We start from the raw sequence: 60,948 nt of genomic DNA on the forward strand, positions 1-60,948 counted from the left end.
TTTTGAACTTTTCTCTCTTTGGGCAATGGAAATTGTTACAGTTGAGTATGGCCAGTGTTATTTTCAGGTTCCCCCTAAGGGTTTTGTTTTGCCTGGTGCAGTAGATAATGCAAACAGTTCAGGGCTAGGATTACTAATTTAGAGGTATTGCCATTAGAAATAAAACAAAAGTCTTGGAATATTTTTCTTGGTCTCAAGTCTAGTAGGAGCTGGTCCAACTCAAGTTTGTCTTGATTGTACTGCACTAAAAATGTATCTGGCAAGGACCTATTTACATAGGATCTTCTATTTGCATAGGAGATCTTGCACCTGTCTGGCTAATAAACAAAAACAGAAGAATACAACATATTCACAGAAAGCTTTTGGGTTTGGGTTGCATTCAGCTGGTTTTGGTTAGGGTTTTTTTGTTTTTTTCTTGCTTTGTTTTCCTTGAGGGCAATGTGTGAATTTATTCCTGACGTTCTCTGGACTTTCTTTGGCTGTGAGAAGTTCCTGCAGACAGGCTCTTATGAGAAATTCATAAATGATTTTATTTTCATGCACACAGTGAGGATAATGGTAGTAAAAAAAAAAAAAATCAAAGGTAGTTGTAGGATTCTGGAATTCAGGAATAGAAACAAACCCCAGGTATATAACACTACAGAGCATATTGTAGAGGCACTAATGGGGATTATGACTGTGAGGAAAAAATACCTCAGGGTTTAACATCTGAATCTTGAATTGTTTTAGATGCTTTGTGTGCCCACAGCTGTTGACTGCTGCTGAAAGAAGCAGGAGGGAAAAGAAGAATAGAAACACCCGTTCATCAGCAGGTATTTTCATGTAAATACCCTGTTGCAGACAGCTTATTTCAGAATTAGTTCACTGGAATTTTAATTAGCTGAGGTTCTATATGAAGCTTTAATTAGTGTATAGAAAACTGTAACTGCTCAGAGCACACGTATATAGTGATGACAGCTCAGTGTGTGGGGTGGGAAGAATCTCTGTTTCCAACAGAGCTGCACAGTTTGGAAAAGATGCACTGAAAGCCAGGAACCAAGCAGACTCTTACTGGATGGATTTGCAAAAGCAGGCAAACCAAACAGGGGAAAAGACATCCATTTTAGCATGTTCTGCTGGGGACAACTCTTTGTGGTAAAAATGCTGCAGTGAAGGTAATGAATTTTGGATTTGAAACCCTCATATGGCTGCCTTATGTCTTTGCTTGTCTTTTTGTTCTGTTTCCCTCTGGAGGCCTGCTGGTGTCTCAGAATCAATTGTTGCCCAGAGGGCAATGAAATAGGAGAATTTTAATGGTCCTGCAACTTAATGATTTGCATTACAATGTTGCTGCTCCATTTAAAGGGCTCAAATATTTTCAGTGTAAAAATCTTGAGTTTGGTGAGCCAAGAGTGTTTTGAGTGTGGACCTATCCCAATTTATAAAATGCAACCTTAGTCAGGGGGCTGTGCTTACCTTCTAGATATGGTTAAGAATCAGAGATTTTCCACTTTATTACGAAACTGATCTGCAGATTCTATCAGAGATAGAGTAGGTTTTGTTTTCTATCATATCCTTGGCTTGATTTATTAAAAAAAAATCATAAGCCCTTCTGTTTGTTGACTGAAAAGAAATGGATGTAGGTCTCCAGTGAGCTGAGCTGGGTCAAATGGGAATATTTTCTGCCTGTCTGAATCATAGTGAGATTTTTTATGTTCACTTTGTGTGTCATAAGACTATCATTTATAAGATAAGAGCCTCATCCTGTTCCTGCTGAAGTCAATGGGTGTTTTTGCAATTGCTTTTCAGCAGTGGTAGGATTGATGACTGGAACGGAGCAGCTGCTGAAAGGTTAGTTTTAAAGCAGAATTGTGGTCAGAAAAGCAAAGTGACCCTGTCAAGCTGACATGCTGAGAAGCACTACATTTATTTTTTCTCCCTGACATCCAGACCAAATCTGTTCAGTTTACAAGTCAAACATTTTTTATTGACTTCCAGAACTGCAAAGTCAGCCTCAGTCTGGAGAATCAAAGCTGTTACTTCTGCTTCAGTCTGCAGAAGATTCAACATTCAGAGCTTGGCTGACGTGGCAATGATGCATGGCTGAACCCAGCCTGTCCTAGCTCTGGAGGGTGAAAGCTGCTACAGGAGAAATGTATTGGTTAGGACAGCAAACAGACATTGCTTGCAGAGATAAGGAGATATACTGGGGAAGTAAAGGCCATTTTTATATTTTGCTTCTAGTTGTGCCTACACTTTAATCCTTAACCTCATGCCATGATAAGGACTTAATGTTTTCACATTGTTTTAGTCTGAGGCTACAGCTTAAATTGTCTTCATTTAAAAGTATATTTTCCAAAAGTGCTTGATTTTTATGATAAAGCTCATTTCAGGTCAGTTTAAAACGTCAGAAGCCAAATCTGGGACAGGTGACTCCTTCCAGATCATGCAATTCCTTGTTTACTCACAGTGGTTCACCAAGATCAGGAATATGGATTGGAGAGGTAATTCAGTTTATTATTTAAGAGATCTTAACATTATATAATTGCAGGTGGGGCTTCATCAGATGCTGGTTTGTCATATCTGTGCCTTAATCTGAGCCTGACCTCACAATCTTGGTGTGGCTCACTGATTTCTGCCACTACCACACACACCATGTTGGAAAATGTCTGATGGAAGTCTGATTGAAACTGGAGCTATTTTTAGGGGCAGCCAAGTATTAATGACTCTTCTGGAAGTGTGAGCACACAGTGGGCACAGAGTCTGTGGTGCCTGGGAGTGGGGCTGTGGCCCAGGCTCATCCCTGACTGGCTCCAGCTGTGCAGGACAGGTGAGCAGCACTGAAGGGAAGGAGCCATGGAGTGCCCAGGTGCACTGAGCAACCCCAGAGGGAGCAGAGGGCACCCAGGGGCAGGGCAGCAGCAGCAGGGCTATGAAAGGCTAGGCTGAAGGAGGAGCAGGGCAGATGCTGCAGCCTGCTGAGGAGCTATGGTGTCCTTCTGTGTGGGTTGAAGCCTTCTGAAGAGGTAAGGTGTTACTCTGTGTGGGTTGAAGCTTTCTGAAATTGTTTAGTGACATTCTCTGTGCCGTGGCCATCTCCACAGTGACGTGTGCTGTGGTACTACACCCCTTGAACTCAAATGAACTCCTCGGATGCCACAAAAGCTCACCAGATTTTTACTGCCAGATATTTTTCTTATGCCTTCTCTAGGTTTGGGGGTTTTTATTCCTCAAATTCAATGAAAGGTCACTAAAATATTGCTGTTTGCTTTAATCTCTAGAGTTCTTCCTTTCTTCTGTTGTTTGCTGAACTGATTAGTGAGGTTGTTAACCTGCAGGTGAGACTCGTTTTTTTGAAAGGAGACTGACTAGATAGGGGAGGAGCTGCTTGTTTCTCTCTTTCTTCGTCCTTGGGGGAAGACTGCCCCTCCCCAGGGAATGACTGAGTGTGCACAGGTGAGGAAAGTTTTAGTGAGAGGACAAAGAGTGGGCTAGAGGACGTGAGCAGCAGGTAGAAGGTTGTGGAGTTAGAAGCTGAAGAGGAGCAGGAAACTTCTGTGGGAAGGAGATGCAGCACTGTCTTGGAGATGGCAGAAACTCTGAAGATCTGGAGGTTTGTTCCAGCCAACATTTCTGCATGAGAAAGGATTATGAAAAGTTTCAGCCCTCAGGAGCACCACTCTAGGGTTGCAGGTTGGTTTCAAGGCTTTTTGTTCAGTGCCTTGCCCAGCAGATCCAATATTAGTCTTTTTGAGGCTCTAATTTTTGCCTTTTTTGGTTTTCCTAATTTTCTTTCAGTGCCAACATCAGGAATTGTAAGCATTTGGTACCTAAGAGCTTGCTTTTTAAAAAAAGCTGAGTGATTTGCTCTTCTTAAATTAGGTGAGGTATGAGCATCATTCACATGGATCCAGCTTTCTTTTTGTCTAGAATTGCATAGGTTCTTCAGGAACTGGTGATCTCTTTCCAGTTATGCAAAAAAAGCCTGAGTGGAAACAAAGTAAAAGTGAACTGTGTGTGCACAAAGATAATGTATTGAATCCAAAAAAACATTACTGTTTTGCTGTGTGTGCATAGCTCAGATTTCTTGGTGCAAGTAAACTTATTTTCTGAAAGATTCTGGGTCTTAAAAAAAAAAATCCATCCCAAAGGGGAAAAAAATCCTCTCCCATCCCCCATTTGGGAAAACAAGCAAAGCACCCCACTGGAATGTATGGAAGTACTCACATTAATGACATACAAACCTTAGCTCTGCCTCTATGCCCCTGTGGAAGTAGAAAATCCAATGATTGCTCTTTTTGCCAAAAGAACTCCTGACTCTTTCAGAAAACAGCTCATGATTTAGGGGCAGCCTGGTAGCAGAAGGTGCTTATGGACTCAGGCTTTGTCAAAGCAAGGTAAAGAGAAGTTAGCCAGGTGTAAGCAGAAACACTGTGAGGTGTGCTCTGACAGCAGTGCACAAGCCATGAGCAGCTGCTTTACCTGATCAGAACATTTTATGTCTGAAGTTGTTCTGGAAAAGGCCTTCTTTTAGCACTTGATAATGACTCACCTAAATCCAACTGTGTTTGCCTCCCAGTCCCTCTGAACAGGTACCAGGAGGGCAATGTGGTCTCACGAGCTTCTTGCTAAAATCATTTGTTTATGAGCAGGGACAGGCCTTCTGTAAGGCTGAAGTATCATCATAGTTTTGGAGTGAAGAGAGGCACCCTCAAATGTCTTCTAAGGAAGAGAATTAAACCTAAGAAGTCAGGGCTATTTTGCTTTTCCATGAATGTCACATCTCTTCATTTCTCATAAATGTACAGAGCTCGGCTTTGTGATTGTGGTGTTGCTCATGTTAGACAGAAATGCATAGAAATTGTGTTTATTTCCAATTTTTGCATCATAACAGTAATATGCTCTTTTTATGCAGTAAAAAAAAAAAAAGTGAGTTTACCCAATTAGTACTTTACACCTTCTTTAAATCTTGTCTACCTTCCAAACTCGGGTGAATACCATTAATATACTAGAGTTTTAGAAGATGTGTATGAAAATAACTCTGCAGACAAACACTTGTTATTGAAACAAACACTTCATAAATCAGTAGGAAGTGTCCCACTTTCTCACTAGGAAAATACACAAACCACAACCTGCCCAAAGTCAACTGATATTTTTCATCTTTTTCTCTGTGGTGTTGAAGTGGCCTCTGTTTCTGTCAAGCTCAATTGGATTTGTAGTTGTTCAATAGTGGTTCTGTGAGAGCTTTTGTAATTTCAGGGTGTTCAAAGCCAGGAGGGCTCCTCTGGTTTGCACAGCCTCATCAATATCTCGTTTATAAACGATGCCACAGCCCAGTCAATTTGACAGTGTTTACCTGTCCTGTGAGGTCCCCTGGCTTCTGTTAGCCTTAGCCACACAGAAAAGCTTTCTGCCTTGGTTTGGAGATGGCCAGAAATAATGGAGCTCTCGAGTATTTATGTGATTAGCTGCCTCAAATAAACAAACCTCCTTTAGAATGAAGCAGCAACAATTATGCCTTCACTGCAGTCCGAACCTGTCCTCACCTCCAGCGGTCGATTCCTGGGAGGATTTTGGGAGCGTCTGCATTAGCACGTCCCTGTTGAGCGGGAGCGGGTGTTGGAGCAGGTTTGCTGATCCTGTTTCACCCCTCCGAAGCCCGACTCGCCCTACACGGGGCAGGGTCCGGGAGCCGCGGCTCCCTGCGCGTTGCGGCGCGCTCCAGCTGCGGGGGCACAGCTGGGGCCGGGCGGGCGCGGCTGCGGAGAAAAGTCGCTGTCCTCGCCTCCTCCCCTGGCATCACCCTCCCCTGGCATCACCCTCCCCTGGCATCAGGCACCCAGCAGAGCCTTTCCTACCGGGGCCGTGCTGCCTCCTGCTCGTGGAAACCAAGCTTTGTTTAAGGTCGGCTCAGCCCGCGCTGGCTGTGAAAGTGTTGCGTGGTGCGCTGCAGCATCAGGAGGCTCTAAAAAGTCTTTTAGTTAAACAGCTGGGTTTTTTTGTTTTGTTTTGTTTTTCCAGTCTGTGGTTCTTCTGAGCACAATCTCGCTGTTTAAAATTCTTTAACGAAGTAAAGAATAAAATAACTGTATCCGTCAATAAAATATTCTTATTTTTACAGAGTACTGATCAGAATACCCTGGGGCACTAGTTCAAATGTGATGTGGAAGCAAAGGATATTCAGTTTAAATCATAGGATTGGTTCAGCTGGGAGGGACCTTTAAAGATCATCTAGTCCAGCCCTGCTTCAGTGAGCAGGGAAATCTTTTACTAGATCAGACTGCTCAGAACCTTCTCCAATCTGACCTTTAGTGTTTCCAGGGATGGATAATCTACTGCCTCTCTGGGCAACCTGTTCCAGTGTTTCTGCACCCTCATTGTAAAAAATTTATTCCTTGAATTAAGTGCAAATCTACCTCCTTCTAGTTTAGAACCATTACCTGTCCTACTGCAAAATCTGTCCTCATCTTTCCTATAAGCCCCCTTTAAACATTGGAAGGTTGCAATAAGGTGTAACTTGTATCATATTTGGATACAGGTTGGCCATAGAAATAATCTGTAAATATATTTCAAGCATTCTCTGAGAGTTATGCAGGAATATTAATATTGTGTTTATTATTTTAAGTGTTGTTTAGCATATTCCTTAGTTACCAATGGACTGCAACGTATTTTATCATCTTGTTGTGATACTAACTCACCATCCTGCTTCTCTCCAAGCATACCAGAAAAATCTTTTGCCTTCTCTGCTTCATTAAAATATTTTCACATAGGCATTTCCCCATAGCTAGGAATTCTTCTAGTTGCTCATAAATTCTGCATTTGTCAGCCAAGCTATAGCAGCATAAACTTAGATATTAAGAGGTCAGCAATCTGTGGCTCCTACTCAGGCTTTTGGTTAGTCTGAGGCAATTAATTTAGAGTCAAGGTGCTGCAGATCTGGGGTTTACACATTTGCATGGACTTCTGTTTGCTTCAGCTTCTTGCAGTCACATTTAAAGAATAATTCTTCTGCCTTTGTCCTTAAAAACAGACAACATTGCTGTGAGAGAAAAAGAAACCCAGCCTAAACCACTACTGAGACATTGTCACAGACAACTTTGTTAAGAAATTCTTTTATTCTTAAGAAATGAAACTTAACTTTTGCCTTATTAAAAGTAGGGGAACGGGCTCCCTTATCTGCCCATATTGCACTGAGATGTACATTTTGTATTCATGTCACTGCTCCTTAGAAGTGCATTTTATGTTAAGTTAATCATTCCCTTAGATGTACACTTTAGAGTCTTGGGAGGCTCCTGTGGATGACAGAATTCAAAATACTCACCAGAGATCTAATTTAGAGGAACAACACCTTATTATCAAGAAGTATTTAAAAAAATCTGGCCAGCAATCAATCTGTCCTTTCTTAAACTTTAGCAAAAAAAAAAATATTTTGCCCTTCAGTGTGTTTGCTTCCTGGTTTTGAAGAAATGATACAGACTGAGAGCCTCTTCTGTTTACAGCTGGCATTTTTCCCTGCAATTAACAAAATTGCTCTGCCTCCTTTTAAATATAACTTGGCCACCGCCTCTGTATTGTTCTTTCATGAAGAGTATTCTTGACTTCATTGACATTCAATAATGTTGAGGTATGCTGCTAATTATTCCCAGCATGAATGCCTTCTTATAATTGCAATTTATCATGAATGCTTAAGATTGGTTAATGATTTTTTAAAAATATTTTACTTTTTTTCCCTCAAGTCTTGAGGACTTTATTGTTTCTAAAGCTGCTGAATAACCTGCTGGCTTGGAAATAATAGTTAATGCATACCACCTACTGGTAATAATTACATCAAAGCTTTTTGTCCCTTCTAGTGTGCCAATACTGCAGAGCTTTAGGAATTCTTTCCAGCCAAAGAGCTGATTTTTTTTCTTGAGTGCATCAAGGAGACTTTCAGCAGATGACTGACTTTGCTGTGTACCAAATAGGTGTGTGTATTCCACCTGCCCCCCCTGGGAAATCCCTAGACATGGTAAGCACATTCTCAGGTGAATATAGTCCATACACAGCCAACTTCCTAATGTGGTGTAGGCAAGAATGAGCCCTGAAATGGTTTTGCTGAAGCCAGAGGAAAAAGGAGATGGAAAAGCTGACTTCTCTAAATCTAATGGTGGCAATTTACTGATGTGGTAGATAAATGCCTGGCTGTGGGCTTTCTCATAGCTCAGAGCAGGCCTCTGCTGGATGAGGTTGGGTTTGAGCTCATTCCTGGAGCAGTTATTTCAAACTTGCTTCTCTCACACTGTAGCTCTCCATTTCTCCCGGGATTGGCTCCAGTGGCTCCACTGCTCTGTAGTCTTGTGCTTGGAACTGATTGCTTTTAAGGCTGGGAGTCATAATTTCTGCCTCGGAAGGAACTCTTTTATGTAGTGGCAGAGTATTGAATTTTATTCTTCCATTTCTCCATGTTTCTGGGTAGAGAATGTGTCCTGAATGGAAGTGGCAACAAATACAATAATATATATTCTTTTAATAAAGATTAGCTTTGTGTGTTTTAGACCCTGAAACAAAATTCCTTGGCTGTTCATGACTTTTTACAATGCTCATGGACTCTGAAGTAGAGCTTTTGACTAACCAGAAGTGTCACATTATTACAAAGAGCAGTCTCGATATGCTCACTTCTGGAGGAGGAGAAAGCCAAAAAAGAAGGTATTTGGGTAGGGCTTGATTCATCACTAAACCCCCAAGTAATCCTATTATATGTTTTGGACTTGCTGCTAACTACTGGGTTCTTGCTACTGCTAATTGAATTTGTGGCATAGGCTTTCCAAGAGCTTTAATTCCCATTATATTGTCTGTACTTGATATTGTGTGTGAAGATTCACTGAAATGTGCAAAGCAGCAAGGCATATAAAAAAGGGAAACGATGGCATGAACTCAGAGTGACCAGACAGATTCAGAAAACAATTATGAAAAGGAAAGTTATGTTGTTTCTGCCCTGTGACTTCTTATCTGGCCTGTGACCTTGAAAGTGGCATTTTGTGCTGCCTGCCTGTGAGAAGCAGCTGCTTTCCCCTCTGCAGTTCTCTGTGCATTGAGCAGAAAAAGAAAGGGTGGGATTTGCTTCGTGAAGTTTAAGCACATGTCTCTGATTACTTTAGCGTGGAGACTTTCTCCCCTTTTTTTTTTTTTTTTTTTTACTCTACAATAAAGTATTTATCCTTGGATTCCTGTGGCAGAGAGAGGTTTCTGGAGGATGTCGTGAAAATATTTAGTACCTGAAGCCATGTGAAATGCTGAGAAGTCCTGCCTAAAAAAACCAACAGCTATTGTGTTCAGTGCAGACTTGAGTCACTTAAATAATAAAACAGGTGGAATGGCAAAATTCCACAAAATAGGTGGAAATGACATATTTTTTTTTCTGAAGTGAAGCAGTCTTGAGATTGCCAGGGGTGCAAGGAGTTGTGGTTCTTTTGTCTGGGTGTCAGGATTAGGAGAAACTGATGAGCTGAGCTTGGTCAGCTGGAGTTCCAGGCCAGCACAGAACTAATCCTGCCTGTGTTATGATCCTGATGCAAAAACCATGCTGGAATTGCTTTTTTCCCCCTTTTCCTTCCTATTCCAGCTGCAATTAGATGGATGAAGAAAAATGACACACTAAGTGATTTATTTAGGGGCATGAGCTGCCAAAATTTTTAAGTAGATTTATTATCATAGAAAAACCAAAACATTGAAACACATGTTATTTTTAGACAGGTCTGTCTACTGTTTTAATCTGATTCTGGGTTTTTTTTTATTGTAAGCAAAGAGGGCTTGTGTTTTCTCAGAAATTATATTTATGTTGATATATATCTAGTATCTGTAGAGGCCAAATATAGAGAAATTAAACAGCTAGTGCTGGCTGCATTCGTGTAAATCCTATAACAGCTTGGCAAGGACTAATGCTCAGGTAAAAATTGGGTTAAAAGTCAAGCATCTTTTACTCAGTGTTTTAAGGGGCCAAAGTAATTCCCATTTTTCAGTTGCAATACAAGATTCAGCAGAATGACAGGTCGCTGAAGCTCAGCTTGACTAGGAAAAAATGCTTACTAATCTAAAAAGCAAACAAAGCCAAAAGTGAACAACAACAAAAAAAAAATCGTGCATTCCTATTGCCACTTCAAGTTATCAGTGTCATGGGAAAAGTTGGGTCAGCTACAAACTCCTGGGGTAGGCAAGGGCTTGTTGCTGTGGCTTGCACGAGGTGGAGGGAGGACAGCCTTGGCCTGTGGCTGTCATCATCTGCTCTTCCCACCAGCCCTACAGGGCAGGGCAAGTGTGGCTGGTTCATCTCCTGCAGGAATTCCCAGGGCCTGCTCGTATAGGTATCCCATTCAAAAGCTCTCTGTTCTGTTTGGAAACATGCTTTTTTTTTTTTTTTTTAAATTTCATCCAACTTTTCTTTTTGGTGCTTAAAAAAGAAAAAAGTGCGTTATCAATTTTTTTTTTTTCCCAACAAAAATGCACTCAAGCGAAAGGAAAAACCTTTTGCTGCTTCTGATGTCCTGCTGTTACTCCCCAGTGTTAATGTCTGACTTAAAGATTAATTAAAATAAATATCAAGTGCTACTGAAATAATTAATAAATTATACAATTTACATTCCATTGTAAGTGGAAGAATGTCTTTCACTTCCCTTTAAAAAATCAGCATGGTTCCAGCAAGGAAGGAAGCATGTTAATTACAATGCCTCCATGAGACTTTACAATTCATGGATGAGAGTTGATCAGAAGATGCAAAGGAGGCAAAGAAAGTATTTTAATGTTTGATGCTTCTAATCCCAAAGGTTGCTATTAAAATACATAAGAAATTCTGTTGTGCCTTTCCAGCAGTTTGATATTTCCTGAACTTTTCTCTTTAGAAGAGTTAGAGACATTTAGGATTGGATGCTGGTTCCATGCAACTTTTGGCATTGCAGGAACAATGGAGTTTCTCCAAATTTATCATGTGAAATCAGAATTAGCTTTTTTATCTTTTCACAAAATATCCAAAAGCTTCATAGCTTTTTTAAAAACATATGTCACGACCAGCATTCATACAGTTTCCTGGCACACAATGATAAGAACAAAAGATTGAAGCAGCAGATAGAATGTGTCTAAGGCACAGCCAAAGTGTCTGGTGTAGTTTATAAAATAATTTGAAGATGTGAATGCATCTTTGAGTTGTTAATTTGGAAAGTTAATAGCATCTGTTAACACAACAGTGGCAAGAGGAAGAAGAATAGACCAGTATCTTCTGCAGGGCTGCCTATCAAGTAACTGCTGGTACAAATTATAAAATCATCTTCAATATCCAATCACAAAACCAGCTGTGCAGGGTCAGACTGAACAGATTTTGGAAGAGGGGGGAACTGTAATTCAGATCTGTAGGAAGTTGAATGGAAGCAAAACTCTTTCTGAAGTGGAGGCCTTTGCTGTTTCCAGCCAAACTTAAATCCCTCTTTGATAGCACAGCAGCTTCACAACCCCCACTAAAATGTTTTCACTTGGTGTTTTTGGTTTGGGGTTTTTTTCTTAGCTTTCCCCTTTCTCATCTTATTTGAAACGGTGAAGAAGGCACTCAAAAAACCAAAAGGGCAAATACCTGGAAAACACAAACCAAAATGGACAGCATGGAAAAGCTCTGTAAGCACTGAAGGCAGGATTTTGGAACTGCAGGTTTGTGGCCAGTAGAAGTTGTGCTGCCTCTCCTGCCTGTGAGAGGAGCCTGAGCAGAAGGTTTCAGACTTTCACCTCCAGGACTAGCTGCAGGTGTGAGGTGTGGCCCAGTGCCCTGTGCTAGTAGCTAGCTTGCCTAATCCAGTCTGGGGTACAAATTCATGGTGTTAACGCAGTCCCATCTGGCAGGATTTATCCCAGGATTATTGCCCTTGTAGCTCCATCGAAAGCTTTTCCTGGGAGATGTTTCCTTGTCGCTGTGAACTGGGCAGGAAATTCATGTCTGCCTAGGACCCTCAGGCCTTTTCATTAAATCTTGTGCTGTCCCATTCCCTGTAGTGTAATTTAATGCTGCAGAGCAGTAGGAGACAGCTGAAAATAGCTGTGTTTGTGATGCAGGCATTTAACAAATTATCTCAGCAAACCTGAACAATTACCTAAGTGCAGCGAAGAGTGTGTCTGTTAATTGGGGTGGTCATTAGTCACTTACTGCCTGGAACCCTGAACTCTTGTAGCTATTGTTCTGCTACTTAATTTCAGACTGAGAAGTGCTCAATTTATTTTCTGTACATGTTTTAATCATGTCTATTTCATTGCAAGCACTATCTTTTCATTTTAGTTGCAAAGCTCTTTTCGGAGCCAGGAAAGATTGTCTCTCGTTTGTATATAACAAACTAACATCTTGATTATAGTTTGGAAAAATCACTCAGAAATGTATCTGACAAAAAGGTCTGTGATTATGAAGAGCCTGTGCAGTGTGGATATGGCATTCAGGCTTAGGAAAAAATCTTGGGAAAGGATTTTTTGTTGTTTTGTTTTGCTTGTTTCCAATTTGGATTAACAACTTTTTTTTTTTTTTTTTTTTTTCCCTGGGGGGAAAAAATGGGGAGCACAACAAAAAGAATAGCTGTTTAATTTGATAATGCTGATTACTTTTGGGTTTTGACCTAAAGGCTCATTAACCTTTGTCCCAAAAAGCTTATCTAAATAATTCAGCGTTTATGTTGGGAGTGGGAGAGCAGAGCATGTGGATTTTTGAACTCTTTTGGAACATCACTGGCTCTGCATTTAGAACAGACTTGACCTTTCTCAGGCTCAGGTCCTGGGCTCAGTGTTCACCAGACTTTCTCAATGACTTTTTGTTCTTAAGGAGGGGGGAAGTCCACACTCATCTGGCTCGAGAATGTTTTTAGTGCAGGCTTTAGTTTGCAAAATTAATGCCTTCAGAATGCAGGATGTTTGAGGGGGATGCCATGGAAAGAGAATATTCTGCTCCACAGCCAATTCTGTGGCCTATGTGCTGTTTCTTGAATGACTTGGGGAAGATAGATGGTGTCGGTGCTTATGAGAGTTCTTGGAAATTATTTAAATATATTTCACTGCACTCTTGCGCTGTGAAAAAGAATAGCAAGATCAAATGAGGGGAAATACTTCACTTCTGTCAATTTGTAGTGCTGAACATCTGTCTTTGCAGCTGCAGCAGCATGGCTGAGCATTTTTATTCCATTTTATTCCATTTCCTGAGGAGTGGACATATCCATAGTGACTTCCATTAGTTAAATCTACATATGTGTGATATATACAACATGCAGTTAAGTGGTTTTACTGTAGAATTTAATAATGATCCTTTTATATTCTGTAATATAAACATTTTATATTCTTTAAATGAGGTAGCAGAGATTAGTTAAAGAATATTTGTGCATATTAATTGCTCTGATGAGAACCTACAAGGAATTTTGAGCAGCTATCATCACAAGTTTGGAAAAGGAAGTTTGGGTCAGGAACAGATACCAACTTTATTTAAATCCTCTAAACACTGACTGAACAAAAGTCAGGAATCAGTTATGCAAGGGAGAGATTCTTTTCTTGAGTCTGATTTCAGTTCTTTGCACAGTTCTGGGGGAAGTTTAGGAACTATGAGAGTACCAAAAGCCTAAATTCTTAGTTCATGTCTATAAATTTCTTATAAATTATTATAAGGTCTTTATGGAAGAAAAAGACAGCATGAAACTGATCATATAAAGAAATAAATTAGAGAAAATTAGCCATCACTGCAGTGTTGGACAAATTCGAACTTCAAATTGCAAGAAGTTTTTCTGAGGGGGGAAAAAAAAGTATTAAGCTAAATATTTTAAAAATATAGGTGCTTCAAGACTTTCTATATTGGGTCTTGTGAGCCTCTTCTGTGATGTTAATTGGACGTACAGGAAATTTAACTCTTAAACTCCTTCTGAACACTTGCAGTTGCAAAGAAGTGCTGAATCAAGCCCTCACTACAAGTGAGCATCGAGCCAGCCACAGCACAGTTGAAAAGGAGTGAAATAACCAATCCACCTGAACAGCCTGAACTTCCAAGAGGCAAAAGTCTGTTCTGTGCCTAAATCAGGAAGGGTCCACAGTGTATTCCACTCTAAAGCTGAGCCAACGCTTTTCAAAAATATCAGTTGGTTACATCTTTTTAAGTGCTCAATTTTGTGGTAATTTCTAGACTGAAATACTCTAAGGCCTCCATAAAAAAAATGCTGCACGCTTGAATATTTCAAGTGGATGTGTATGAACTGGAAGAAAAAAAAATCCAGTGCAAGTGTTAGTGTTCCTTTGTTTCAAGTAAGGAACCTGTTGCTACAGGCAGATTACAGTCTAATGTACAGGGTTCTAATGTCATTTCCTGAGGGAGATTTAAATGTAGGTGCTAGTCCTTCAAAATACAGCAATTTAAAAGGCTAATCAAAAATGTGTGACTTGGTTCACCCAGGAAACAGAGCAAACTGGGGGTAACTTCACTTCTTGAAGCTGTGACCAAGGATCTGCTTGCACTCTGTGCTGAGCATCCTGCAGGAGCCAGCTGGGATAATCTGTGTGATGACAGGTCGTGTTCAAGCTGCATATGAGGAGTTTCTTCTTGAAATTTGTCAGGCAGGATCCCTTTTAGCTCAGCTGCTGACTGCTGTGGTAGTTGTAACCAGGTTTTCTTGATGATGACTCTTTTCTGTACCATGAAATTCACACTGCTTGAATATTACTCATTATATTCTTTTAGAGCACCCAACCTCCCTTTGCTGTAGGTTAAAGAGAAGGAGGAGCTTGCTACAGGAAATGAGGTCTTTGTGTTTCTTGTTTTGCATTAAATTGAACATTATTTGGGCACTGTCAAGTTCCTAAACACTACTCATGGCTGGAAGTTTCAGTGTCTACATGGGAAAACTGTTGTCATGGAGATGAGTGGGTTTGCTCATCTTGATAGGCAAATTATTAATTCTTAGCTTGGTTCACTTAAAGGCTGCCTTCAACCTGAACTCCTGAGCTGATTTCAAAAGGGCTGCCACAAATTTTTCAGTCTCAATGTTTCAAAAGAAATGAGTGATCTATCTCCTGTGGGATTGAAAGCTGGCCTAATGAGCAGATAAAACTGCAGGCCTCTGTAACTTGTGACTATTCCAGGATCACACTGGAAGTCCAGTCTGATGGACATGTGCTACTCATGCTTCCCACAGTCACAGGGAGAGGAATAAACAGATTTATAATGGGATTCTTGGCCAGGAGGTTGAACATGAAGAAGAAAATACCAAACTTGGTGATTTCAGGTAAATCCTTATTTCAGGAACCTGTGTGATCAGCTCCGGGCTGATGAAATCTCTCAAAGCAAGAAGGACAGAAATGCACATTCTTCCAAAAACTGAAAAAGATTTGGGTTTGTTTTTTTTGTTTTTTTCCCCTCTTTTTCGTTGTGGAGAACAGCTGGAGGTCTCATGCACCCCCCTTCCAATCTGCATTGCACAGTCCTTGCTAAGTCCTTTCTTTTCCCAGAGGAAGCAAGCCCAAAGGTATTCCTTCTCAGAAGAATCCATCTTGTAGTTTAACACTGTGGAAGAACTTAAAAAGGCACAGTGAGCAATTGAATATCTAAACCACTCCCTGCAACAGGAGGAAGGAAATCCTACCTTCACCAGTAGGATAGATTCTTACTGTTTTGTTCCTGTGACTTTTTAATTATTCCATGCAAAGCAGCACAGCTTGAACAGTAGACTGGAGGCTAGGTACTTTTTTATATAATAAAAACTTGGCGTTTATTAAAATTCACAGGCAATTTTCTTCTCACAGGTGAAAAAAGAAAGTTGGTTGGAGTTTTCCATGTTCACAGTGTGTCTCTTTATTGACTGCAGTGCACATGCTGTAGCACACCCAATTTCCCCAGTCTTGGTTAAACAAATGTGGAGGGTATGTTGTTCCTTGTCCAGATCTGATTGCCTGTGTGTCTGGTAAATAAATGTGCTGTGTGTACAGGAGGTTTATCCCTCAGCAGAAAAAGTGCCAGGTTCAAATACACCTTACAGCTCTTGGGAAAGAGGAGATGTTAAGGTGAGCAGTACTGAGGCATTTGCAGGTAAATTTTGGGCCTGATAATGACCAGGACATCGACTTTACGGTTATCAAAAAGTAATTGAAATCTTTTAGAAGTTATTCTGTCCCCATGGGTACGATGGAAATGTCTTTGTGAGGTGGGTGCACCCTGCTGTCCTGCAGTGCCTGGAGGTGAAGGGGCCTTTCGGGTCCCTGCTCTCCTCACCAATTTTAGCTGCATCTTCAGCATCATCTCTGACCTGCCCTTAGCACCTGCTTTTCCTGAGGGATCAGCCTTCTCCCAAAACATCCAGGCATCTTTCAGCCATCCTTTCACGTTCTATGGTGTTTCTCTGATTAAACCATCCTGTGCGTTTCTGTTTCTAAGCTTGGCTTTTTTGGGGTGTGGGTGGTTTTTGTTTGTTTGAGTTTGGGGTTTTTTTGGTGGTTGTTTTTTTATTAACACATTTGTTGCAACCTTTTGGTGTGTTTGTGCCTAATGCAGCAATGCCTTGATAAAACTGTGACATTTTTCCTCGCTTGCTATTTCCATAAAGGGAAGATCCACCTCTGGAGTGCCTCAGGCTTGTGTGATCAGACACAATTCTGCACAAGGCTCCAAGTGCCAAGTTCAAGTTCACCACAGCTTTTTCAAAAGTACTGAGGGGAGAGGCAGGGAAAGTTATGTGTGTCTTTGTTCCATATCACATATCTAAACTTTCTCTGTTTACCTTCTCCCCAACCCTCATGCTGAATTCAGACGTGAGCTTTCAGTGTTTCCTTTTCTTCAAGGCATGCTTTCCTTCAAGTTCCTTTTCCTGGGCAGTTTTGCCTTAGTTTTTCTATGCCTTTTTAAAAAAGGAAACCAACATTAGGAATGAAATTAGTTGAGCCCAGTCTGGCAGTCTCTCTCTTCACAGGAAACTGTCTTTAACAGACTTCCTTAAAAGAGAAGGAGAATCTAACTGAATAACACCAAAAGAGAAATGGAATGCCTTAAACCTTTCTCTCTTTTTCTTCATTGCAGTGTTTAAAATGAAATTTAACTTTTGTAGCTGTGTGTTTATAAAATCCATTTAGTTCACATGTGCACACAGAGAAGAGAACAACTACAAAAAATTTGTGTGAGATAATTGATCCTCTGCTAGTCCAAATAATTTTATCTTCCAGACTTTCAGAATTTCTTGTGATAAATTTTTAGTACAGAATGATATGTTTTTAAACACAGAAATAAATCTTGAGTGGGAGCACATCAACTGGTACTGAAAAAAAAAAATCACCAAATGTTTTAAGGGGAGCTTGGGCTTAGTTTTATATTCTCAGTGTTGGACTTTGATGAAATTGAGTAAATTCTAGTAGGGTGAATGTTTACAGAAAGTTAAAATTTATATTGTTTTGTAGATCTTTCAGAAATGAAATTTTGGTTTGCATGCTCTGTGTACTGGCAACCCATAAACAGAGTAAAAATTGGTGGCCTGATAACTTTTTTCTGACAAATAAACAATGAAACACCTTGAATTTTTTGCTGACAAATAAACAGAGTTACTTACTTGTAAATTATCCACAAGTAAAAACTATAAAGGAGCAATTCTTATTCATAAAGTCTGAAAAGAAAAAATTATTTAATGGTCAGGAGGAAGCCACATGATCAGATAAAAATGTTTCATTCTGGAAACACAGCAGGCTCCATTCGATATCTAAGTCCTGTCAAATGGATCAGTGTTGTAAATTTGACTCTTGAAAAAACTTCTTGATGATGAAGCTGCCTGCAGCATCTTCTTTTTAAAGATGAACTGAACAACAATCAGATCTCAGGTATCACGTTCCCTTGAGTTTGGTGGGGACTTTTAGTTTGTTTTGTTTTGAAGAATGTCAGAATAATTGTTTTGAATTTCTGCAGTTCTAAGTTTTCCAGTTTGCAGGCTGTGCTGTGGACCGTCTTCCCAAGATGGGTGAGACAGGACTGTAGATACAAGTTTCACTGTAGGTGCAATTCACCAGTTTTACCTGTGGCAATGATGGATTTAGAACTTTGTTTTTTAGCAAATGAATGTTAATTACAGTCTCTTACCATGTTACAAGGAATTGGGCAAAGTTTTTTTGAGAAACCTTCCATCTTTGGCAGCAGCTTCACAGCTACCATTTGGGTGTGGCTGAAGGTTCATGATCATTGTTTTCTCTCAAAGCTGGCACAGCAGTGCTTTAATGAAATGAGGGCAGCTTCTGGGACTCTAAATGAAGCTGAGACTTGTAGTATATCTTTATCCGCAGTAATTTTGATGTCAGTTTCCCAAAATGAATTTTTAATGTTATTTTGCAACATAAGATGGCAGCATCTGATGGCCTCTACATGGTGGGTAGAATTCTGTAATTTGACAGCATAAGTTAAAAACCAAACCAATCTGGCTCAGCAGTCTGCTAGAGTTGATATTTATTGTATTCATGTGATCCTCTGTGAGGAAAACTGGTGGCTTTAAGGCAAAGCTGCTGCAGGAACCTTGATGCCATGGCTGCTGATGTGTGGCTCAGGCCAAGGTTAGCATCAGATACTCTGCATAAACAAGCTTGGATTTGATTGTGTGGTTACTCGTGTTTAGCCAGTGTATTTCATGAGATGCTCTAGCTTTTCCCTGGGTTTCTTGTGGGGAATAGTCCCAATGCTGCAGTGGAAGTCACAGATAAGAGGTAGGGGCTTTTCACTTGCCATGGTTGTCCCCGAACATCAGCACATTGCCACAGTTTGGCTGTCAGGATTGCAAGACAAGATAAAACTAAGGGAAAACTTCATCCTGAACAGAACAAATGGACTATAAAACCATAAATGCATGCAGAAATCATCACTGTGTTTACCTCTGTGTCTATAATCCTCGGATTGCTGTGAAAAACAACTTTATTTCATCTGCTTTCTAATACTTAAGGACTGTAGCTGGTGAGCTGCAGTCTGCCACCAGGAAAACAGCTACCACTGCGCTTTGATAATTTTTGACACAAAACTGTTGTGTCAAAATAGTTTTTGCAGCATCTCTGAGACCAGTAAATGAGTCAGAATGTGGCTGTCAGTGGTGGATTTTCTATTTTGGGTACGGGATCTGTACCATGACCTGACAAGACATGCAGAAGCAGCATGCACATTTCTGGGCAGCATCAGATTCTGAAAGCTGGCCACGTGTGATCCCAAATACTTTATGGCTTAATAGATGAGTGCTGGTAGGTCTGCCAAGGTCAGTGACTCATGGAGGTCATGCAGCTGCATCTCCAGTGGTCTCTGGGCTGGTTGCCACCCAAAACATCCTGGCCAGCTCCGTGTCCTGGACCCAGGGTGTGCTGGGGCCATGGATGGGCGCGCTGTCACAAACACAAATTAGGGTCTTGCCACCAGCAGTGGGTCAGGACACCAGGGCTGTGTGTGATGGATGTGTTCTGGGACACCAGTGCCTGCCTCGTGTCCCCTCCTGCTCCTTTGCAGCCACAGGCACAGCCAGCCACCAGGATAATTAATGGGTGGGCCTTGAAAGTTTATCCCCTGCTCTCCCTGCCTTTTCCTTCACGTTTTCCACGGTCTGCGTGCATCAGCTCTGGCACAGAGGTTCTATGTGAGCTCTCCAGCATAGCAGAGGTTTGTGTTTGTTGGTGATCAGTGACAGTGCCTCGTTAAGGAGGTTTGCAAACCTGGTGTCCTGCAGGTGCAGGCTGCCTCTCACCTCTACCCAGCCAGCCCGTGGAAACAAATCATCCAACAACGTGCCTACGTGTCCTGGCACGTGTCCTGTGCCCAAGAGCCAGGGATCCTAGGAGTGCATCCCATCCCAGAGCTCCCCACTCCTTTGTAAGTGCAGGTGCAGAAAAACTCTGCTGCTTTGATGGAAGGAAATTGGCTGGAAAGGCTCCATGCTCCAGGGCTAGCTCCACTGGCACGCTTCATGCAGAGGGGTGAGCACATATTTGGATGCTGTGTGTAGGAAATATGCCTCTCTTTGTCGCCTCTTTCACCTTTTTAGTTTGTTGGAAGTCTCTTAGAAGTCATTTGGCTCAAAAACTCTGCTTCTGTTGGCTTCTATCTGCTTCTGTGACACAGTTTACACAGAGAGAGACAGAATATAAGCACAAGCCCTGAAGGTAGAAGGAACAAAACAAGAAGGCATTTGGCAGGGCTGTTAAATGTCCTTCTGTCTGTAGTAAACACCCAGTGAGAGTCATCAAGCACTTCTGCTGCTCTAAACCATGAGTCAGAACAGCTGGCTCTGCACCTTTATAAAGGAAGGTATCCATAGAAGCAAGAACACTCAACAACCCTTTTATAAAATACAGAGGGGAGAAGAAAAAGGTGGGGAGGGCAATGGAAACAAAAAAAAATCAAACCATTCTTAGGATTATTAGATTTAATTTTTTGTAATAGTCTGTCTTTGGCAGCCAAGAAGCAGTTGTATATGGAAACTTGAGCTCTTTTCTTAAAAATAAATTTGTCTTCAGTGGGAAAACTGATCTGAGAGAGTTCTTGGAAAATTGGCTTTGCTGCTCTACCATGGGTGAGTAGGGCTTGCTCTCCAAGAGCTCAGAGGTTAGTGTACTTTATTAGGACTAATCACAGATTTTTTCAAGACCTACTCAAACAACTGTCATGGGAAGAAGTCAGGCCTGCAATATTTCCCTAACTTGTTAGACAGAAAATTTACTCTGGGTATGGCAGGGGCAAAGGAAGATAAGACAAAAGAGAGTTAAGTAGAAAAGGAAAAGGAGTTCAAGTAATAATAAATACTCAAGATACTGTTGTGAACTGTGAGCAAACATTAAACTCTTAAGCTTTTTAATATCTGCATTTTAAAATAAATTATGTGCAAGTGTGGGGTTTTGTTTGAACATTTTGAGTCCTTTCTGGGCTTTTAAAATTCATTAAATGAAAAGGTTTTTCCAAGCCAGGAATGTGTAACTTTGTCTTCCCATAGCAAGAAGTTTAGCAAGGTGCAGGAGTAGACTAGGGTCACAATACTGGTATATTGTGACCTAATATGTGCTAAAAAAAAAAAAGCACATGACCTAAAAGCACTAATGTGTGCTTTTCAGAATTTTGAAACCAAGATAATGTTGATGTTTCTGCAGGCAAATTATCTTTTGTTCCTATGCAGTCTCTTATTGTAATAATTATTATTGTATTTACAAGTACAGTGAGATTACTCACATGTAAATGCTGGTAGAGCATTGTCAAGCTTGTGGATTTTTTTTTTTTTTTTTACCTTAAAGACAGAAGAAAGTGGAAGTTGGGGACAAGGAGAAAATTTTTTTAGGAGTTGTTTGTTTTATTTCCCCCCCCCCCAACCCAGACCTGTAGGCTGATTCTAGAGAGCTGAAACTTTTAAAAGGGTATGTCTGTGTGTAGATGAGTGTATATCTACTTGTACTTTAGTTTCAGGTGTGGAACCCTCTTCTTGGAAATGATGGAGTTTTTGATGGCTAGAACTTTTATTAATGAATAAGATGTTCCAGGGGAAAAAAAAAAATCCAAGTTTACAGTTGACTTTCTTTTCGTAATGAACTAAAAAATGCTTGTAATTATCTATAAGCAAGACATATTGAAATGAAAATGTTGAGAAGGGCATAAAATATTTGTACACATGTTTTCCAAGTCTACATCCACTTGTGCCACTTGTGCCTCTAAGAATTGAAACTCCTGGTTATTTTCTCCCTACTTCTTCCCCCACTCTGAACTAAACTGTGCCTGCACTGGCTGTTATTGCAGCCTCCAGATCTCTGTGGTGCAGTTTTAGCACCTGAAATTAGAAATAAATTAAGGTGATAAAATGAGGTTTTAGGTTTGTTCTAGATGGGCCGAAAAAAATAATGCTGCTGGAGAGGATGCTTGGAACTGCAGAGTGCTGGAGTAGCTCCTGACTTTCCAAATGTTAAAGTTTTATTGCTTGGTTCTGACAAGCCAACTATAAATAGTAGTAATAACAATAATTTTATTTATTGGGCACCCTTCTGTCGTTAATATCCTGTTAGATGGCTCACAAAAGGTGTAATCTGCTGTTAATGTCCTGCTAGGAGCCTCATAAAAGAAATAAAATAGAAAGGCAGTTTAATGCTTAATGGTTTATGCTTTTTCTTTCATGTTGATATAGAAGATTACAGTAAAAAGGCCAATTTTGCATCTTCATTGAAATTAATGGAGTTTCAACAACTTATTTTGGATCTGAAGGAGGCCCAAAATATGTTAATACTTGTTCTTTAGAGTCAGTCAGCTGATGCTTGAACACTTGTGATTGATTTGCAAGGCACCCCAACTGGATTAATTAGAAGAGGAAAAATACTGTTTTCCCCCTCTAAATTCTGCTTACTGCAAACCCCTCTTGCTATAAAATGTCGTGTTCTGGAGGCTCCTTTTCCCCACCTTCTGACTAAATTGCCATCTCTTGTGCTCATTCTATTCATCTTTTATGTTGCTCATTAAAGTTGTTACGTTTTACGCCCCGTGTTGTTCACAGTCTACAAGGTTTTTATCACTTGGATAAAAGCAATCTGCCTGATGCACAGCTGGTCTCCAGAGTGATCTGCTTGCTTTTGGGACGGGCCTCAGACACCTGATGCTGCGCAGAGCACTTCTCTGCTGTTTGCAAATAGCTAAATGAAATTACTTGCAGGTGAACTTGGTTTGTGACAACATATCCAAAGGAGATTTTCAGGTTTATGGACAGTCTGTTGTGCTTTCTAGCATTTAGCAGCACGGTGGTCTTTTGAGTGGCCTCACTGATTTCTTGAGGAATGAGGTGAAACTCAGCCTGAGCATGACTTCCTTTATCTCTCTCCTCTGCTGGAGTGGGAGCAGGGGGAAAAGCAGATTGGTCCTGGAGAAGAAATACATGTTTTTCTAGTGGTGTGGACTTTGATACCCAATTACTCACAAGGTCTGAAAGTTTGTGTGGGGCCTCTGCACTGGCTGTGGTGTACTTGGCCCACACACTTCTGTTGTGAGTTCCTTGACCTTCTCTGAGACTCTGGGTGTCCTGATCCCAGCTCAAAATTTTTTGGGTAGCAGGGTACCTCACTAAATTTTCCTTGCTGATTTAGTCCTAAAATGAGACTGGTGGCATCCAGCTTCTCACCATTGTCATTGTTTTTACCTTCCATAACCTGCTTGTTCTGAAATGTGAACAAAAGCCTCTTACTGTAAAAATGTATTACTTATGCTCCAACCCCCCACCTATTTTCATATAAAGTCAACTCATAATAAAGTGAACAAGAGTTTTTTAAACCAAAGTTTGTTGTTCAGTGCACATGCTGAGACCAGCTTTTCTTACTTAACAGCTTTTTTTCCATTTATTGAATATTGGGGGGGGCTATTATTTTTTTTTAAGCTGTCAGCTTGCTTGCAGATGGTGCCATAAATAGGTGCTAACAGTCAACTGGTACCAAATGCACTTACATCCACACTTCCCAAGGAATATATTACTTAGCTGGCTTTGGTCCCAAGATAATCAAATAATTGCAAATCCTGGGTTATTAAGCTTCATCAAATTCTAGCCACAGTTAGCCCTGGTCACCGTGTTACCAAGCCAATGTCATTAGACCTTTTGCTCATGGCAAATATGAATCCCGTTTAGATTTGATTAATTTTTCAGAGTTTTTAAACCTATTTGCTCTAACAAGAAGCGTGCCATCCTCTGTGGGCTTGAAACTGTTTTACAAAGTCTTTTCTGTGGCTTCTTAAGCACTGTCTGGCTTTGTCCACACTTCATTAAAGGCATGTAGTGGCTCAAGAGGATTAGGATGACTCAAACCCAGCCTTTCTACTCCCAGTGGAAATTAATCTCTTGCAAAGAAAGCTGTGCAGATTTTGTTCTTGCTTTATTTCTTAAACTGCCTGTAGCTCTGTCACCATTTCAGACAATGTTTAAAGACCCCAAGCGAGGCCCACTATAGTAAAATATTTGATTATGGCTCTCCCAGATACACTAATTAGGCTGATAGAAGACTTTATCTTTGGGCTTCTAGAATGTTTTCTACAGTAGCAGTGCCTGCTGCTCTAGATGTTGCTACAGAGGTGTCAAAGCTATAAAGACTGAGATTTTTGCATGGCTATGCCTGACACAAGGTGAGCTGCTTTTCCCAGCACTGCTGGCTCCCACAGTAATTCAGATCCTTTGGATGGGGCTTTGAGCTGGTCTGGTGGGAGATGTCCCTGCCCATGGGTTGGGCTGGAAGAGGATGGTCTTTAAGGCCCCTTCCAACCCAAATGATTCCAGGATTCTCAGTGGTGGTGAAAGATGTGGCAGCAGACATTTGCCCTCTGCTTCCAGCTGCTGTCGTATTTCCCTTTTCTACTTTTCTCTTTTCCCTAGCAAGAAATACTTTAAAAACTCCAGTAGTTCTTTAATTATTTGCAATTTTCACGAGTAGAACTGGTACACCACAAAGTGAATCTTCATGCCTGTTGTCAGGAGAGCCATGCACTGTATCCTAAGTGGTGTAGATGGAGATTTAAAGGTAAGGCTGGAAATAAAGAGGAAGGATTAGGTGCAAGCTTTGCCACGTTTGTGAAAGTAAATATGTCCAGGAAACTGAAGAGTTATAGTCTGAGAGCCAGCAGCAGGCAGTCCCTGTGTCTGTAGTTTTGGTGTGAGTCTCAGCTGAGCCCAGCTAAACCCAGCTCACTTTAGTCTGGACTAACACTGGCTCACACTTGAGTGGCCTCTTCTCACCTGCACTGCTCTGGAGCAGGTAAATTGTTGAGACTTGGTAGCTCATTATCTGTTTGTGCACCTTGCAGGATTCTCTATTTCTGATGTTCATGAAGCTGAAATAAGATTCTTTTTATCTTTCTAATCAAAAGAAGATGCCTGACAATTCCCTTTGTATTCATACTGTAAACAGCTGTGGGTAATTGGTTTTTATTTTCTTTTGTTCCTTTCTTCATTTCAGTCTTCTCCACTGATCTGTGTTATACATCACTATACAAAGTAGTAATCAAAGAAATGGGAATGCATTCGACATTTGCACTTTGTTTTGTTTTACAAATAAGAAATAATTTCAGACTGTACTTTGGCTGTGCCAGTTCATGCTCATTTTATTCCTGAGAATCTCCTCAACCAAAAGTTAACTGTACAGATTTCTGGGTTGGAATACTGGAGCACCTGGGAACTGGAACCTTTTGAGTTCTGTAATGACACATTTTTACAAGCTTACAGAGAAAAGATAAAAGCTGAGCTTGATAAATATTGAGGCTAGACTTGAGACTCAGCTGACAAGATAGTAAAGCTGTGCAAACTTTTCTTGGGAAACTCTAGCAGGCACTGGGAAGCATCATGCCTGAATGTGGGAGTAAATCTCTCTGCAAGTTTTCATGTCAAACTTTACTTTTTATGTGGAATTTTTTTTTTATTCCCCAGTTGTAAAACATTAGGGCTGTTATTCCTCATGAGGCAGGACCTAGAGTAAGAGGCTTGTATTTATCATGAATTTTCTGAGGTTTTTATGTGAGTCCTTCAACTTTCATAAACCTATTTCTTGTACTTATCACATTTGTGTACATGTACATATCTTCCTTATCTTGGAAGGGGACTTCAGGTCAATGTTATCTTTTCCAAATGTCTTTACAGTAACTGCTTTTCACTACTGCCCCAGACACCATCATGCAGCAAAAGCTTCATCGTTCATTCACAATGTATGGGAATTTTATTGCAGTTTCTCATGCTGCTTTCTTGGTTTTTTTTCTTTTAAAGAAATATCTTCTGACAGAGGAAGCTGGGGAGGGTGGTGTGCAAGTTCATCCCACCTCTCATGACCCCCATTAAAAGAAACCAAAAGACTTCATTGCAAAAAAACCCAAAAAAAACCCCTCACAAACAACAACAACAAAACCCGAAAATGCTTGCAGTCAGTAGAATTTTCATTAAGGATGGTTAACAGATCTGTAGCTGCTCAGCTGTTGCCAATAGCATTTTCATATTGCACCTTCTGGGGGTTTCTATCTTGCTATTTAAAAATAAATAGACTGATATATAGGCAGACACACCAAAAAGAGGTGGCATTACTGACAGCTCCACTATAACTTTCAGCCCGTTAACATAAAACTCCACCACTAAATCTCTCAGGGTAAACTATGCAGAGATAGAAAAGCCCCAAGGTATTAAGAGTGATTTTGATATAAATTCCAATTTTATTTTATGACTATTTTACAGCTGCTTCTAGATATCTTCTCTCATAAACTACACAGCACAAGGCAAATGTTACATCTTTTTTTTCCCCTTCTGCAGGGTTTCAGACAGTTGGTTTATTGTGACATGTTAGCAGCCTTTTCTCTGCACTGCACATTCAGAAGAATGAATTTTAATGAGACTAAGCTAGCAGAAGGCCCATAAAGAAGATGCGATTATGTTTTAAGTATTCATAAAAAAAGTTACATTAAATTTACACATTTTGATTTTTGTCTGTGACAGTCAAAAGAGTTAGACTGAGAGCATATTGCAGAATCACAAAATGAGGAGGGTTGGAAGGCACCTCTGGAGATCCTCCAGTCCACCTTCTGTGCTGGAGTAGGGTTGCACTTCTTAAAAGGGGAAAAAATTGTCCTTGTTCCACAAGAAATATCCTTGTTCTTGCTGTGAGGATAATGATGCCACAGAGGTTTTGATAACCATGATGTAGTTCTGCTAAGCACCAGAAGGTAACTTTTCATCTCCAGATAAAGACATAATTAATTGGCCTCTTCATCACTCTAGCAAGTTAGTAAACATTAAAGATGATTAAAGATGTTGTTTTCAAGCTGTGTGAAAAAGTTAGCAATGTATATCTGGATGTTGTTAAATTCCAGACATGCTCAGAATCCTTGGGGTGCAGGGGAAAAGCAATTTTAATGGTACTTATTTATAAGTCTGTGGTGCCTAATAGATGTTTACTCCTGTCCTAGCTGATACCATGCCCTGCCAGAATGTTTTCAAAGTGTGAGCTGGAATCTTTTCCTCTCCTTTGCTGCTGTCACATGGGAGCCTGTCCTTTGCCAGGCCTAAATAGCAAAATAAACCTAGGCCTGGGCAAATGGGCATGGCCTTGCTAGAGGTCTTTAAAATATCCCAAAAAGTCTGTCTTTATTTTTCTCTCTCCTCCAGCCAAGTATGTATTTGTTCATAGATTGAACATGAGGAGCAAATAGTTTTTGCTTCCAAGTCTGAAATCTTCCTCTCTTGAGCCCTGTTTATTATTTCTAATTTTTAGTGTGGGAATAATTTTTCAAAAGTACAGATTAGCTCATCATAAATAGAGTAATTAATGTTACATTATGAAAAGCTCCAGCTAGTTTTAATCTCAAAGAACTGGAGAATTTAGAAATGGAACTTTTCACAGACTGGTAGAACATCTCAGTTTTACTTTACCTTAAAAAGTTCTTCCTTAGTTCATTTAGTTCCTCCTTTCTGAGTGTCTACATGCATAATTATTTCAAAGATAAGCATTTAAAAAGTTGGATCTTGTATTTTGACCACACTCTGTTTTAGACTAAGGACATTCTTGATGATACAGGCTTTTTACAACTTATGTGGTTGTTCCCTTTCAGTTGGTAATAAAAATATATTTCATATAAAGTTGATACCTCTAGAAAATAACACATTACAAACAGAGGCAATGATGGAATAGAGTTTTCCAGAGTAAGTGGTCAAAGTATACACAGGTTACATCTTGAATATCCAGATAGTTTGGAGAAACTGCTTCTGCTGTATTGCATTCCTACCTTTCAGAAAAAAAAAAATAATTCTATGTAGTGCAACGAATCATAGTAAATGATTATTGATGTGTGTTGGTCATTAAGTTTTCAATGACTATCAAGGAAGAAAAGCAATATTCATCATTGCAATAAAGCAAAATAAACAAGGTGTTTCCTAAAGTGCTTTATCCTGAACAACAGGAGCCTGTGAAATGATTCCACACAGGAAGGGAATGCTCAGTGCTTTTGCCCCAGGCTGAGGTGCCACTGATACCATCTAAATAAATTGATGTTGTTAAAGAGCACAAACTCCCCGGGGAGGATGCCTGCTTGGGTTTAGAGAGTAGTTTATTTTGGTTACAGCATTTGCTGTTTATAGCCAGTTTAAGGGGAGCTGAATTCTATTATTTGTGAACTGGGACAAGATTGTCCCAATAGCAGAATCTATTTCCACTGGTTTAACCAAACAAGGTTCTACTCTCAGCTGAGTATTCAGCCACAGCATGTGTAGAAAACAAGGCAGATAAATATTCCAAGTTTATGGCATATTTGGATTAGGCTGAGATTCTCATCTGGGCTTTTAAGATACTCAGTAAATAAGTAGCAGTTTTCTTCCCTCTTTTCTCTGATCGTTGCTGCCATTGTTGATTGAATAGGGGCTGTAATGCAGAACCGAGTTTGAGGAAAGCATTTCTGTATTTCCCTATTTTGTAATCAGAAATAGCTCCTGGGCAACAGGCTGCAGTGGGTTTTTTATTGTAATTTTTTTTAAAAGGGTTTTTTTGGGTTTTTTTTTTTTTTTTTTTTTTTTTTTTTTTTTTTTTTTTACAGAGAAGATGATCAGACAAGCACAGAACTGTCTGATCTTCTTGATAAATTATGAGTTGTGTTGCTCATTGGAGTCCTACCTCCAGTGCAGTTTAGGTTTAGGGGTATCTGTCGTGAAGGATTGAACAAAGTTCTCCTTTATTTTAACAGATAGAAACAAAATCTCAGTTTGAATCACAGGCAGAGCAGAGGTTGGCCTCCCTGTGAAAGATGTGGATATATCGGTGATTTGCTGTATGCAGCTGAGCTTAAGTCCAGTTTGTGTTCCTTTTGTCATTTTGTTAATTCATAGCTTTGTAGTTTCCAGGCACTGCTTTAATTTGAGCCTCCTGTGTGAGACACATATTCTGCTTTTACTCAGTAGCTGATCTTCTGGAGCTGTAAACTGGGGGATTCTGCTTTGGTTCCCCCCCTCCTTCTTTGCCATCTGATTTTCTTATCACCTAATCTCACTTAGCTGCAGCTGGGAAAAAAAAAAAAAAAAAAAAAAAACAACCAAAAAATAAACCAATGTCTCCATAGGTGAATGAAACATCATTGCTGGAATAAAGCAACACAACTCATTTAGAAAAAAAAGAATCCTGATGTGAAGATGTAACTGCACTCATGGTCACACTGGAAAAGTTCTTCTTCACGTTCAAGTGGAACTTCCTGTGCACCAGTTTCTGCCCCTTCAGATTCACAGAAGCAATTATCAGTTCATTTAGGCCATCCAGGTTTCTGACAGGTTTTTTTGTTTTTTTTTTTTTTTTAATAATTAAAGAAGACATTCAAGAAAGAGAACTAAAGTTTTTGAACCTAAATGCACAAGTCTGTGCTGTAGAATGCAAAGGAGAACTTTTGTGTTTTTCCATGGGAATGTGGAACGTGAAAAAAAAAATGCAGTGAAATTATGGTAAAAGAAAAGCTTATAAGACTACAGGATTTCTGCAATAAATAATTTTAGTATCACAATTCTGGCTTTCTCTTATTACTGTTCTCTATGAGAAAATGGCTGCCAGAAATATTGTTACCCCTTTGTTTTCTGCTATGACTTTTATTATGTTTACCCATCAGGCCCACTGCAATCTCAGCCTGCTAACTTCTGTTTTGGAGTAAATTGAAATGTGGATTTGATAAAAGCTGTCAAGTATTTTACTTGAACAATAGATCAATTGAGTGGCAAGGACTTTTTAATGGATTTTTTTTTGTTTTGGGGAAGAAAGGCCTCTCTTTCAGAGACAAAGCAGAGAGCTAACTGAGAAAAAAATTCCATGGGTAGTGTAATAATATCCAGAAATAGACAATAGGTAATGAGGATTTATTCAAAGATGTGAAGACTAATATCAAAAGCATTTTATACCATAAAGCAAAAACATCAGATAAAACTTTGTCACTCCATCTAAATGCATTCTTCTTAATTTATTTTCATAGCTTTGGGCACAATACTTCCTTATTAATGCAGAGATACACAGGTCACCCTTCCTATCCCTGCTGTTCTATATTACCACACATACAAATGGGCACACAGATAATTCTGTAAGCATGTTTTTATAGAAGGGTGGAAATTTTCTGGTGCTCTTATTAAATGCATCATGGCAATTATGACTTTATTTTAAAAATTGTGCATCTTTGCTGCTTTCTAGTCTGGCTACAGGAGAGAAATTTTGAGCGATCTCACAAAGTGTTAGAGTGAAAGAAAAGAATTCCTCTTCAGTGATAAAATAAAAGAAATGAGGGGTTTCTCTGTAGTGAGGTTTTTGTAGGGCTTTTCTGATTGGTTTTTTGGTTTTGGTTTTTTTTGGCTTTAATTTTTTTTCCCTTTTTGTTTGTTTTAATTTAATGATCACCCTAGACTGCTAATTTGGGAGTGGATGGGGAAAAGCTTGCAGTACATGGCAACATGAATTATAAATATTATTAAATTGATATGTATAAAAGAGAAAGTACACAGATTATCTTTAATGATGCTGTGTCCAAACATTCACAATGTGTTTTTTTGTGAAGAAAAGCCAATTTATGGGTTGTTTATGGATCTTTTTTTTTTCCTAGTACATGCATACACTATATAAAATGCAAATTCTGGATTGTCCCTAAAGTAAATCTTCCGAGATAATTCTAAGCAAGCTAATGGAAATCTATCCTGGTTTTCATCCAGAGCTGATTTATAACCTGTTTCTCCATTTGTTTTCAGTAGTTTTGCTTTCAGTAATCTGTAGAAATATAATTAATATGATTAAAAAGGAAAAAAAAATTGGAAAAAGCAATATGCAGTGGTTGGTGATCCTGTTATTGTAGGTTGTTGATAAGAGGCAACCTTTGGTTTTAATGGTTTTATTCTGGTTTTAACCTTTGCATCCTACTCAGTTTCACTTTAGAGTCATGCCCTAATACTGATGCCCTATTTCAGTTGGTCAAAGCACAAATAATTCAAGAATTACAGCCCGTTTCAGCAGCAAACAGAAGAACAACACTTAACACCAGTTATATTTATAGATAGCAACCAAATTATGGAGGAAAAAATAAATGTGTAGGTTTTAATGCCAGGAAAAGAACACAATAGCTTTGTAGGATGGCTGATACTTTAAATAATCTAGAGAAGGACTTCTGAACTTAGTTTGTAAATTTTCTTTGCCAAATATAAGTTGAATTAAGGTTTTCACTGTTTCCTTCAGAGTGATATTGAGACCTGATATTGAGTTCAATATGGAGATTGGGTACTGAACTGCTGTTGCATATCCTGCACTGTTTTTTGAAGTATTTTTCAAGTTAGTGACTTCTGCTGATAACTGAACATCAAATAACTACTCCTCCTTCTTAGTACTCCACGGGAAAACACAGGTATGGAAATGACCCCAAAGTACTTTGTTAAAACCACTGGAGCGATGAAGGAATCTGTGAATCTCTCAAGGTTGTTTCTGTTATTTATTTTTCAAAAAGTAATTAGTTTTATAAACAAGAAATAAACATTTCTTTTACCTTGTGTTTCTTGTGCAATTCACACCTACTAGATTGTGTATTTGCCTTACCCTGGCTCTCAGGAGCATTTTCAGGTGTGTTCTCAGAAGGGGAAAATGGGTGACTTGGTCCACTTGTCCCACTGCTTCTCAACATCTTTGCAATAATTACAGTGGTTGGGGGTTTTTTACCTTTGAAGAGGCCTAGCAAATAACAAAATTTTAAAAGTGGGGTATTCTTTGAGTCTGTAAATCGTGCTTAGTAGAAACTATTGTTTCTGAGTGAAGAAAGAGAGAACAGTAGAAATAAATGAAAAGAACAGGAAAAAAATGAGATTGGTATCTTGTCAAGAAAAGTTCCTTATGTTTTCCCTTGTTCAGGTTAGAAAATTATGAGCCCTATTTCTAATCCCCAGTTCACAGCAGCAGAACACCAGGTAGTTATTTCTAGCATCTGTTGGACATAAAGGAAGGTATACCCCAAAGAGACACTCTTCATAAACACTGAGCACCAGAAATACTGTTCCTATTAAATTGGACCACATGAATAATACAGGAGTCATGAATTTGAATTATTACTGGCATTTGGAGAAAATGGCAGTATTTCAGCCATTAAATAACAACTTTGCTTTATTTCTGGAAACAGAAAGTTATTAAGTTTTAAATCATATTGATGCTGTGGCTCAGATGCATTTCTGCTTCTCCAACCATCCAAACATGTCTTGTCAGTGCTGTGTTGCACTAGGATTGTTTTCTCAGAGGTCTTCACCCCACTGCTGTGGGATAGTTGAGCTGCACTAAAATGGCATTGTCATAAAAGGTGGAGGTGCCACTGCTTGTGGAGTTTTTGGGGTGCATTGTCCCACCCATGTTGTGTTTGTTCCTAGAGCCCTGGAAAGGGGGGTGTCAGAGCAGTTATTAAAGCTAAATGGGGTGCAGCATCAGCACAGGAACCTCTCCCTGTTCTTTGGGTTTTGCCTGTTTGTGTATCCTTAACACAGCAGGGCTAAATAGAATGGGTACATGCATATCTTTGTAGTGCTCAAAGCTTCCCTCCCCTATTCCTGCTCTTCCTGCCCCTCTCCCCATGCTTCCTAACTAGTGACATTAAGTACAGGTGAGTTGGGAAAATAAGTGTACAAACAAGTGCCTGCTTGGTGGATGAGGTCTATAAGGGGCTTAAATCAGAACGCAGAGGAAGAGAAAAAGGTTGATTCAGACAATTTCAGCAGATGAACCCCCCCTTTTCTGCTTTAAGAAAGGTGTCCTGTATGATCTTGAGAGAAGTCATTTAGTCTCTCCTTGACTTTGCTTTTTAAAGTGAAGTTTGCTTTAAAAAAAAAAAAGATGCTGTATTTGTACAAGTGCCAAAAAATAAGTACAAGAGCTGTAAACTCTTTCAGTTTGCAAGAAGTCTCTCTGGTTCATACTGGTTGGTAAAAAAAAAAAAAAAACAGCTGGATATGGTGACCATAAGTAAATAAGAGATTTCTTTCGACTTTCAGGTCTCTTGGTACTTCAAAAGGGAAAACCCAGGGGGAGATAAAAAGAACTGGTTAGAGGGGTGACCTGACATGAAAAGCTCAGAGGCTTGAATATGCAGGAGTTTCACACTTCTCTGCATCAGAGACACAAAAGACAATCAGAAACCAGAAAGGGGAAAACACAGCTATAGAAGAGTTGCAAATCCAGCACAACCAAAATCCTCTCCAAGAGGAAAACCCCTCTGGAGAATGAAAGAAGCACTGAACATCACAGGGAGCTGCGTGCTGGAGCTCGGGCTGTGTACAGAGAAGAGTGGATAAAAGCCAGGCTGAATTGGACTTTGTGAAAGGAGTCAAGGCAAATAGGTAAAGTTATTTTCAGGTATATGCACAAAAAAAGAAAAGGCTAATGAAAGAAGGTTTTAAGTTGGAATAAGATAAAGAGGACAAATGGCAAAATAAATAATGCTACTCACAATTTGTAAGGATGATGAGGCTGAGTGTTGGGCTCTCAGATAGGAAAAGACAGGAAAGACAAAGGAGAGAGGGAATGAGAGCTGAGATGCAGTATATTTTATTTATATTTATTTACCTTCAAGTAATAAAAAGAAATTGAGGTTCAGCAGTACAAACTGTTAGGTCTTTTTTTTTTATGATTTTTGGGATGAAAAGCATCCATTTCTGATACTTCAGAAGAAAGCTGAGCTGAAAACCACTGACAGAGCCACCACTGCTGTGGGGTGTCTGTGGGACAGGAACACACAGAGTGCAAGTGAAATGGGAATATTCTCTGCACAGAGGCTGGGCAGGTGCTGCCCTCACAGGAGCTGTGCTGCAGAAAACACCTGGGTTAGAGCCTGCAGCTCTGATCACTGCTCCTCCAGCAGAATAAACCCAGCCTGGGCTGCAAGCACTGCGAAGGGGATGAAATGACTTTTGGAGAAGCTACCCAAGGAGGGGAAATTAGAACAGCTCTGGTGTTTTACCATCTAGTAGAACTAACTCTGAAAAGGGGTGTTTGGTAATGGAGCATTAGAATGGGAAACATCACTGGTACAGAAGTTGTTGCAGAGGGTGGAACTCTGGTGTCATTGAAGTGGTTTTGGGTTGGGTGGGGGAGAAAGGGAGGCTGATTCTATCCAGTCATTAGCAGACAAGCTGGCCATATTGTTTAGTGTCACAGGGACTTTTTTCCTTCTCTCTTTACACAAATATTCATATATTATTCGTATCCAAATCTATTAAGGCCACCAGTGCATCACAAATCGTGCCAGTCTTTTTCTGCTATGAGGAGTGTTTTTATTTAAGAAACCCTAATAATCCCACATTCCTAAAATAGCTTACATGTTACCCCTTTCCTCCTCTGCACATTCCTGAAATTCTCCTGGCTTTTGAAAGATAAGGCTTGAAAATTAACTTTTTTTTAGTAAATCGTAACATTCTTCACTTCATCAAATACATTTGTATGATCCACACGAAGGCAACAGTAAGATTTGTTTTTTTCTTCTTTCTGTATAGGGGAAGATAAAAGGCAAATAACGGTTCTTTAGGCTAATTAAATCAAAGTAACAGCAAGGCAGACACAGTCTAGATTAAGACACTTTTCAGGAAATCAAATTAAGAATAGGTTAAGGCCCCTTTTTGTGTCCCATGTAAAATATTGTTACAGCCCTACTCCCTATCCTTGGCTTTCTTGTGCCACTTCTCAATTAATTTTCTCCTCACAGAAATAAACATCTTAATCAGCATGTACAATAACACCAATCACTGATGGTAATTACTCGAAGTAAAATAGCTTTTTTTATTGTAGCAAATATAAAATGACAATTCTAATTATGTAACATCTCTAATGCCTTAATGATTTTAGCCCATTTTCCATGTTTGTACATGAAAGCTGGCTCCATATTTTTACTGTTACCAAAGTTGCACTGAGATATTATTGGGCTTTAAATGTTTGTTGTCATCTTAGCAAAGTGGCTTTTATTTTTTGTTTATGCTCTAAAAGCTTGGCAGAGTAATGGCAATCCACAGACTAATGGCTAATCTGGGTTTGTGCCAAAGGAGCAGTAATAGCTACAAGCACAGGAAAAACCATCAGAAGAGTAAATGCCAAATTAATCCCTGATGTAACTCTTTTGCCTTAGTGCAGTTGGGCTGCAGAATGCCTCTTTCCCAGTGTGCATCCCCTTAGAACCCATTATTTTCCAAGGGATATTGCACATATCAGGCTGGTTGGGCACACAGGGCTCAGCCCCTGCCTTTTTGTCTGAAAAAGAAAAAAATCCCAAACCTCCTTTCAGCTGTGGCCTCTGTGCCCTGACACCTGAAACAGCTGAACTGAGGAGCCTGGAGGAGTTACACCCTCACAAGTGAATTTAGCCTGGTAGAACTCTGAAACGGCAGAAAACCCTCAAGTGATCAGGAAGTATTGCTAAAGACAAAAGAGTTGTATGTTTTAATGGCAACACTATGTTTTTGTTGTTTTTTTCTTCCTGAATGTTACAATTTAATTTTTTTTTTTTTACCTACTAGTACACTTATTTATTCCCACAAAACAGAGTTGTTTTTTGGAGGCAGAGTTCATGAGCTCACTGCCATTTGTTCTGCTCTTTAGAGAGCAGCAGTGTGCCTTTGCTGCTGTTGCACAGCTTTAAATTCATCATGCTCCCCCCCATGGCAAAAGGAGGGAAGAGGAGGAGGCTTCAACCTCCATACAAGGAGGAAAAAATTGAAAAGTGTTATTTTGTAATGATGCTGTACTGAGGAAGATAATTGCTAGAAGCTGAGCCACTCACCTCTGTGCTCTGTCATTAAGGATAATTTGGTTTAGTCAAACAGAGGGACACAATGCCTCACTGATGTAAAATGGGTGACAGCAGAAAGCACTTTGGACCTTTTTTTTTTCCTTCCCTGGTATTTTTTCTGCATTCAGGGGTGTATTTTCTCCATGACTCCTCTAGTCATGTGTGCAGCGTGAAGAACTCCTGGTTCTTCTTTATCCACGTGGGCTGCTAGTCCTGAAAATTGAGTAGCTCTGTATGGTTCTCTGCTCACTGCTTGTGGCTGTGGTGTTGCCCTGGCTAGGTGAGTTCTGTTAGATCTCCAGCAACCTCTTCTTTTTTCTTCTTCTGTCGTCCCAGTCTGCTTTTGGTAAATTTTGTCAGTAGGGCTATTGTGATTGTCAGACCTAAACAGGGGCACCAGTGCCTGTAGTAACTGGCCAAATGTATTATTATGTTCACTGTTTCTGATTTCTGCCTCTGTTACCAATTCCTGCAGCAGCCTTGTACATCATCTCTCAAAAGTTTTATCCAGTTCTAGCCTAGTCTTAATCCATCAAAATCCTGGCCATGCTCATATCTGTGTTTGCAGTCATCCCTGCTTGATTTGTTTTTTATTGGAGCCTTGCTGCTATTATTTAGAGAATTTCTGTGATCTCCCCATCAATCATGGGGGATCATGGTCTCATGTGTGCCTTGAGCTGCATATTCTTGGTGGGTTGATGAGTGTTTCAGCTGATCAATGCTGTTATTTTCCCTGTGAATGATAATTGTCCTGAATTCAGAGCCTTCGTAGTGTGAAAAAGGTTTTATTTGGAGATATCTGCCAATACCATCTGGTTCAAATGCCACTGTGAACTCAGATTTCTACAGCACTTCTAATAATTCATCAGGTGTATATCTGTACCTCTTGGGCAATGAGATCACATTTATCCCCTGTAAATCTGTACAAGAACCCAGTGATCCACCTGGTCTGTAAATCTTGATTACATATTTTTCCCAAGGTCTGTCACACCATTATCCCTTGTTTAAACAACTTATATATATATATTTATTTTAAGCTTAATTCATCTTATTCAGGTTAAACTGGTTTATCTGCAAAGCCTTTACTCAGATGTGGACAATATGGTCATTGAATGCAAGTAATTTCATGCTTTCCATTAGGCCCCAGCAAAAAAATCCTGAATTATTTCCAGTTGCATCCTCTCACAGGTGAATTTTTTGTGCTTTACCTGCCCCTTTGCTAGCAGGGATGTTCTTGATTTCTTATATTTCAAGATTTCTGTTTAAACATGCTAACATGTTAAATGCAGGGAATTTACAGTTCTAAATTCTGCTTGATGATTTCAGTCTAGTCTACTAAGCCTGGCAGGTTTATTGCTGACAGCAAGCCGTTGAGTGGAAAATATTGGATACACATGAGAAGATGGCAGAAATGGTAAACAGCCCTTTGTTTTTATGGTCCATATTCTGTGTCTTACCAAACTGCTGTGTTTTTCTGGCTACTGCTCTGTAAAACAAAAAGAAACCCCAAAGCAGATCCTGGAGGATGATGCCAAAGGTGGGAAGTTCCTGGTGGCACCAAAATTAGGTGGTATCAGTTAATACATTTTGAGTTGGAATACAACCATGAGCATCCACAGCTCCGTGGGGTGAAATCCTGCTCCAGTACTTGGAGTCAAGATAATAATGGTAGCTGAGAGGCGAGTTGGTGAACTTGCATCTGTTTCTTTTGCTTTTATGGCTAAAACAATGTCACATCAGAGATATAGAATAAGTTATTAACCTGTTGAGGATGTTGCTAGAAGAGTCTGCCTACCCTGTGCAGAGCAGCATAAGCTGCTGGGAAAGTCTGACAGTGTCTGATCTGCTTTCCACAGCTGGAAGAATAGCTCCAGAATGGGTACATTGAATAGCCCCAGAAACAGGTTTGGGAATTGTCTTTCTGTTTCCTCTTGGAGAGCAACTTCCTTGGGCTGACAATCAGTAGGCACAAAATAGGTTCCTCAAAAAAGTTAAAGGATATATAATAGCATTGTTCTGAAAAATCTCCTCTGTATGTCGTGTTTTGATGTAACACTTCCCATCAGAGGTAGCAATAATGGTTTCAGACTCACAGAGAACTGAATGCCAAAAAAAGTGAAATAGTGGCAATCCTTCCTTTAGTTTCAGTGAGGTGTGGGGATGGCACAAAAAGTGTAAAATGTTGTTCCTTGCTACAACCAAACCAAACCAAACTTGGGCTTGATTGTTCCAATGTTATTTCTGTTTGTTGGTTGTTCCTCCCTCGTCTCTACAGCTTTGGGTCAGTAACCAGCAAAGTTCCAGGCTCTCACACAAGTGTACATTTAGTGTGTGTTTGCAGCTTGCACCACCATACCCTGATAAATGTGATGAAATTGGATCAGCACTAGAAGGAAGACACGTTTTTAGGGTGACTTCTCTGTCATGTTAAATACTGCATGTTCTTTCTTTGAGCATTTTGCCCTAACCGTCTACCACAAACACTCAGCTGTGTTACAGCCCTCAGGTCTATCTAGAATAGTTTACTTCTTGATGCTTCTAGTTCTGAATTCAAAACCTCAGACATTTTTTAGCCATGTTCATAATTACATATTTATATATATATATATTTAAAATACTATTATTTATTTATTTTCCTAAATTCTCTCTGTACCTCAGTATGAAACTCTGGTCTCCAGCACTGTAAGTCTGTCATGTACCCTCAGAGATCTCTCACACTGTTCTCAAAAATGAGCTGTATTTGCTGTAGGCCTGTTAACAGCTCCTGAATTTTTTCCTTTCAGTGCCAATTGCTTTTGCAGCTGTATTTCTATCATTGACTATGACCCTTGCTTTCTTATCCTCATTGCTGTTTTTTATTTTTTTTTTTTTAATTAGAGGAATGTACAACTTGCTATTCAGGTTAGTTGTCCTCTCCTCTACCACTGTGCAAAGACTGACACTTAATCTCCCCTAAGTTCCTCAGCAATTCCTCTATGAGCTGGCCCTAAAAGGGAGATGTTGGATCCAAAAAGGGTCCAGTGCTTCTTTGCACTCCATCTTCTGCCAGCACTTGCAGTTTACTGATCTCTTGTGTGAGAACACAGGTGACTGACCATCTTTGATCTGGCTGAGTGCTAAGCTTTCTTGTCCTATTGATGGGTAAATTGTGTGGGTTTTGGGAAGCAGTTTTGGGAATGTCTTGTCCTGCTGATGTGGCAAAGATGAGAACTAGTTTGTCAGTAGTTTCATGGTTGTGCACCTACTAAAATGAGTCCAGTATCTGCAGTTCTTTTGTAGCTGTTCTTTTGCTTGAATTTTGAACTACCACTGTATCAAAGAATTTTAGGTCATCATCTTTCAGTCTTCTAGGAGAAAAGCTCTTTTTAACTGCTTCAAACACATGAAATTGAAAATCCCAAACATTTCCATTACCTTCAAATACAGTTGGTATTACAATCATGCATTAACACTCACTCGCTGTGTTAGTCTGGGATGATTCTGAGCACTTGTGAGGGCACTCAGAGTGAAAGAATAGTTGTGCTCTTTGTTCATCACTATTTCTCTTCCCCTGCAACCACAGTCCATGGATTTAGGATGGGATTTTTCTTAGATAATTGTAGAACAACTTTGTTTACCAATTCAGGAAACGTAGGACAAATGAGAACAGGCTGCTGTGGAATATTTGGATTTCAGGCAGAATTAAACTGAAAACACACAGTTCTAGCTTATGTCCCTGCCCATGGCAGGGCAGTTGGGGATCTTTAAGGTCCCTTCCAACCCAAATCATTCTGTGATTCTATGTCCAAAGCCACAGACACATGATGGGATGCCCAAAGTAAGGCTGCCTAAATGAACTGGCGTGGTTCAGCTCACAGGCTGTTTGTACCTTTAAAGTACACCCAAAGCACTATGGACTGTCACCTTTTTACTAAAGTAGTTTCTGCTTTCTCCCATCTTGCTGTAAAATATCTGTGGGCCTAACTGACATGAAGAAAGCATTGCTGCTGCTCTGAAAGAAGAAAACAGAGCTCAGCTGGAAAGCAGAGTTGCATTTCCTTATAATGATTTCTTCATTGGCAAGGAATTTGCCAGAAAGTATTCCTGAAATTCCTGGATATGTTTGTTTTTTGTTTTTTTTTTTTTTTTTAAATCAGAGATCACAACACAGGGAATGGGGATGGGGAAGAGAGCCCTGTGGCTTCTCTGACAATTTGATTATGTATTAAGCTGAGCTACTAATTCACACGAAAGCAGCGAGCGTTCTGGGGAGCTTTATTGTTAGAGGCTTGCACAGTTTAACACAGAAGAAAACAAACCAGAAAATGAATTATGATAGGATTTTTCTTTTATCACTTTAATAAACTTCTCTGGGGTACGTCAGTAATCCACTCCACAAGTTCTCCCACCCCCTCGTGCCTTCCAATCCATGTATTCCACCCTGACTAGTGTAATGTGTGAAGAATGATACTACAAAGAGACTCAGAAATATGTAAAGATCCCTGTGCCTTCCCTGAATATGCTAAAATAGTCAACAAAAACATGGTAATTTCAACTCCAGCTCATTTGATCTAATATTAAATTAGCTCCTCTTGGGATATCCTCTTTTTCATCAGTCAGAACACTTTTGTATGCTCACATTTTTCTGTGGGGTTCATTAAGAGTTAAGGAATTGAACAGAACTGCTTCAAGTACAGATGAGAGACTTCTCCATGTTTCCCAGATCATTTTGACCTTGTGATATTTGGGGCATCAAAAGCAAGAAACCTCCTTTACTGTTCAGAACCAGGGCCACCACTGCTGTCAGCTGTAAGACATGGTGATAAAAGCTCCATTGTCTCAAAAATCCACTGAGTCAGACATATGAGATCCCAAATCAATTCAAGGGTTTGGTTTGGAGAAATTAGATGTAAAGGCATTGGAAAAAGGCAAAGGTAAGGTGAAGTTTTGTTCTGAGAGCAAGTCCATATGAGTGAAGTGGTGGGAGGAACAAAGGGACAGCAAAGCACATGGAACTGGGAGATTTTTTGTTTTATTTCTTTACTCAACGATTCCATTTAACAACTTCTCTGTGAAACATATGGTAAATATCCTTGGACTTGCACATAATCACAACAGAAGCAAAGAGACTCTGGAAAAAAGGATTTATTGCCACTGGCCATCTTGCAAGACCAGAGACTTTATGGCAGTGGGGGTTGCTGGCCATGCTGCTATGGGCTTCTAGTTTACTTTTTTGTGTGTGAGGACTAGAAAAGAAAAAAATATATTATGGTTCTTTTTATGTGAGAAACCCAAACTACCCAAAGCGGAAAACAACCCTGCATACACCCTAGAGTTTAAAAAAAAAAAAAAAAAAACCCTTGAGTCCATTAACTTCATTGGATGCAATTCTGAAAGAAATAGCTTTGGATTAGCTGGCAATTGAAAATCCCTCAGGAATGGGTTAGCTCGTATACATGCTCCCCCAGAGAAAACAAAATTGTCACATATTTTGCTTAAGGTGTGGGAGGAAAAAATCAAATCAAATAGCATTTTACAAGTGCATGTAATAACTGGAATTTAAAACAAGCTATGTATTATTCAAGTAATTCTGAGCATGGTATAGTAAATTTTTCATGAAGGTTAAGAAAAAAATGACAGAAATATCATTTAAACTGAGTGTTTTTGATGCTGAACTTGAAAGTGGGAGATTTAATAGAACTTTTTTTAATATGACGAGTCTCAGATAACATCATATTTGGCAAAGTGCTTTATTGGTTTTTGGATTAGAGTTTTTTTGTAAATTTTTCTTTTCAAACTAATAAAATTGATGTAGCTGTCAGTTTGGATTTGATCCCTATTTTGTTTTGCCTCAACAGTGCAATCTCAATCAGTCTAACTTACTTTTTATGCTTCATTTACAAGGTATAAAGATGACAAATCACTCATGTCTCAGTGCTGGTATTTTATCAAAAGTTTGAATGAATATCAGGGCTGAGGACAACAGAGAAAGATGAGGCTCGGAACAAGAGCTGTGTGACAACACAGGCTGGGCAGATTCTCCTTTCTTTTACCCCACATAAATGAGCTTTGCACTGGCCAACATCAGCCTTATTGGTCCTGAGCAAAGGCAGCAGAATCCGTGGGGAAGTTGGAAAATGGGGTGGTTTTTATGGACCTGCTGAGGTCCTTGCTTCAACCTCCACCTTGCTCCTGAATTGTGTTGTCTGTGATGCAGCCTTTGAACCTGCTTTGATGTTGGTTTCCTTCCTGACTCCTGCTAAAAGAGCAGGTCTTGAGAGACATTCAGAATTACCTCAACTCTAGTGCAGAAATAAGCAGGTCTAAGAGCAGGAATGGGATATAGAAATGCCTTTACTCAGAGTACTGTATTGGTTTTATATAGATTTTAAACACAGAAGGGAAAGGACTGGTTTTCACCATGTTTTCATGCAGCACATGTCAGAATGAGAACTGAATCTCAGGCGAGACATCGAGGTGCCATTGCAGAATGCTGTAATAATAAGAATTAAACTCTGATAGCTTGAGAAATGTGAGTTTGCTTCCCTAGGAATTTATATGCTTACTTTTTCTTTTTCTTTTTTTTTTTTAATTAGGGTTTGCCTGAACTTTTTGATTCAATAATATTTTATCTCTGCCATGTAAGATGTTGTTGAGAAGACAGAAGTCTCCAGAGCATCATTTGTTGATCAGGTGAAATGTTTCAGGGGAGGAAGCTGCAGAGAAGCATTTTTCAATTACAGTTTCTTAGTCCCTAACTTGTGATGACTCACAAGCCAGCAGCAATGTTAGCAGTGAATTTATCTTCTGAGGTTCCATCTCAAGTGGCATTTGAGATGATTAGAGAATTAGGAGGTGGGATTAATGTGAAATATCAGGCACAGGAACATCTTGTAAAGTTGGAGGGTCAAATACCAACCTTTGGAAAGGAACTGCAAGCTCTGAATCAGAATTACAATGGTCTAAATGGGAAGGCTGAAAGGGCTGGGCATTTATCTGTAGCATCAGAAAGCATGCTCTGGGCCTTCAGAGGAAAATGGAAGTGCTCAAAAATGAAACTAAAATTGAGAACTTGAAGTTGTTTGGCATGAGAAAGAAGAACTGGGTGTAAGTGAAATAGGGACATGATCTAGGAGTTGGTCAGACTTTGTCTTTTAGCTGCTATTGAAGAGGCATAGATAGAGAGAAACTGATTTCCTCAAGTTTTTTCAGCTGTTAATGTAAGTATATTCCACAGTGGTGCAGTCTTTAATGCAACTCTCTTATTTGTTCAAAGGCCATAAAAAACTACTGGTGTAAATGAAAAGCACAGGACAAGAAAACCACTGCTGCTGCACGAGGAATCTACTGCATGAGAAAAAAATATATTCTCCTCATCTGGGAAAGTAAAATCTACACCTCAAGAGCAAAACAGCTTCTCACCAATACAGAAGTTCTTGGGTTTTGATTGTTAAATTGTCTGCTTTCACTCTCAAGTTCTGCCTTGTGAGTGTTCTTTTCAAAAAAGAAATTACAGAGCTCTTTACTTGCATGTGTTCTCAGAGGAATATGGCTAGAGACTTCTCCAAGAATAAAGAAATTGAGGGATTTAAGCACAGAGAAAGTGACTCAAGTTCAGATAGGTCCAGGAGCTGAGCCCTGATCTCTTGAGGCTCTGTGTGATGCTGTTGGGTGCCAGTCTTGGGTGGTTTTTAGGATTCCACCCCTTTTACCTTATGGGATTTGCCTTTCTCTGGAGGGCAGTAAAGGAATATATGGCTTTGTTGCCAGGAGTGCTGAGTAAAATGAGTGAGAAGTCTTAGTCCTTTCCACGTGGTCTGTGAAGTCTGGTAATATTAGGGGTGTGTTGGAAATGGCATCTCAGTGGAGAGATGACAAGGACTGGAAGGATAGAAATAACTATCATGTCTCAAAAAAGAGATTCTCTCAGCACTGGCATGAGTTTGTGTTATCAATATGAAGGAAGTGTTGATATATGGCCAATGAAAATGGGCATTTTTTCCATATGACACCTCCTCAGTGGATTGAAAACCCTTCAGCTCTTGGCCTGCTAACATGGCTCTTTTTTAATAAATGCTGAATTTCTCCTAAGTAAGAAATAGTTTTAAAGGATTTTTAGACCATCTTTTCGTTATTTAGCATGTAAAGGAATTTACTTCAAAGGACCTTCTTGGTAAACTTGGTTTCTTGGTTTACTTCCTGGACCTTCTTCCTAAAATATACTTTATTTTCTTCTGAAGGCAACGCCAATTTGTATTCTCACAAGCTGTGAAAACCCTGAAATCCTTTTCCAGCTTTACTGAAAGAAACAAAGAAATAGAAATACCTGATATATTTTTGTTTTTTTTTTTTTTTTTAGAAAGTTGCTATCTCTACATAATGAATTAGACACCACTAATTAGCTCAGGCTCCACAGCTGTGAAGATTCCAAGTTTTCATGTTGACTGTTTGCAGAAGAGTCTTTGTGCCACGATCATCACTGAGCTTGTCTTCTGCTGTCAGTAGTGCCAGCAGTGATAAGAGGTGTACATCTCCTCTCTAGAAGCTGGAGGTGTGTGGGCATCCTGGTGATTGTGGCAGATTTTCAAAACCTGCCTGAAGCATACCCAGAACTGAACTGACACAAGGATATGGGTCAGATAGACCTCATTTAGAGCTTCCAGTTATGAAAAGCAGCTCTGAAGGTGTGTTTTGAGTCAGACCCACAGGACAGACTCTCTCATTTATCATGACTCTTCCCCTGGTCATGCAGATTTTTTTCCTACACAGGAGATTTAATAAGGTACAATTGTAAGAAGAAGGTGTGTTTCGTGTTTTAGTGGAAACAGTCACTTGTAATCATCTATCTGCATTTATTCCTCTCAAAATGTGAATTTCTAGGTTATTTCTGCATGTGCAAAGGATTCTAATTACCATACTAACTGTGTAGGTGTCCTTGTAAAACAGGTAAAAACAGGTTGAGTCTCCTGAAAATTGTTAGGGTTTTTTCCCAGTAAACACTTGATTTCATACTTGTATATTGAAGACAGAGTATTATTTTTAAGCTGCAAACTTTTTCTTTGCCCATTTGATCAATTTCATTTTGTTCTTCCACACTCCAGATCTTCCTTTGGGGTGTTTGCATCATTTTCCAATGAAGTGTTTGTTGCAAGTTTAATTAACTTGTTGCTTATTTTCTTCTCTGCTGTTCAACTTGAATTTTAATGCATTTAGCATTAATAATGGTCTCTGCCTTAAGGAATTTACAGTTAAAAAAAGGGATGTGTACAGTATGTGACAGAGAATGTCTTATTTACAATTATAAACTTGCCTCTTGTGGAAGCACTCTGCTGTAGAATGGGGCTTGAGTGAAAGGCAGTAAATAACTTGGATTTAACACAGCTTCTTCCTCGTGCCAGTCAGCACCTTCAGAAAAACATTACTGACAATGACAGCAACTACTCGATGTTCTCACAACATTTCTGAAACATGAATAGCATTTCAGGAGGATTGTTCCCTCCCTTCTCCCCCTTTCCATTTTCCTTATAACCTTTCTTTTTTTTCCTGTACTCAAATCGGCGCTCTGATGAATGGATAGATGTACACAGAGCACTGATCCTTATCTTATTAGCCTCCTGGATCTGATTTTATCTCTCCCAGACAGAATTTGGCTGCTGCTCAACACTTGCTGCTGTCACACATGTTGCTGGGCATGCTAAGAGCCACTTTGTCACCGTAATGGATTGCTGGATGGGGGACCAGCTCATCTCTATTCAGCAGAAGAGCTGAGATTGGAATATTCATACTTTTAGGAAAGTGTCCAAGCTGTTGACCTCAGCGCTCGCTGCGGGGATGGAGTGCCCCGATGTGCTTTGCTGAACTTGTAGCCTCTTTGTCTGTTAAGCACTGATGATTATTTCTGCAACAGAAAGCCTGTTTCAGGCATCTGTTTGGTGCTAGAGAACTGGGCTGTGGCCACTTTGCTTCCTCTTGCATCTCTCATGGCAACCTTTAAAAAAGCTTAAACCACTATTACTGAATTGACAGTGCATTCCAAAGGTTTGTTGTTTTTGTTTTTTTTAACCAAGATTTTAAAAACCTATGCCGGATCTATCTGCACTTTAAGTGTGTGTGCAAACACAGTTGTTAGACATCAGTGAGACTTTTCTGCAGAAAAGAACTGCACTCACACAGAAGCTTTTGCTTTACAGAGCACACACATCTCCGTGTGTGGTTTGCATGCTTGGCCAGGCTTGGCAAGTGGTAAATTTGAAATGTGGATGTGCAAGCAGAAGCTTGCTCATGGTCAGGTGAACCTGGCAGAGAGGGGAGAACTTTGCTTGGTGCTCAGCTGCCTGCAGGTCCATTGCTTTTTTCTGAGGAATGCTGAGAGCAGTCTAAGCATTCAGCAGCATTCAGACTAAGACTTCTCATAAGTAAGTTTGATTAGCACAGCATATACCGAGGAGATGTCCTATAAAGTTGGTAAGAACAGGATTTTTTCACCTGAATTTAACACCTGTAATCCCTGATGTTTAAAGCCCACCCCCTCCTCTGCTCTAAGTTAAGAGATGGTTTTAGCAACGATTGGTGTTCATGCTCAGCAGTTCCCTTTGTCCATTGCTTTGATGGTTGCCTGGAATGTTTTAACTGGAAAACTGCGATATTTCCAGAGCTTAGGGTGTGCTAAGTGTTTAGCTCAGGGGCCACGTGTGGGCCAGCTGGGCAACTCCAGCAGCACAAGGAGGAATGAGTGCCAGTGGATGCTGCATTTCCACCTCCTTTGTGGGAAAAGCTGCTCACTGCATCGTCCCTGGCAGGCAATTTGAAAAGCTCTGGTTGCACAGTTGGACTCTGGACTTGGAGCAGTGAGGTTTGCCTTTTGTCCGGCTGTCGGAATATTTTACGGATCGTGTTTGCAATTTTTCACTTGCCTGAGTTTTCTCCTGTTTAATCCTCACTTCCATGGTCAGGACTGCAGTCCTTTTCCGGTTTCCCTTTTTGGGGAAATGCTTGATTTGTGTGAAAATGTTCAAAAGTATTTTTCTACGTGCTTTTGTTTCCTTGTTTGCTCTTTTTAAAGTACCCCAGAATAATATAATGCATTGCTGACTCACACTCTGGCTCAATGTAATCATCACCTGGGGAGCTTTTTTTCCTTGGGTTGAATTTTGTTTGTTACATTCTTGTTTGTTCGGTTTGGTTTTTTTGTGTTTTTATTTTGTTTACATTTTTACATTTTGTTTGTTTGTTACATTTTTGTTTGGTTGGTTTGGTTTTTTCTTTTTTACATTTTGTTTGTTTTTTACACTTTGTTTACATTTTTACATTTTGTTTGGTTCTTGTTTGCGGCTTTTATGTTCACATTTGTGGCTCTTTTTGTTCACATTTGTGGCTCTTTTTGTTCACATTTGTGGCTTGTTTTGTTCACATTTGTGTCTTGTTCTGCTTTATATTTGCTACTTTTTTGTTTACATTTGTTACATTTTGTTTGTTTTTTACATTTTTGTTTGATTGGTTTGGTTTTTTGGTTTTGACTAGGAAAGCCATCGCAGAACTTAGGAACTTCTGTGCTGGAATAAGTAGTCCAGCAAGTTCTATATTTTAACAAAACTTTTGGGTTTGAAAGATTAAGAATTTAATCAGAGAACAGAGATAAGCTGAAAACTGGGAAGTTATCTCCATCCAGGAGCGCTCACAGTGGGAATGGTGCATGTTCAGCTCTGCCCATAACCAAGCTGATTCTTCCTGTGCTTCCAGAGCTCTGCCCAGTGAGAGAGACAGACTTTATTCTATTTATAAGGCTGCTTTCACATGGGAAGACATCAGTTTTATCCGTACTAGTGCATAACAGATGTCACTGAAACAGAGAGCATTACCCACGTTGTGCAGAGTCCCAGCATGAACAGCCCCAATCAGGTTTTATTCAAGGAAGGAAACAAAGTCTTTAATTAGTCCCACTCCTGCCCCCTTAAATCCACCTGTTATGAACTAAACCCAGTGTGAAAGTTAAAGCTACATTAGTAAAGTGATAGAGCATTGCTCAGCACAAAATCCCAAACCAAGCGCCGTGGTCTTGGCCCTGGTTTTAGCAGGATGGCTGCTAATCAGGAGCTCTAATAAATGACATTTAACAGCACTGCATTCACAGGCCACCACACCATGAATTTTTGTAGTGCTTCATTAGTACCCCAAGTCTGGTTTGCTTCCCTTTCTTTACAGTAAAAAATGGACCAGGAAGAGTTCTTGCTAAGGGCCTGCCGTGCAGAAGCAGCTCACTGAACTTCCTTCAAAATATTGAATTGCACTGACCTTTTTTGGCTTCTTTTCTCTTCTTGACGCACTTTCCTTCCATTTGGGCTGTTCTGTGGTTTCTGTGGACGTGCTGTCACCCTTCATTCAGTTACTGCTGGATGGAAACAAGCACTCATTACAGCTGTCCTTCTAAATCAAGGTGCAAAATAGCAAGCAAAAAAAAAAAAAAAAAAAAGTGCAAAGGGCGAAACAGGAAGAAAACAGCTAAGGAGGTGAAGTGAGGCTGGCAAAAATGTTGGAGAAAAGCACAGAAGAGAGAAACCCTGCTAGCCCAGAGAGGGGCTCAAGGGCATTGAAGGGCAGCTTGTAATGCTGTTCCTCAGGACCTGCAGTGGTCTGTGGGCTTGGGGGGGTGTGGTGCTCTGTCCCCTTGATTCCCTCAAGGGAATTTAATCCACCTCCTGGCTGCAGCTCAGTGTATTCCCAGAGGAGAAGTGGTGTCCTTCTGTTCTCCTTCCCTGCTTCAGCTCCTTTGCTTCCCTTATTCTTCTCCATATGCCATTTTCATAATTTGTTTGCTCTCCACAGCTTTGTTTTCAATTTCTGTGGTAATGCCTTCTTTCCTCTGCTTATTTCTTTTTCCATCCTCTACTGCCCTCTTTGACTTTCTCCTTTGCTCCCATCCTTATTTGCTGTTCTTTGCTTCAGATTTTTTGAGCCAGTGCCACAGGCTTTGCCTGGTTTATTTGTTGCCCTATTTCTTTCTTAATTTCCCTTCTTCCCTACATCTGGCAGTATTAAGGCAGCCTATATCTTAATATGCTAATCATGCCACTCAGATCAAGGTAAAATGTTCAGAAAAATGAAATTATATGTGAGTTGAAATTAAACGCAAAAATCTTCTACATTTCTCCTCATTTTCTTCTCTGAGGATAAGACAGAGGATCAAAAACTTCTCATACGTCAAAAGTGTTTTCAGGGAAAGTCAGTATCATCATTTGAATTTTACTACCAAACTCAGCCTCACAAAAGAAGTGTTTAAATTTCGTGTAACATTTTTCTGCTCTGCTCCCTGAAGCAGGGGTGAAATCCTGGCCTGTCTGAAGACAGTGGCAGAAAGCCCCATTCAACTCCTCTGGAGATAGAATTCCACCCTCATTGCCTGTCATCTGTTTCACTTTCTCAGTTTTTAATACCCTGAAAAATTGAATTCACTGAAGCAACAGCCCCTTCAGGCCAGGCTCCAGGGAATTCTACCTGCAGTTCAGCCCCCAGAGATGTGGATGGATCACAAGCTTTTGCCTTCTGACAAATAAAGGAACAAGGGGGCCCTGAAACCTCTCAGCTCTTCCTGCAAAGTTTCTGAAATTCATGGAGCTTATCAGTTCAGATGTGAGGGAAAGAGCAATGTGACAAGAACACAGAAATTCTTGAATAAAAAAAAAAATGCAATGTGAGGTAGTTTGTTAGGGTTCTTTTTTTTTTTTTTTCCTCTGGTACCTCTCTAGGCTTATCAGCATCAGGGTGGCTTAAGCTTCTCTCTTGTAATCTAAAAGGGGGGCACCATGCCCTGTTCCATGTTTCTTCCTTTGGTATATCTGTCCAAATAGATGCATATCCAGTGCTTGGCTGTATTCTACTCAGCTGCCTGGAAAAGCCAAAGTGGTGCTCTGTGCAGTGAAATCTCAGGCTTATGCTTAATCCTGCACGTTTCAGCATTTTAATTACCCAGCCTTGGAAAAGATTGGGCACGTTGGGTACTCAGAAATCCAGAATTTCTTAATCCTTTCTTGTTATAAATTCAGGTCTCACGGCCCTTTGATAATTTTATCTGCTTAAATCTTCTCTTTGGGTGCAAGAGCAGTGACCACAATGGCTCTTAGGAAAATTTGGAACTCAGGAGCCACGGGTTGGTTTCACAGCCACAGCTGTCTCTACTCAGCTGATGGCCTGCTGTGTGCACTTGTGTGAGGCTCTTGAGGTGGCAGACATCAGCATGTGGCTCTAGGGACCACAGAATTATCTTATGGCTGTCCTAAATGCTGTAAAGTAGTTAGTGATTTCCCAACTTCTCTTTCACTATTTTCTTAGCCTTCTTACTCTGTCTAACCTATCCATCAAATCTTGTTGGATCATTATTTTTGTATTTAATAGGTGCCCAGAGATTTGTTTCTGAAAGTTTTTTTTTTTGTTGTTTTTTTTTTTTTTTTTTTTTTGGTTTTTTTGTTTTGGGTTTTTTTTTTGATAAAAAAATTGCACACCAGTATAAAGCAGAGCTGGCCTAACCCAGAGAAATGGGATCTGAGTTTGGAATTTTGGAAGTGTAGAAGTTGACTGCTTATGTTAACAGCACATCAAAGCTAATGCAGGTTTCCTTATCAGGAATTCCCTCTGCTTTCTCCTTTCCACTGAGCTTGAACCAAAGTCACAGAGGTTGCATTCTAAGAGCTGTCCAGAGAATTTGGGCAGATAACTCTGCTTCCATACCCATTTGGAACTTCAATTAATTACAGGTAAGATGCTTGTTTCTCGGATTTTAGGACCAAAGAGTTACATCTTTGATTACAGCCTGTAGATTTGTGACCACCTTGAGCCCCTTTGAGTCTGAAGATTTATGTGAATTGCCTGGTGCCTTGATTAGAAGTGCCAGTCACATTTGAAGCAGAAAGAAATGTATTCTCCCAAAAAGCGAGTCTGGGTACTGCACACTTGGAACGCTCTGCAAGATTTTGGTGGTTGAGTTAAAGAGGAAACGAGGGGTTTGTTTGCAAGGGAAACTGCATGGAGGGGAAAAAAAAAGGTGGTGTGGGGGGACAGAGAGAGGAGCCCTGTGCCTACTGTCTCTGTTTCAGACTCTTAGGGTATCACTCCTGTCCTGAGGGTTCAAAGGGTTAATGGAAAGAGGGATTTTCGCTGCACTGGGCAGGGTGAGAGTCTCGGTTTAAACTTTAAAGGACAGGTGAACAGAGCGAGAGGGAGCTGAATGCTTGCCTCATATACTGGAGGAATTGCTCATTCATGTGAAATGCTGACCTCTGTCAGCCTGCCAGGATGACTGGGCCCTAGGGTGAGAGGCTGGCTGGAAAAGTTAAAGCTGCCTGGGGAGTGCTTTAAAAGGACAATGTCAAGGTTGCTCTAGCCAAAATCTGACCTATCTTTTCTTTTTTTTTTTCCTTTCCTCTCTCTTATGTCTATTTGCAAAGTTCATGTAATTTGTTTGGATGCTTTTAATAATCTTTTTACCTAAACCAAAATGCTTCAATTGCTATTGGAGGGGAGTGATTAAGAGGAGAAGCTGTGAGTGTTCAGTGTGGCAGATATTGTGAAAGAGGAAAGATCCTGAAACAAAACATGGCCATGGGGACAGTCTTTGAATTAGGTGACAATTACTAAATGAGAATTCAGGCTGAAATGTGGAAATATTCAATGAAAGTGAGCAAAGATGATTTTTACGAATTGGAAATACCAATGCAGATCCAAACTCAAGTTCACAAGTTAATTCAAAACTTCTATTTCTTTTTATTCTAATAGATTTTATTCTGTTTTTGGGGAGGTTTAAATTTTTTATTGGTGGTTTGTTTTTTTGTTGTCATTTTGGTTCTTTTTCATTCTGCTGATCCTTTCTCATTAATAGCAGATTGTTGTACATTATTCCTGCCATAACTGAAATACAACCTTCCTTCTTTTCTTTGTTTGGCCTAATTAAAACCAGAGTGTAACAGTATATTTTTTTTCTACATGATATAATATCCCAAGACCCTCATAGCTCTCACAAAAATGTTTCATCCACTCAAATAATTTCTATTCTAATTGGGAAATAGATGAACTATCTGCAAGATAAAAGAAAAAGGAGCGAGAGGAAGTAGTAAAATCCAAGTAAAGAAAATATTTCTTTCTCTACATAACCACGAAGCTTCCCAGAAAATGCAGGAGGGAATGATCCCCCCCCAGCCTACCCTCGGGAAACAAGTGAAAATAAAAAGTTTTCCTGTGAATGGTGAGGCTCGCTTCTGGGTTGTTACTGGGCTTTAGGGGTTATGGGAAAGCCTAGTTACAAAGGAGAAGAGCATTTAGAAAATGTAATTGTAGAAGTTTGTTTTGCAAAAAGTGCTGTGGATTTGTTTGGTTTTTTAACCTTTCGTTGTTTTGGTTAGCAAGTACTAGAATTTGGTGTAATCACTTCTGCTCAGTTCTGGAACAAACAAAACAAAACAAAACAAAAAAAAAAAAAAAAAAAAACAACCAACCAACCAAAAACAACCAAAAAAAAAAAAAACACCAACCAACAACAACAAAAAAAAACAGCTTCTAAGAAATTCTGGTGTGTCCTAATGTCTTTCCTGGCTCCGAAATATTATCCTTCCCTCACTTTGTTGTGCTGGCTTTTCTAAATCCTGGAGGAATGGATGGCCTTGGCTCTGCACTGTGGAATAGGGAATGGAAAGAGACTGGACCACGGCTCTCACAGGAGCAGGAAGAGTCCAACGATAATCTGCTCCTCCATCCCTCCCCAAATATCACAAGTCATCCTGTGTCTTGGCAAATACCACTTTTGAGTGATTATACCAAATTCTAGTACTCGCTAACAAAGACAATAATAGGAGGGGAAAAACAAACAAATCCACAGCGCCTTTTCACAAGACAAATTTCTACAATTATAATTTCTAAATTCTCTTCTTTGTAACTGAGGTTTCCCATACTCCCTGAAGCAGAGTGACAACGCAGGCAGCAGTAAAGAAGCTGTCTGGGTTAAAAGACACTCTGCCTATGCCAGCGAGGCTGTTTAGTGTTTATCTCTATTCCATCCAGCTGTAGCTAATTGTATCGTTATGGTAATAGTGCCCTCCAGAGGAATTTGGAAGGAATTATAACACTCGGAGCTAATACAAAAGATGTTCTAAAAATGAGTGCATCAGGAGAATGGAATATTATTAAAATGATGAAATACTCGAACCTCAGGGGGAAAAAAAAAATCTCAGTATCAAAGCTCTTTCTATTTTGCACGTGCATTTACATCTAAGAAAAGCATATCCTGGTTACAACAGGCTTCTTCATAGCCTGATAGCAAAGTTGAAGTTTGCATAACTCCATTTGAGACAAGGATATAAAAGCAGATCAGCCAAGTGAAGAATGGGGAGCTCTTCCTAGGCTGCAGCAGACTCTAACAGTGTATCACGAGTGTGCTGTCACAGCCTCAGCCCAGGGTGTCTGGGCTCTTCCTGGACTCTCAGCTATGATGCACACATGGCACAGCTGATTGAGGCAGTCACAAGGAAGTGCAGATGTTCAAGGAGACCTTTTGGATGAGGTTTGGTTTAAGATCAAGATAAATCATGCTCAGAGTCTCAGATCTCAGTGACCATAACCTGCTGTGACAGTACTCCCCAAAGGAAGGGCATGTTGCTGAGGAACAACAGATATCTTATTTTAGACCAAGTCCTGGAGGCCTGAGCTCAGCCTGCTTGAGATGACACCTCAGCACCTGAATGTCAGATGCATTTAAGTTTCTTCATGTTTCTTTTGTTGTGTTGTTTTGTTTTTTTTGTGTGTGTGTTTTTTTTTCTTTTTTTGGGTTTTTTTTTTTTTTTTTGTTGCTGTTGTTTTGGGGTTTTTTTGTTTTTTGTTTTTGGGTTTCTTTTGGGGTTTTTTTGGGGTTTTTTTGTGGTTTTTTTTTTGGTTTTTTTTTTTGGGTGTTTTTGTTTTTTTTGTTTGTTTGTTTGGTTTTGTTTTGGTTTTTTTTTTCTTCAGTTCCCAACCTACAGGGTCAGACGGCTTGTTTCATATTCTGAAATTTCTGTCCCCTCCTTCTCAAAACTGCCCGAGCAGCCCTCAATGAGACCTGGAAAGGCAGCGAGCTGTGTGTTCGTTGGCTTTCAGGCACAGCCCAGGGTGATGTTTGACCCGCCTGGAGCAGGTTTGCACTCGGGTGTCCAGGCCATGGGGACAGCTCCCACACTGCCAGAGCTGGAAGGAGCAGTGAAATGCTCCCCTGCTGGGGCTCAGGTGGGTCTGGCAAGGTTCCTTGGTCCCTGCTTGGCAAGGAAAGGGAGATGGTTGAGCTGCTTGGGATGTAGCTCTTCACAACAGGGTCGCCACCCCCAGCCTCAAGCTCCTTCTAAACCGAGGTTTCTTGTTTTGCAGGAGCCACAAAGGAGGGTGAAATGAGCTGTGCACAGGCTGGTAGGGCAGGGGCCACAAGACATTACCACTGACTGTAGGGAATGCTCCCAGAGCTTCCTGGCTCTTTCACTTGCCCCAGGAACTGTGGTGAAAACTGTGTCTCCTCCTTCCTCTGTTCATGGACTCAGTGCAGGGGATTTTGGCCATCTTCTAGGCCAGGGTGATGGATGTTACCCTTTGTTTCTTTTACAGTAATTACCCCCACCCAAAAGCACCAGAAATTACTGACTCTGCAGGAAATATTGAGCTCTTTGAACGAGGTTTTTCCAAGGGCTGTGGGATGTGTTGTAGTTGAGACAGTCACAATATAAAGCAACACTCCATTTTCAGAAGGCTTCCAACCCCATTTTATCATATCATGCATGCTTTCTATGCATTCTTAAAAACCCCAGAAGTTTACACTTTACCCATTGGTCAGGAAAGACAAACCAAGTGCTCATTGGAACAGGCAGCTGCAGGTTTCTCTTATTTATCCTTCTTTCTTTCTTGGTTTCTATGTCAATGACCTTGGTGGAAAATTCTTCCAGGGGGAAACATGGATCCTCTGATCAAACTTCCCTCTGGCTCACAGCAGTCCCTGTAAAACCTCTTCCACAGCGATGAGTAGAGGTCTCTTGCTTTTCTCCCTTCTTTTCCTAAGCCAGACGATCTGACCTCACTGTGACCTGGGAACCTGTCCCTGGAAGACCCCAGCCTCCTGCAGGAACCACCATGCCTGGATATTGACTCCTCCTCCCTTATCTTCCCCATGGTATCTGCTTTGGCAGGGTTTTGTCCTGCCCTCGCTGTTCTCCCCAGGGGTACAGGTGGAGCAGCTCACCTGGGACGTGAACGCTGTGATTCCCTTCCTGCATCCACCCATTCCTGCTCTTGAGAGGAACGCAGAGCAAGGTGGGGAGGCCAGAGGAGTGGCAGCAGCAAAGGATTTGGCTGGGCTGCCCAGAGTGGAGCAGGACAGAGCACAAATCCACGTGGTGGCTGCTGCAGTGGGATGAGTGCCTGTGGTCTGGAGTAGGGTGCTTGTTTATCAGGGCAGGAGTGCCACGGTGTGAGTGTCCAGCTCCAGGGACCGCGCCTCACCTGTTTCATTCTAGATGCACAATGAACAGGGTCCTCCCTGTTGCCCTCCAGGCACAAAAGCATCATTAGCTGGACCACCAGCAGCCTAGCACAGGGCCTGACACAGCAGAGAGCAGTTGCTGTTTAAGAATAATGTGTGTGTGTGTGTTCCATAGATGGGGAAGGTTCTTTGGGGTGACAGATGAAGTTGTATTCTCACCTCTGCAAGTGCCTCTTTTCCAGCCAGTCCAATTGTGGTGGAGGGCTGCTGTGAGCCTGATTTCCACACGGGAGTTTGCAGAAATGTGTTTTATTGCAGGTAAGCAATTCCTTTGCATTATTTATGTTAAAAGTTAAGTAAATTATTGCTGGCTTTCATGCTGCAGGTAAAGTTGTAATGAAAACAGTAATGAATGCTTTGCTGACATGCACAGGCAACCTAAGTATGCAGCCAAATTAGCTATCTAAGCAGATGCTTCATATCCTGAATTGCATATAAGGAATGCTGTTCAGTTGGCTTAAAAATTATATATACACCCACAAACTTTTTCTTCTGTAAAAGCCGTATGGTTGGGTTTTTGTATGCTTGTTTGGGTTTTTTTTTTAAGCAACAGTTTCAATTGCACTGTGAGCAATTACGACAGCAAAATTAAAGTCAAAAGAAAGATAGAAGAAGCTGGCCATGTGCAAGTTCAGGGAAAATTCAGAAATATTGTATTGCTTAAGCTGCTGTAATACTGCAATATGGGCAATATTGGAAATAGAGATGCTCTTATGCTTAAAGAGTTGTTAATTGGTTTTCTTTGGTAAAGGCAGTAGAGCCCTGGTCTGCAGGAGTGGGTGGTTGAGCTCTGTCCTTTGGGGGGCTCTTTGTCCTCCTTCTGCTCTGGCAGCCTTGCAGAAGGCCCAAGCATTTTTTTTTTTAAACCAGTGTTCTTATTCACCTGCTGCTTAAACACAACATATCTCACCAGTGTGCCAGTGAAAAACACAAGAGTGTTTTTGTTTGTACAGTCTGTGGTGTGAACAGTTTCTAGAAGGTCAACAAACCCTACTGAGCACCCCGGAATGACGAAGCCCATTTCCCAGAGAGCCACTGAGCAGGCACACTGGAGTGGGAAGATGAAAAGAATAGCATAAGAAAGCAGTGGAAAAAAAAACAGAGAAGGTAAGAGAAATGGAAGGGAAAAAAAAAAAAAAAGTGAAATTTATGAAGAGTTATAAGTGAGAGCTTTGGCTTTAAGCACTCTTCAGCTTCGGGGTTTTTGACTTTCAGCTGAAACTTGTGGGTTGACTTCTTTTCTGAATAATTTAAGCTCTCTTGGGTCCCTTAGCATTTAAAGGGTGTTTCTGTGTATGTACCTATTTTAGGCTTTTATAGAGAGATCTATGCATGTAAGTGTACACATATATATTCTTGCATGCATGTACATGTGTGTTTAGAGACACATATATCTACACATACGTGTGTGTGTGTCTGTGTGCAAACATGTAAGAAATTGCCTGCTTGCCTTATTTCAGCTGCATATTTTAATATACATTAAGACTGTTCTCCATTCCAGCACCTAATTTTTTTCAGAGATTTGATTTTTTTTTTTTTTTTAAGCTGGAGTAATTGTTTCTGCCAGGAACAACCCTGTTGAAGGGCGCTGTTCCTTTCAGAGGATCAAAGTACAAAAAGATGTTCAAATAAAAGGAGAGATTAAGTTCTGTAGGCTACATTTAGTCCTAGCTAGCTTTGCAGTCAGTGTGTGCAGGCTGTGGAGGTTGATCTTTCACAACAGCCTATTTCAAACCTCAGGAGGGTGTTGGTAACTTAGTCACTTTGTATATTAGATGGGGGTGTCAGCAGAGCCTGTGAAAATGATTTCTATGTTAAACAATATTTTTTTTCAATTTGTTCTTCTCAGAAAATTGGAATTTTGCTCCCCACCCCCTCTTTCCTCTCTGTCCTTTCCCTTTCTTGTTCTGTGTGAGTAAATAGAGGGTGAGGAGTGTTTTCAGAATTGCAAAGTCCTCCTTGCCCTTTCCAACAAATGTCTCCTTCACTGATGAATCACTGTAATGACTCAACCACTGTATTGTCTGTTGCAACTTTTATTTTCTTTGCCCGGCAGCATCTCCTCTGCTGGGTTTTACTAAACAGGTGGGAGGGCACAACCCCTGCTTGATGAAACTTGTGAGAAAGAAATAAGGGCCTGTAATACAAAACAACCTCTTTTTAAAATTTTGTTTTAAGCCAGTACTCTTATTCATTTGCTGCTCAAATACAACATCCTGGTGGTTTTGTTTTTGTTTTTTTTTTTTTTTTTTTTGCTTTGTTTTGTGTTTTTTTTTTGTTTTTTGTTTTTTTTTTTTTTTTTTGGTTGGTTGGTTTTTGTTTGGTTGGTTTTTTTTTTGTGTGTGGTTTTTTTGGGTTTTTTGGGGTTTTTTTTGTTTGTTTTTGGGTTTTTTGGGTTTTTTTTTTTGTTTGTTTTGTGGTTTTTTTTTTTGCTTTTTTTGTTTTTTTTTTTTGTTTTTTTTGCCAGCACACGGAAAAGCCCCGATGTATCTCTGTAGTTTTGCTGACACTTTGTCATCCCTTTGGAGCTCTGCTCCAGGAGAAGCAGGACCTCGAGAATCAGGAACGTTTCCCCCAAAGAGCTTTCCGAGAGGGACCATATTTGTCAGTGATGGCGATGGATAAAATGATGTCCCCCGGAGCCAGACGTAAAGCTCAGGTGGCACCGTGCTCGGCACAGCGATCTCTGCTCCCTGCCTCACATTCTGGGGAGATGACAGTAGGTGGCACTGGAGAATAGGAGCACAGAAGGATGGATCTTGTGAAAGGGAGCTGTTTCCTCACTGGCGCTCTGTTCAGCCAGTTTTCCATCCCCACGGATTGCTAAAACACTTTGCTGCATTCCCTTTGCGAGCCCATTATTTATGGAAGCCTGCAGGCTTCAAGCGCAGGAGTGCTGTTTCAGGAACTCCACGCTGCCTGTGAAGCAACCCTGTGAGTAAAACCTGCTTCAAGAAGATCTTGTGCTCCGTCCCGGGGGTGTGGAGCGATCGCTTTGCCGGCTCTTTCTGCAGCTGACCTGGCTCCAAAGAGCGCCCTCGAGCACAGCTGAATCGAATTATTCCTTGGTCTGAGCGAGCTGCGGCTCCTGCCGGCTGGTGGAGCAGTGAGAGCGTCCAGCAGAGGTGAAGGGAGCATCCCAGGGACTGCCTGGTTTTCTTTGTCTCTGGAAATTTTGTCCCCCATGCCAGCAAAAGAGGAGGGGGCAATTCTTGGCAGCTCCAGGAGGAATTAGGGTAGAAAGTGACTCAGCAGTTCCCTGTCTGCTCCTTTAGTGGGAAGCGTGAAATGGAGAAATAGTGGATGCCCTAAAAGCCTGAGAAAATTCTGAAAATGTTCAGAGTTTCTCAAGAAAATCCTTCATAGGCTTCTCCTGGAAATCACCATGGGGAGAGAGGTCCCAGCTCAGTTTGTATTTTCTGTAGCCTTCTGTGTGTGCTTGGAGTATGAGCTGTTCCATGAGCATTTCCTCTTTTCCCAGTCCTCCTCCTCCAGCTGTGTCCAATCCCTGAGAGGTGGCATAAACTCTGAAATGGCAGCTCCTAAAACTGGTGTGCTCCTCCCTCTCAGGATCACTTCACAGTGATCACTGGAAATGAGGACAGTGCAGCACAAATGCCACCAAACAGCTCACGGAGCAAGGTGACATTTCAAAAGAATACATGGAGAACATATGACAAAAAAAAAAAAAAAATGCATCGCTTTTCATCAACTGAAATAAGTTTTGTCCTTGTCTGACTTCTTTTAAATCACAGTGACATCACTGACAGCTTTTATGATTTAAAGGCCAGGGCTTTTTTCCTGTAGTGCTAATTTTGTGAAATTATAACTTCAGTTTATCAGATATAAGATATCAGATATTAATTATTAACTTTATATGCTTTATCCTAATCTGTTCAGTCTCATTGCACGGCTTTTTATAACCGAAATACTGTTTTGTTGACCCTTACTCCCTCCCTGTTCCTGAGGATATTTTCTTGCCTGTTACAGCCTTGGGATTTTGCTTGAATTCTGAGTAGCCACTTCAGCGGAGCAATTTCTAACTTTTTAAGGAATGGTATGAAGTGTGAAGGCGAGTGGTCCCCGAGGGAGCTCCCTCTGTGTTGTGTCTGGAGCAGCCTGTGCTGCTCCCTTTTATGGAGGGCACTGGGCTCTTTGAGGATGTGGAAGATGGACGTGGCCAGTGCTGTGTTTGCTGCAGCTCTTCAGGCCCTTTGCAGAGAGCCAAGTCCTCACTGGTCCCTGGGAAATATCCCACAACAAGGGAGGTTCTTCCACTGCTGTGCTGTCCCAGCTCTGCACACTGAGGAGCCAAAGCCAGAGGGCCACTCTGCCATCAGAGGTTTGCACTGTCCCCCTCCCCTGTGCCTGGAGCTGGGAGCTCCTTTTGGAGCATGTAGATAGAGTAGAGAATTTTTTTTTTTTACTCCTGTTCTTGTGCAGAAATCTTCCTAAGAGGCAATTCTTTCCCTTTAATGAAGTTGTTATTTTAAGCATGTTGGAAACTTGCACTGAAAGTGTGAGATAATCTACCACCATATATATATATATATATAAAATAAAGAGTATGGTTGGGTTTCCAGATTGAGAAGGAGCATAGATAAGGTGTTACCTTTTTATTGCTACTGCAGTTTGAATTTTCCCTGAGGGATGCCTTGGGAAGAGAATCATCACCGCCACAAACCGGTTAAACAGGAAGGAAAGCTCCTGACGGAGAAGTTCCACCTCCTTGATACTGAAAGCACATAGGTCACCTGAAAATGTCTGTGAGCAGGAAGGCACAGGAGGCTCTAGATCCTTCTAAAAAAATGTGTTTCAGGTAAGGAGTTGCAACAGATATTCTTCCTGCTTAGCAAGTGCCCCACTCATCTCCTCCTGGGATCGGTAAAAGCGAAAATTGAGCCCGCAGAGTGCCAAGCTTTTTTATGAGGATTCACGGGCATGGCCAAGTGTGGAAAGTGGTTTTGTGTGCTTGGGTGGTACTTGCAATGCTGTGAGACTCTGATTTGTACTGGATATGTTACAGTATTGGTTGGGGTTCTCCCTTAAAACCCCTGATCCCAGAACCACACGATGGTGTGTAAATACAGCTGTCATTCAAAAGGAAAAGGTGGAGCTTCGTGGCTATGCAAGAAAAAAGCCAAACCCTTCAAAATTAAATTTGGATTGAGAAACCACAAGGGGAAAAAAAAAAAAAAACAAACCCAAAGCTTTGGTGTTTTATAAAAAATTCATATAAATTTTGCCTCCTTAGTGATTTTTGCGAATTGTTTTATTAATGCACTTGACAAGACTCAGAAGGTGAAACAGTGGCTGGCAAAGGGCCAGATCCTTTCCTGACCTTTGTGTGCTGCTTTGACAAGGGTGAGGAGTTGGCCCAAATGCAGAGCCTGGTGGTTCTGACCAAACTAGCAGGACTTACACCATGGAGATTTGGAGATTTGCACCACGGCGTGCTGAGCTTCCTCTCTCAGGGTCAGTTTTATGAAAGACACACGGTGCTTCTGTGCAGAGGTCACAGAAAACCTGTTCAAAGTTTGATGTTTTATGTGCCATCATAAACAGAATTTCGTTGAAATGCAAGGAAAATATTTTAGGAACAGTTGAAAGGGTATAAAAGGTATTGTGGTTTCTATGCCTTGTAATCTTCCAGACAGCCAAGCTTTTTTTAAGGAAGATGGGACTGGAGGGAGATTTCATTATT

The 60,948-nt window shown here is 40.4% G+C and overlaps 1 long non-coding RNA gene across 2 annotated transcripts; it reads left to right on the forward strand.

Annotated features, from left to right (window-relative positions):
- The first annotated feature begins 19,407 nt into the window (after window positions 1-19,407).
- On the forward strand, window positions 19,408-43,115 carry LOC128788353 (uncharacterized). 2 transcript variants are annotated; one of them, XR_008431045.1, is made up of 4 exons: window positions 19,408-19,491; window positions 19,674-19,920; window positions 42,307-42,403; window positions 42,987-43,115. It is a non-coding gene; the product is annotated as an uncharacterized LOC128788353 (long non-coding RNA). The 2 variants fall into 2 exon arrangements; XR_008431044.1 differs by having other exon boundaries at window positions 19,416-19,920.
- Window positions 43,116-60,948: the final 17,833 nt, after the last annotated feature.

The sequence above is a fragment of the Vidua chalybeata genome, chromosome 5 (genome assembly GCF_026979565.1).
Source record: "Vidua chalybeata isolate OUT-0048 chromosome 5, bVidCha1 merged haplotype, whole genome shotgun sequence".
In the NCBI taxonomy this organism is placed as follows: Eukaryota; Metazoa; Chordata; class Aves; order Passeriformes; family Viduidae; genus Vidua; species Vidua chalybeata.